Source organism: Ailuropoda melanoleuca, chromosome 6 (genome assembly GCF_002007445.2).
Source record: "Ailuropoda melanoleuca isolate Jingjing chromosome 6, ASM200744v2, whole genome shotgun sequence".
Taxonomy (NCBI): Eukaryota; Metazoa; Chordata; class Mammalia; order Carnivora; family Ursidae; genus Ailuropoda; species Ailuropoda melanoleuca.
In genome coordinates, this window is record NC_048223.1 from 42,463,142 (window position 1) to 42,534,894 (window position 71,753).

Genomic DNA, 71,753 nt, shown 5'->3' on the forward strand with positions numbered 1-71,753 from the left:
AACATAATAAAAAATTATTAAAAAATATTTTATTTATTTATTTAAGATTGAGAGAGAGAGTGCTAGTGCACACAAGCGGGCAGGCTAGGTGGGAAGAGGGGCAGAGGGAAAGGGAGAGAGAGAATCTCAGCAGACTCCACACTGAGAACACAGCCCAACACCGGGCTTGGTCTCATGACCTTAAAATCATGCATGACCTGAGCCAAAATCAAGAGTTGAATGCTTAACCAACTGAGCCACCCAGGTGCTCCTATCCCATGTCCTTATTATCTCCCTACCATATTTACTTTCTCACTTTATTTAATTATAGCACTTTATAATCATTTATAGGTCAGTGAGGCCACTGATGTCCTAGAAATCCTCCATGTCTCAGCCTCATTCTGGTTTGCAAGTGCTTGCTTGGCAGACTTCTGATTAGGGCCCAGCCCTACGATGGCATTTTCCCTAAAAAAGTCTGTTGGGATTAAAGCCAACCTTGGAACCAATGGGGCCCCAGTCATCAATCTGTAAGGTACACTTAGTTTTGGCGATATATGGATGCATTTAGTTTTTTGGACCCTACAGCTCGGGAATAGCATGTAGAGCAGGCCATGTACTTGCCTTAAAATGTCCCAACCTGACTGTCCAATTGGAGACTCAAAGTAGGTGCTGGTGATCTGCCAGCATAAGCACTCTCACTCAAGGTAACTGGATAGTAGGTCACCAAAAGGAAGTAGATTTGGAAATAGCACCAGGTTGTCCTAGAACTTTGGGAGATCTGGTCTCAGGCCTTTTTAATACATTGATTTTCAGCTACTAAAACAGAGTGAACTCATAATAGGCACACAGTAGATAAGAATGGATGAATGGTAGTAAAGGAGAGGGAAAATTCTTCTCTACCTTCAAGGTCTTCCAACTGGACTTAAATTTACATGAGGCAGATTAACAGTAGAAAAAAAATCCAATGGTTTATTACGTGTACACAGAGGCCCAATAATGAAATTGAGACCTAAAAAAATGCCAAGGCAGGCAGGGTTTATACTTTCCAGACAAAGAGACAACATATCTGTGAAGAATTGACAGGATATAGAAAACTTAACTTTGAAAGCTTCACTTAGTAAGGAATTCTAAACAGAATTTGGGCTGGGATAGTAAATTAGTGAAAAGTAGCTAGGGTTGTTTATAAACCCCTCTTGGCTCTAAATTTCCCATGTCTGGCGATAAGGCTGTCTCTTTACCTCCTGGCGCAGAGATGGTATCTATCACATGGAGATTTATTTCCTGTTTTCAGGGGACAGAGGAGGGTCTGAGTGTCCTTCCTACATAGATTCTCTTAAATAACTTTTATTTAAATAATCATTATGCCAAAGTGGCATATTTGGAGGCAGCCTGCCCTTGGCCCCTACCATAGGGAGAGGTATAATTACAAAACCCGGCAGTATCTGATGGCTGAAAGACTTGAAAACAGGTCAACAATGTTGACATTTATGTTAGTGAATGCCCCTCAAGAACTTTAAGTACCTACATACTGACTTTACATCCTTCCAATATATATAGCTCAGGGCTAAAGGGAGTTGCTTGTTCTGGCCACTAATGTAACCCCAGCACGTCAGTGAATATTGACTGATTGAAGAGTCCTTAGTCACCCAAGGGGCTACCCACCTGCAGGGACGGGCAGGCGGAAGGCCAGAGTCCCCTCCATTGCTGCAGTTCCATTCGCCAAAGTAGCGTTTTTGGGATACTATCTTAGCTCTTCCAGCGAAAGTCCCAGGGTACTTCTAGAATGCCTGCCTCGTGCCCGGCACTGGCAGTTAATATTAGGGTTTGATGCATTAACACGGTCATGACTGAAACCAGTTACTACCTAACACTGCCAGGTAAGTCTTACCGGTTCCAGGGTTGACAACCCCGCCCAGCGCCCATACACTAGCGCGCCTGCCATTGGGCGCACGCGCAGCTGGTCAATGTGGGTGGAGATAGTCGGGCACGCGCTCGCGCGCGGCCTCGCCGCCGCGTCTTGCGAATGGGAGGGCGACGCATGCGCGGGCGGCGGTGGCCTTAAGGGCGGAGGCGGCTCCCGGTGTCCCAGTCGGCCTGTCAGCCGGCTTGAAGGCGCCTTCCGGCTCTCGTGCAGTGACGGCGGCCATGGCAGCGGAGGAGGAGGAGGTGGACTCGGCGGACACCTGCGAGAGGTGAGTTGCGCTCGGGACTTCGTGGCGCTCGGGATCGCGCCTTCCACACTGGCCCAGGCCGGGGCGGGCGGCATCGCCGACGACTCGTACCCCGCCTGGCCTCTTTATGGTCCGGCCCGGCGTGAGACTGCGCTGCGACCCGAGAGACGCCCCGGCCTGGCTCTGTCCCTGCCGGGCGCCTCTCGGCGCCGACGCGGGGGAAGTGTGTGAATCCGACCCGGCCACGCCGAAGGCCGCTGGACCTCCGCGCGGAGGGGCTCGGGTTAAGGGTGGTCCGGCACCCACACTGGGCTTGTCATCCGGGGACTCCTCGGACTTCGCCTGCCCCAGGGCGGCCGGTGACCGGGCGTCCCCACACCTGCCTTGAGACAGGGAAAGCGGCTCAGTCACTCGTGCACTTCCGAGCGCGGCTACTGCCTGCAGGTGCGTACTGTTCTCTGTCCAGCCCGGGACAAGAACGAATGCGCCGCCTGGGCAGAGCCTCCGGGGCCTGGGGGAAGGGGCGGCGCTTCCCTGGGGCCGTAGGAGATGGGAGAGCCCAAATTCACCCTGGAAAGTGCAGGAGATTGGGGGTGTCGGGGGAAGGAGGACCCCAGCGTGAGGGAAAGGGGGCTGGGGACGTGGGTATATGACTTTGGGTTTCAGAAAGCGTTTAATATATAGATACTTAATAGAAAGTTAACACGATATAGATAGCAAGTTCAGAAGTAATCATCTTTCAGAGATCTTCCTTTGCTTCTAAGTGTTCTGGCGTTACCAGAGAACTGTGTGTGTTTGCTCCTCAGAACATATGTATATGTAGAAAACTATGAAATTTGGAGGACAGATGTCCATCGTGAAACTTTTTGATACACAAATATACTAAGTTTAAATTATTCTCTTCCACCTGTAACTAACTTCATGCCCTTGTCAGTAGTCAAATAGCAATTAATTAGTGGAAAAATTAGATTATGAATATTATTGCCATATTTTCTCAAGGCTAGTCATTTCTTTTGGAAAGTAAATAAACTTCTTTGTTTCCGTATATGTGTTTAATATTTGAATAACTATTCTACTTCAGATGTCTGGAGAAACTTGCGTATGAAACATAACCTAAATGATAGAAGTCAATATGGATTACCGTGAACACAGTTGTATTTGGAAGGATATGGGGTGGGGGGTGACAGTTTTGAAATATTAGAAACTAAGTTCTTCCCTTGAAGTTTGTTTACATTATGAATGGATCCATTGTTTTGGTTTGTTGATGAACTAACTTCCTTGTCGAAGTAAGATGCTGAATGTCCTCATGTGGGCACAAGAAGGAACCTAACTGGTAGCATGTTTCCACCTAGTTTGTCATAACATTTTTTGCTCTTTCTGAAACTGCTTTTAGATGGACTCTTTGGTCTCCATATTGTTGTGGGACCTGGGAGTCCAGGGCATGACTGTGAAAGGAATTTGTGGATTGGGTGATGTCCACAGGTCATTGGGGACAGACTATAAAAAAATCTTTAGCAGCTGAGCAGCCATAGTCCCATGACAGAGGTGGGCCTCCTTGGTACTCTTGGCAGTATACTTGAGCAGTGTCCATCCATTGCCCATACTAGTGTTGTCTTCTGAACTGTACCAAGTAGACGCAAGTACCTGCTCCTGCTAGGTGCTGCCTAAAGGTGTTTATAGTAAACCTAAGGTCAGCCCTGTGTGCGTGGTATTGCTGTCCATTTTTCATTTGCAACTGCAACTGAAAGGGCTCCCACTAGCAAGTGGCAGAGCTGGTTTGGAGCTCCCCAGGTGTTTAGATTTAGTTTAGTGTCCTCTCCAATGTCTCTGCTGCTTCTCAGTTGGACTGGGACTCATGTGGGATGTTTGGTTCTTGTTTGTTGTGCTTACTCCATTGACAATTTGTTATTTAATCCTTGCATTGATACAGAGCTTATTTAAAAAAAATTTTTGCTTAATCAACAATAGAACTATCCCAAGAGCCAATGTAGGTTGTGGGAAAACAGGTCTTGAATCAAATTCCCTGTCTTTAAGACATTTCAGGTTTAAATGGGGAATTGAGATTAACAAAGGAAACAATTATAAAATGGTCTTAGGAAGGCTCTTTGGCACATATGATTCTTGGTTTTTTTCTTTGTGACTTTCTTAGTGAAGACAGGCATGCCTGGAAGCCATTAGGCTTTCAACATCTAACCCTTTTCCCTTGCAATACAGTTGAGAAAGCTAAATGTAACAAGAATAGGGAAAACTTATGTGAATTGCTGCAAGGTTGTCCCAGAGAAGGTATCTCTTGAGTTTAGAGGAAAGCTGTGACGGAATTGCTCAGTTGCAGAGCAGACAGTAAAATAGGTGGTTTGCTGTGATGTGTTGCAGTTGGCTTATACTGGCAACCATTGCTAAATTTTCAGGAGTTTTGCCAACTTTTGGCAACTTGAAATCAGCCATGCTGGTAGTATTTACTTCATAGAAATCATAAAATGTTACAAGTAAAGGATTCCCCCCTCCTCCAGTGGATTTACTAGCCACCTGTTGGATTTACATTAGTATTTGACTGTAGTTCTTTCCCTTGGTGGTAGGCTAGTGGGTTTTGCTATTTTTAAAAGACTGCTAAGATCAATGACTTACCTCTGTTGCCATCTCTCCTTTTCAAATCCTTGCTATCCGACTTCTTAATCACATTTCTCAATGACACATCCCAGTGGGCTTTTATTTTTCTGGGTTCTTAGCTTCCTTGGGTCTTTCTCAGTGTTGGCACTGTAAAGATAGCTTCTCCATATTGAAATTCTTATCAGACACTGTAGCTCTTAAGATATTTTGCTTCATGCCTTACCTCAGACCAGTAGTTACTTTTATTAGGTTCTCTTCCTTTTCTCATTCTTTAAATGTCATAATTCTCCAAGATTCTATCTTCATCTCTTATCTTTGCTTTCATATTTTGTCTTGTTTACTTATACTCCTTGAAGGATCTTTTCTGTGGCAAGAAGTGAAATCTCATCCTCATGATGGAGTACTCTAGTGTTGTTTCTAATTGTGTGCCAGATGTTTGCACTTTATTCCTCAAATGTAACATGTCCAGACTCAGATGTCATTTTCACCTTTCTTCCCCTGAACTAAACAACACAAAAAGTCCAGTTTTTCCCCTTGATTTCCTATTTTCATTAGGGTGCTTAATGTTCTTCTGGTCATCCAGGTTCAGAACTGTGGCCTGATCTTTTGACTGCCCCCTTCCCTCTTCATTGCCCTGAATACCAAATCTACCAAGTCCAGTCTAAGTACATCAGCTTTCCATTTCCAGTATCTCCTGGAAATCACCTGGTTCAGACCCTTCATATTCCCTTTTCTGGCTTATAGCACGCTTTATTTTTTTTTAAGATTTTATTTATTTATTAGAGAGAGAAAGAGCGAGAGCACAAGTAGGGGAAGAGGGAGCCGGAGTAGCCAGCTTCCCGCTGAGCAAGGAGCCCAATGTGGGGCTCTATCCCAGGACCCTGAGATCATGCCCTGAGCTGAAAACAAACCCTTAACCAACTGAGCCACCCAGGTGCCCCTATAGCAGGCTTTTAGTAACCCATTTTGTCCCTGTGCTTTCAACAAAGCTTATTTCATCAGTTACTTTCTCTCCCCAAGAGGCACAGTCTTACTGTAGCACAGCCGCACACAGTGGCTTTATTATAGGTGCTCAGCCTGACTTAAAGCCCTTTGTAGAGAGCTTGGCTCTTATCTATCTTTGGAGTCTGACTTCCTCCCTGTGCACTGGGATCTAGCCAAGCTTTCATTGTTTCCTAAACATGTTCCTTGCTCATCCTATTTCCCCTCGTGTCTTGGTTCACGTTGTTTTCTCTGACCCAGCACAGATTGTGATCTTCCTTCTCTAAAGGCCTATGGTATTCTCCTAAAATTTCTTTATGACACTTATACCATGTTTTATAGTATAGCTATTTGTTTGTTTTGTCAGTTCATTGAGGTCAAAACTTTTGTCTTACACAAACGTCTGGTAGAGCCTAAAGGGCCTTCATAAATAATAAGCTTCAATAAATGTTTATTGAATTAAACACTTCAATGTTGTAAATTTATGCTGACACAAACATTAAGATAAAAAACCTAGTTATTGATAATTTATTTTGCAGCTTTGTAACTTGATATTTTTTCATCCTAAGATATTTAAAGAACCTCAAAAGGTATATTCATAAGAATTCAAGTTTTGAATTTGACTAGGACAACAACTAAGATCATAAACTTGTATTGGGGAGGTTGAGAATATGATTCTATTTCTTGACCTTGCGCGAGCCAACTCGTACTTCATTGTTTTGACTGTTCTCCAAAATGCCAGTCACAGATCAGCAAATGGAGATTTCAGTCCTGTGATGAAGAACTTAACAAACAATTGTAAAGTCCCAGGATGGTCCACTTAATAAAAACAACACTGGATAATACATTTAAGAATTACAGATGACTCTGAATGGAGTCCTTAAGGATTTGATTTATATTACTTATAGTAGCCATTCAGAAATATTATATTGTTAGGTTTTTAGTCTGTAGAACCTCGTGGTTCTGTAATTTCTCACTCCTGATTGTGAATCATAAAGAATTGTGTGGAAAGATGATTTTTATTATTATTAAAAATTATTACTCAGTTTGAGACTTGGAATTTTTAGTTTTTATTTATCTAGTAGATAAACTTATTTTAGAAGTAACATGAAATGCCACTTGGATTTGTTCAGCAGTGTAAATCTAAAGTACACCTGTAGTTTTCTTTAAATACGGTTGATGCTGTGTCTGACTCCAGGATGGTTTGTTTACTGTGTGAGACAAGGTAGGAAACAATTGGATCTTTAAAAGTTACAGGTTAGAAACATAGCGGGTAAAAAGTTAAAGAATGTGAATTAATGCATTAAAATATATTAGAGGGCCTGGATTATCATTGATCCAATGGTTAGTGATAATTTGAATCATGTGAGTTATTATTTATTTAAAATGAAAGGTCATGATAGTCACCTAAATTATGGCTATTTGAGACATATTCTGTTCCTCCTTTCCAAGAATAGGATTTAAGAAACCATTACCCAGGAAAGAAGGCCTTTATTTGCAAAAGTGTTGTAATGTCCATTTTGGAAGTTTTTAATCATTCATTGGTTGAGGAATTATTTTAGAAGAATGTGTATATTCACACCTCTAATCATTTTGGATATTTACAAAAGAAGCAAAACCTCATAGTTTCTCTAAATGAGAGAGAATACTGTACTTAGACTAGGGTAGAGAGCAATAATAAACAAACTTTTCTCTCTTGACAATACCAGTATAGAGATGGAGGCCATTTTAAACAAAATTGTAATATAATGAAATCCTCTTTACTTATAACCTAATTAGAAACGTTATTTAAGTGGCCAACAGTGTGTGGAAATTGGCCAGACTTTTGTATATTTTCTTCAGAAAACTTTGAAACCTGTTTCACAATATTTGTAGATTGTGCAATTCAGGTTTGGTAATACTATAGATAGTCAAATGTCTAAGAGAACAAAACAGGGCTTACCAGGAAACTTAAATGTTGATGGCAATAGGGTATAAGTACAATGTTATTTAAAAAAAAAAGATTAGGTGGGGATGCCTGGGTAGCTCAGGTCATGATCCTGGGGTCCTGGGATCCAGTCCTACCTCAGGCTCCTTGCTCAGCAGGAAGCCTGCTTCTCCCTCCGCCTGCCACTCCCCCTGCTTGTGTGCTCCCTCTCTGATAAATAAATAAAATCTTTAAAAAAACCCAAAAGATTAGGTAGAAAGTTAAGGGGAAAAAAAATCAGTGTTTATCTCTCAAAGGCAGGATGCTTAAAATCAGATTCTTAAGTTGATAAACTCTATTAATATGTTAAGCACATCTTTTTTGTCTTTCTTTAGAACGTCACCTCTAGTGTAGTCTTTCAAAGTTGTTTTTTTTTTTTTTAACTTGGAAGTCTGCTCACTAAAAAGATTCTCTATATTTATTACAGAGTTATAAAGCAAGATTCCTTTTATTTGGTTTTTAGATTAGATGCATTAGTACTTAGATCCTCAGCCTTGCTGAGAGGTTAGTGCTCAGTTGATGGGGCTGTGTAGAAAACCCTTTGGTGCACTTTTTGGTAAGTCTTCCTGTTGTCTTAAATAGATACAGTCCCTAGGACGAATAGCTTTTTCTTTACATTGTGATTGACATTTGGGTTACTTCCAAAGTTAGGGCCTCGGCAGTGGGTGATGGTGTTTATTGATTATCTGCTTAAATAAAATGGGGAAGTTGAGTTTTGCTTTTCTTTTCATGTTCCAAAGCTCTGAGGAGGAAGCCCTGTATCTCATTTACTGTTTTGTTTTGTTTTCTTGTTTACTGTTTCATAGCTGGGCTACATGAATTTAATATTTACTTTGGATTTTGTGACCTTAGAAGAATGGCTGGATATCTGACAAGCTTCAGTCTTGGGTTCTTAGTTTCAGTCTTCCACACACTAAGCCTAGAATGTAGAACAACACTGGAGAACACAGGAAATTTTGTGGAAGGGGCAAAGGGTCTCTTTGAAGATGAGTTTAATTTACCCCAAAGACAGGAGGTGAGGCCGAATCAATGTTTTGGAGGGTTGAAGCAACAGACATTGTAAGTTCAACTGTGGGAACTCAAGAACAAAGGTTGAGCAAGTAAGGGAAAGAAAAGAAAGAAAAGATAGACCTCGGGGAGCCTGGGTAACGTAGTCATTAAGCCTCTTAGGCTCAGGTCCTGATCCCGGAACGCCAGGATCGAGTCCCACATCGGGCTCCTCCGCTGGGAGCCTGCTTCTTCTCTCCCACTCCCCTGCTGTGTTCCCTCTCTCCTGGCTGTCTCTCTGTCACATAAATAAAAAGAAAATCTTTGAAAAAAAAAAGAAAAGAAAAGATAGACCTCAGCTTTCCTTCCACTCTTTAGAAATGTTCCTTTGAGCCAATTTGTGTGTGGGACTCAATTGTGTAGAGTATCTCTAAGAAAGAAGTAGAAGACAGTTTCTATAAAACGTTTTATCATCTGGTTTAGGCAAAGCTGGACAGAAATATTATCAAGGCTTAGGGAAAGAGAGGTATCTTTACAATTCCATTGAGTGAAAATAAAATATTTTCCTATGCTTTGTTAAATATAGATTTTTTCAGCTTAAATATACTTCAGAAAAACTCCACTTAAAAACAATTATCTGCTTTGATTAAAAGATTGCTGTGAAAACCTGAAGAGGGTTAGTAGCTCTTGTGGTTGAAGAGCCCTGATTTTTAGTGTAATGCACTAGACTTGCAGACATAAAAACATTGTTTTGCCTTTTCTCTTTGAGCTCAGCCCATCACTAGGAGGCAAAATGAGTGGACAAGACATCCTGTCCTTTGCAAATTGGGTTTGTGGTGAGGGGTAGGCATAATTCCTATTGCAGGCTATTATATAACATTTTAAACTTGAGGACCTGTACATAGTACAGTATGTAAATTTTTTTAAAGACTGAAGCGAAGATTGCGTTTGTGTTTTCTTTGCCCCAACATGATGTCAGTTGGAGTAATAGTAGACTATAGTTCATTTCACTTTATTTATTTATTTATTTTTTGTACTGACCTCTGATTCCCTCTGGCAAAGAACTGTGCTATGATTTGAGGGCTGTTTAAGACAACTGATGAGACTGAGTTGTAAGTAACTTCCTCTTGGTACTAGCTCATATTTTTGTGGCCTAACATAGACTTTAATGACCATTCCTGGTCAAGGACAAAAGAGCTTCAGCTTAATAATGGTTTACTTTTTAAATTTTAAGCTCCAAAGATCATGAGATTCTTTTAACTGCTTGTTAACTGTTTTTTTTTTCCCAACAATTGATAAATTGTTGAATGATTGAAAAACTCATTGCTTAAAACCTTGAATTGTTTTTCCTTGATAATTTATAAATAGCTTTATATAATTACAAATAGACTAATAATGTTTTCTATTATGTTTTTACCTTGATGATAAGTTATATGTAACATTTGTGGGGGATGCCTAGGGGTCATATCCTCTTACCCTGTTCATTTGAAACCAGCACAGAGAACATTTGGAGTGGAGCCTGGTTATAATGCAGGCTATTATATATCTTCTTTTCCATGCAGGCCTAAGGAATGTGACTTTGTCCTGTAACTTTATCCTGTAGGTCATGATAGTTCTTCACACATTTTAAGGAAGGTAGTCACCTGAGGAAAAAAGGTCTTTGAAGTCACTCGGAATTAAATTTAAATCTCTACTTGTACCATTTCTTTACTACCTTAATACTTTTGAACCTGGTGTTTAACATTTCTGAACCTTACTTTCCGCATCTACAGAATGGGAATAACTTGGATTGAGAATACCCTGTATTGTGAGTGACTTAATCATTCTGCAAAACATTTATTGAGCGGCTGTTACATATAACGCTTAGAGAAATTCTATAGGGCAGGAAAATGTAGGATGAACCCACAAAGCTTAGAAAAAGCTGGATGCTAGATCCACCCCTCCAAACTTAGCACATTTCTCTACTCACACCTATTCTTCTTCATGTGTTCTCTGTGGTGTTAATGGTACCTGATTCAGAAACCTAGCAATCCTCTATTACACCTTCTTTCTATTCAACCAGTTATCAAATCTAACCTGTTTTATTTTTTCTTTTTAGCATAAAATTGTATTAATGATGAAATGCTTAAATTTTAAGTGTTCATTTGCTGAATTTTGACATATGCATACATCTGTGTAATCCAGTCATCTGTTACGATAGAGAATGTCACTATCATCCCAGAAAATTCTCTTGTTACTCAAGTGATCCACTTGTAATTCATTGCAGCCAGTACATTTCAGATGGAGCAATAACTGCATTTATAACACCATGTATAGTAATATGCATTGGTGAACACAGAGTCCTTCCCTTTAAGGATCATACAGTTGGGTGAGGGTATTGGTGAGTAAATAAGAATGTTGTAACACGGCTTGAGAAGGAAAAGAATAGAGCTTGAGAATGGGGTGCTATCCTGCCACCTTGATCTAATCCCATTTGGGTATGTGGGTGAGGGGGGGAATGAAATCTGATTTAAGGTTGGTGAGAGTTATAATGGATCATGAAAAGAAGGGGAGATGCATATTCCAAGGATATTTAGGGCCAGGAAGCAAGAGACTAGGGAATATTGTATGGCTAGAAAACAGAGAATAAGAAATGACAAAAATGATACTAGAATGTCTAGCAAAAAGTTGGAACAGGACTGAGTTTCCTATTGAAGGTCAACTAGAAGTAGCCTTACCTTTGAGGTAAGGAGTGATGTAAAATGACAATTCTTTGTCAATTTCTATTTCTGAAGTACTTCTGAACCATAGTTAAAACTCTCATTTTAGGAATCACTAATTAATGCCACATAATTTTAGTGAATTGTTGTTTTGTTATCAGTATAATGTCAACTACCATTTATTGAATGTTTAAATATTTTATCTTGCAAAAACACTCCATGCTTTGTATTTGTGGTAGTCATCCCCAAAGATAATGGTCTCCAAAGATGTGTGCATTTTCTAGACCTCAGAACCTGTGTTACTTTATATGGCAAAGATTTTGCAGAGTTCCAATTTAACTGATTAAGTTAGGAACTGTGAGATGATCCTGGGTTATCTGGGTGGGCCCTAAATGCCATCACTAGTGATTCTATAAGTGAGAGGCAGAGGGAGATTACAACAGGCAGAAGAGAAGTCACACACAAGGCAATGTGGTAATGGACACAGATAACTGGAGTCACCCTGCCACAGATAAAGAATACCAGCAGCCACCAGAACGAAGAAGAGGGCGAGGAATGGATTTTCCCCTAAAGCCTCTGTTGGGAGTGTGGCCATGAATAAATTTCTGTTGTTTTATTAAGCTACCAAGTTTGTGGTAATTTGTTACAGCAGCCATTGGAAACAATGCATTTGTTATCGCGGAACACACATTATGCATCCTTATGTGCATGTGCTCATGCCCTTTCCTTCACTGGGGATGCCTGAACTACCACTCCACCTTTTGAAATAATCCTAATCATTTTATAAAGATCTAGTTCAAAAGCAACTCCCCGATGCCTTCAAGAAGAACTAATCACTCTTACCTCCGTTTGACAATTGATATGCCCCAAGTGATTAAAACAGTTCCTCATAGTAAGTGCTCAATAAATACTTGTGGAATGAATTAATTCCATCATGTATTAAAGTTCCTGGGTCACCTGTTTCCTCCATTAGATTCCCCCCTCCTTTCATATAACATTGAGTTAATTTAAGGCATACAACTGTGTTGATTTTATACATTTATATGCCATTTTTATGCTGCAGTATGGTTATGATTTAGCTAGCACCTCTGTCACATCACATAATTACCATTTCTTTTTTGTGGTGAGAACATTTAAGATCTAGTCTCTTAGTTTTGAAGTATAACACAGTGTTATTGACCATAATCATTATGCTGTGCTTTAGATCTCCAGAACTTACTCCTCTTCTAGTTGTAAGTTTGTATATTTTAGCCTGTTTTATTTTTAAATATTCCTTGGCCTCATTTTCTTGTCTCCATCCCTGTTGCCAAAGCCCTGGTTCAGGGCCATACCTCCCATCTGAAACCTATAGTAGTCTATCTTTCTTCCTCCTCATTTTCTGTTTCACCAGAAATCTCTCACTTTAAATACTCCTGGTCAGGTGCTAAGCCCTAGCTAACTGTCAAATAGCTGCTGAAGCTCCACAGTAGCCCAGACTGTTAGGATAAGCCTGTGATCTGCTGCGGCCAGGCCAGGAGTTAAATGCTCAAAATCTCAGTTAGCTACTAGCAAAGCCTGCCTGTGCCACATCTTTCCTCACTTGTTGCCTCAGGCTTGGTTCCTTGTTCTCTTTCTTTAGCTATCTTCTGCCAGAGGCCTGGGTCATTGTTTTCATCTCCTATATGTTGGACCCCAGAGATTTTCACTAACAGTTAACCAGGTCACTCTAGGCAGGTTACATATACATAGGCCAACCTTCTGCATTTGTATAGGGGTGTATTCCCACTCTGAACCATGAAGTTTGAAGATTTTTTTAAAAAAAACAATCTCCTATTTTAATAAGATTTCTCTTCTCTCAACCATAAGATTTTATACCTACCTGTGGCCTGCCATTGAAGGGAACCTACTCATGGTCTTTATCTTTTTTGCATTTAACACCAGGGTAAGAGGCTGTCTTGTAGTGGGTTGGGGTGAATGCCTTTTTTGTCTTTTCTTGTTCTGCTTATTTTTAATTTCTGCTTGATTACTTGGAGTCTGCCTATCCATAAATATGGATTTTGATATCTACTTGTAGGGTCACAGGCTGAAGTTGAATGTCTCTTCCCCAGTACTTTACCACAATGCTTTGTATGTATTAGGTGGATTCTGCCACACGTAGGTAGTTTCACCATCACATAGACAGTAAGTCTCCTATTCTGCTCTTCTTCGAATGTAACAGCTGGGAGTTGAGAAGAGCGTTAACTTACCTCTTTGTATGTTCTTTTTGATGCTCTAGGTCAGGATGGCTGACTGGTTGGCTTCCCACGTGGTGCCCTACATCTACATCACACCTTAAAGAAGCTGAAGAGAAAATTTTAAAATGTAAGGTTTTCTTCTTGTAAGTTAACTGTTTGCTAAAATAGGTCACACTGCCCAGAAACTGGAGATAAGCGTCTGTTGTGTGTTAGTTTGTTGGCAAAAGTGCTTTTTCCCTTTTCCATTGTTATCAACAGGTACAGAAATGTTGGGAGGCAGGGGTTCTCAAACTTTTGTTCTTGGGTTCTTGTTATACTCTTAAATTAGTAAGGGCCTTAAGGAGCTTTATCAGTTATAGCCATCAGTATTTACCAATTAGAAATTAAAACTGAATTATTTAAAATATGTTAAATTATTCATTTAAAAATAAGAGGAACCCATTATGGGTTAAAATAAATAACAAGTTTTCTAAAAATAACTACTTTCCAAACAAAAACGTAGTGAGAAAAGTAGCATTGTTTGCAAATCTTTTTAATGTCCGGCTTAATATAAGATAGCTGGATTCTCATATCTGCTTCTGCATTCACGCTGTTGGTAATCACATCTATGTGGTCTCCGGAAAACTCTGCTGCATACCCATCAAAGAATGAGAGTGAAAAGGTGTCTTAGTTTTGTTATGAAAATAGTTTTGACCTCATAGATCTCCTGAAAGGGTCTCAGGGACTCCCCAAGGCCCCTGACTACAATCTGGTAATAGGCTCTAGGTGTTCCAGAACCGGTAGCCTTGTGTAGTGGAGCACATACTGGACTAGAACAAGGTAACCTGGCCCAGGCTCAGATCTGCAATCAGGTGATGTCAGGATCTTGGGTTAGTCACTTTCTCAGTTTCCCATTTATTATCTGTGAATTGAAGGGGTAGAATGATCCTTAGAGTTCCCTCTAATTCTAGTTTCTTAGGATTCTTTAATTATGCATTTTAGTGGTGTGGAAACCTTTTTTTTTTTAAATTTCTTATGAGCACTGAAATTTACCCAAACGTGTACTGTCAGGGCAGTCCTGGTATCTTTGGGTATACTTTTAAGCAATGGTGCTTATTGTGTAGTTTTGTTCTGCTGATACAATTTAGGAGTGGATTCAGAGGAGTAGTTCACATACATGATTATTGTGAATGTATGTGCAGATGTTTGCCCATGCCTGCTTTTCAGTCTCTCTACCACAAATGAATTTTCTTGTTTGTGCATTTGAATGATTCAGGAGTAAGTAAGTGTAACTGAATATATCCATAGGAAGGGACAGTTAGCCATCTTACATGAATTTTTAGCATGAAAATAAATTTCTACTCAGTCTGTATACTTGGGTAATCTTGTTCCTACAAAACTGGGAAAGTTGACATTGTGGTTTACTAAAATAAAAAAAAAAAAATCCTGTCAGGAGATACAAAAGGGTGCTAGATGCTCAATTTATGCATTTAACAAACATACTGATTCCCTACTGCTAGATTCCAGGGATGCAAATAGGAATGCAAATAGCCCTTGATTTAGTATCAGATGGGAAAGCAAGTGACTTGTAATGCAGTAGGGTGAGCTATCTAATAGAGGTTACAGATGGTTTCTATGGAAATATGCAGACATCTGTGTTCAAAATGCTGACATGGTTTGGTTTGGTTCTAATGCTGGATCATCTTTTCTAAACTGGTATCATTTCCCCCCATTTGGAGGTTTGGGCTCTGTTAATATTCTGAATGAATGCTGGGTTTCCTCTTTGCTGCTACTGTGTGGTACAAAACCCGAGATTATTTCTTTGGTTAAAGGGCAGAAACTCCCAGTTCTCCAGCATTTGTCTTCTGCAGATGAATATGCACAAATTAAGTAGCATATATAAAGTGTCTGTATTCAGTTGATAATTTAATGAAAGGAAGTTCAAATTGGTTTCATCTTTAGTCAACTTGGGGGAGATTTAAAGTATTGAGTCCCACAACATTGAAGGCAAGTAAAAGTTTTTATCTACAAAATTGTGATTATTTGTATTTTCTAGGGAGATTGTTGGACTTGAACCCACATTACCTGGCACATCATGCCAGGACTTCCTGCCATACCCTGTCACCTCTTTTCTACTAAACTTTGAAGTGACTTAAGATTTCAGTTATGTGTTCAGTGCAGGTACTGCTAGTCCTTCACTAAATTCGTGGTTTTTAGGGAAAAATGTTTCTTTTGAGCCTGACTTCATTCTTCAATGATTAATCTTCAAGTGTTAGACAAATTCAAGGTATTCTTTTGTTATTGTCTGCAGAGTTAGAGACCTTCAAATAATGGGTCCAGTGAGCACTAAGTTCCTCTCTAGTTCTAAGAGTGTAAGACTCTCATTTGGTAGATGTGAAAAGAAGTCCAAAGAGTTAACATGACTTGCCAAAGACCTTGGCCACAGGTACTTGAGATTTATCTGAGATAGAACTTCCCACTTAGATGGTAATTGAGAATAAACTGCTTCAATAAGATGTGTGCTTTTTTAAGGAATGCCCTAATGAAGGCAAAAATCATATGAATGGATACCGGATAGTTTCTAGATTATTAATTTCTGATTGCTCTGAGAATACTCCCCTTCTCATAAGTAGTGAAGCTAAGCAGAATTTCTTTTTTATGTTTTCATTAGGTGTCCCCTGCACATACAAAAAAGAACCTGTTCGTATATCTAATGGAAATAAAATATGGACACTGAAGTTCTCTCCTAATATTTCAAATAAGACTCCACTTGTCCTCCTCCATGGTTTTGGAGGAGGTCTTGGACTCTGGGCACTGAATTTTGGAGATCTTTGCACGGATAGACCTGTCTATGCTTTTGACCTGTTGGGCTTTGGACGAAGTAGTAGGCCCAGGTTTGACAGTGATGCAGAAGAAGTGGAGAATCAGTTTGTGGAATCTATTGAAGAGTGGAGATGTGCCCTAGGATTGGACAAAATGATCTTGCTTGGACACAACTTGGGTGGGTTCTTGGCTGCTGCTTATTCACTGAAGTACCCATCACGGTAAGTGATGCTGACAGAAGGGAGGCACCAAGTGCCAGTCTCTAGTTCCTGTCCTTGGTGGTTGTTGGTGTCTGAGCCTGAGCCTTACAAGACAGATTCTCTTAAAGGAGACCAAATAGCCACAACCAATGGCCGATTTAGTAGCTGAAATAAAGATGTCAGGGTTTTCCTGTTACACATGCTGCACATTGGTAGAAGGCTTGAGAAAGGACTTTCTCTTTGCCAAATTTAGGATGTCTATAATTTAAGCCACAAGTAAGAACTGTTTTGGTGGTATTGTTTATTATTATTGTTATCATTAGACCTGTGGATCGAACAGTCTTTTCCTAACCTTTTTCCAGGTTATGATAAGCCATAATACGAGCCGAAAGGTGAGTAATTAGAAGTCCTGGGTGCCAGTGCTATCTTTTGGCTTAAAGCAAATCCTTCAACCTTGAAGCTTTAGTTTTTTTCACTTGTAAGGTACAGAAAATATATCTGCGAAGTGTATCTGACAGGGTTTTTATTGTACTGTGCCCTACCTTTATGGTTACAAAATTTTTTTTCAGAGGAATTGAATTAATGATTTCAGAATTTTGCTTCAGAATCTTTTAGCATCTCCTCCTATCTTTACCTTATTTTCTCATACTATATCCTATTATTTGTTTCACCTCTGAGCAGAGGTCACATTTGAGTGCTAAGAAAATAGAAGAAAAGCTCTTTTTTTTTTTTTTTTTTTGCTTAGCCTTTGGAAAGAAACAAAAAACAACATTTTTATGTTGCTAATGTATTTTTCCATTGGACTAATTTTTAAATCCAAAATTGCAAGCACCTTTGACATTAAGGTCTGTGTATGAGACATGGGATGATGGTCATTCTCAGACGGCATGCGTGTACCTGTGAAGCTGCCCCATTGTGGAACTCCAGGCGTGCTGTCGGCACAGGATTTGAAGTGTAGAGCAGCAGCCCTGTGTACTCGAGGTTTTCTTCCCCTCGAACAGCTGACTTTTCCTCTGTAGGTTCTTCATGTCAACTTCAGCATTAACACTTGGTTTTTCTGGAGAGTTTGTAGTCCTGTGTGTGGTGGATGATGTAGTCCTGTCAATTGGCAGACCCTTGCTTTCAAAAGAAATCCAAATTTTCTTTTTGTAGTTGTCTTTTAGGGTTTACTGTCTTTTATTGTGTTCTACTCTCAATGGAAAGTAAGAGAAGGAAATGGATACTTTTCTGATATAAGACAACAGGGCTGTAGGGGTGGATGGGCTTCCTTTGTTTCTTATCAGAAGTTTATTATGTCTGTCTTGTGGTATTTATTCCTTGGCAACGTGATACGGGACCATATAGGGTAGACTCTGGCCATGAAACCCCTAAGTCTTAGAATCCTGACCCTTCATGGCTATCTATTATTTAGGTCATTTGGTGAGATTTTCATTTGCAGCTATGAAGTGCTCTGAGGAAATCAGTGATTCAGAAGAGAATGAACACTTTAAAACCATTTATGAAAGAGAATAGCAACATAGTTTGAATGACATGGTGGGCAAAACATGTATCTTAAACAAAGTCAGTGATCCCTGCATTGGACTGACTGCATTTTAGAAAATGGTTTTTGAATGCTTGTATCTAAGGCTAGAAATAAAACTGAACTACTGGGTCAGGACCAAGAATCACTAAGTATTTGTAATAAATGAATGTGAGAACACTTGAAATAATTAACACGTTTAAATTGGCTGATTTTTGAGTAGAACTATGTAGACCATGTTTGCATATTGAAGCCTGTATTCTTCACTGCATAACTTACAAGTTATTAAATACAAGTTAATTTCAAAATAGTGAGGTTCTTTGGATTTTCAGATATCCCAAATACTGAATGAAATTCCGTCAGACCACTGTGGTTGGCACATAGTAGGTGCCCAGTGTTAAATGAGTGAAACAAGGAAGCCATCAGACTGAGGTGGCTCTAATGCTCTGGGGGCCTACATAAGCAAACCAAAATCTAAGCTGGTAAGTACCTCAAGGTTATGAAATTAAAACCTAAGAATAATCAATCACAAATAGCCAACTGGGCTTTAAGCCAATCAGATAATTTCCTTTCTTTGCTTCCACACCTACTCTATACAGGGCTTTACTCAGCTTCTCTTGGTGGAGCACACTTAACCACTCAGGTTTGGGACTGCCACATTCAAATCGGTTTTTGCTCAAATAAACTTAAAAATTTTCAGTATGCCTAGTTTATCTTTTAACAGTATTAACTGAGGATGGAGCTACGTACTCTAAATGTCTCTTACCTAGCTCACTTGATCCAGCTTTTTTAAAAAGATTTTTATTTTTTTAAGAGCAGTTTTAGGTTTACAACAAAATTGAGAGAGAAGTACATATACTTCCTGCCTCTACACGTGCATAGTCTTCATTTAATTTAATTATTCATTTAATTAATTATTCATTAATTTATTCATTTAATTTCCGTCACTCACTGTGCCTTTTTTCTTGTCTTTTTTTTTTTCTCCTAATGGACTTTGAGAGAGTTACTTTTTCCTTTTCCTCTTCAGGTATAACAAATACAGTCTTTCCCTTTTTTTTCTTTCTGAAGTAAAACAGTTTCCCCTTAATTCTTTGATTCTCCTCACTTTCTGTTTCTATGCATGCAGGAAAAAAACACAAAGACAACACTTTTTTACTTGTCTTAGTCCAAAGCTATTTCCATGTTCATCTTTTATGGGCAGTCCCATTCATTTATTCCTTGTTTATTTTTTTTTAAGATTTATTAGAGAAAGTGCGAGAGTGCACGGGAGTTGAGGGGAGGGGCAAAGGGAGAGGGAGAGAGAATCCCAAGCACACTCCCTGCTAAGTGCGGAGCCTAACATGGGGCTTGATCTCACGACCCTGAGATCATGACCTGAGCCAAAGTCAAGAGTTGGAGGCTTAACCGACTAAGCCACCCAGGTGCCCCTTTTCTTTGTTTATTTTTATAGGACAGTTTGAGGAAAAGAATGAAAGTGCCTAGTCTACTAGTTTAATGTTCTTGTTTAGGAAGCATTTTTGCTAGAGAACGGATAAAACCCAATCCATTTTCTTTCTAATTTTTTGGTACATTATGTCAGCCTGAGTGCTTCATCTCTGTGAGCAGCACAGTGCCTCTGTCCATAGAAGTTGTTTTATGGTCTAACTTGTGGCAGTAATCACATATCTTTCCAATTCTTGATACTGATTGTAAACTAAGCATTCAGCAGTTGTGATGCTTTATGTAAAAGCACCTAGATGATTCCTCCATTGAAATATTGGTGATGACTGAAATACTCTAACATTATGTTCCAGCAGGTTGGTTGTGTTTAAAGAATGTCGAGTGACTGTATGTGTTTAGAAGGCTTAAGGTGAGCTGGGGAAGAGACACAGCTAACCACCTGAGGGACAGGAGCTGCTGAGGGTTGCGAAGGGGAGTGGGCAGGTCTGTGAGAACTCTCGATGAGAACCTGGCCCAGTGTGCTATCCTAAATAAGTGCAATGTAAGCTGAGGTTGAGTCTCAGAGGAGAGTAGCAGGAGACCATTCTACGCAGTGGGGACAGAAATTGCCATTCCTGGGCCATTCAGGAAAGGCCGTGTGGCTGGTGAGCAGAGAAATTATGAACCGGTTTGTAGTTGGGCCCTAGCCCAACTCCCATGTTCCATCCCCCCAAATGACCTTCATTCATCTCAGTTCTCTTACCATGATGTGTAATAATTAGAGATGCCTCGTAGTTTCACTTATAAATTAATGTGCTTTGTCATAAACAGTAGGGCCACTTGTGGTGTGAGGTGTTGTGGCTGCCATTCTGCTAAACCTTCTTCATTAGGCCATGGCTGATCCTCTTAAGGTAGGCATGGGAAGAGAGTAGAGTAAGCCAGCAGGAATAGCCAAACATGCCATCTCCTTTCTCACTCCTTTCTGCACTCACTTTTGCTGTTAATTTTCCTTTCCTTCTGGCCCTTACTGTTCAGGACACCTAAGCACTGTGTTATAAACTAAGGAAAAGGAGACTATAGAAACTTCTATTAACTTAGAAAGTGTTTAGCAAAGAGAATAGATAGAAGAGGTTGCAACTGGTCTTTACTTCTGCACTAAATGACTTTCAGATCATCCAACCTTGCAACCTTGCCTTTCTCTTTCTCCTGACTGTACAGAGGTGGGCTGAGCATTTCCTGTCCACCTCTCTTGAGGAGAAAGTCTGCTCTGCTTGAAGTTGGAGATCTTTAGTTTGTTGTTCTCTGGGACTGCTGCATTCTTCCCTCAGAGGCTTGGAGCCAACGGGAAATAACTGGGGCTAACTTCATTTTGAGAATGCTTTGCTTGTACACTGACTAGAATTCTTCCTGTTCCTTTTCCTTGTTCCTTTCCTTGTTCTGGAAGTGTGTCCATTAGATTCCCCTGTGAATATTGGTTCTGGGTTTGCATGTTCTTGTATTGTTTCTGCCTGGTGGCTGACTTTAAAGCTCATGAAAGTCAGGTTTATATAATATACCCTTGTTAGCATTTAGACTCAGCTATCCCAACTTGTTGGAGCAGATGTTATCCACTGCTTTGTCCTTTAGGCTATAATCTGCTCACCATCTTCAAATTCAAGACCTACTCCGATGACCAACCTGGAGAAGAATGCCTCTTTAAATGTTTTCAAACTGATGGGCTGTTCTCTTGTTCCTGCTCTGCCAGTTCTTTGTTTTACCTGTAGTTTGAATCAGTCTCTTGATTCATGACAAAGATGTCTGATAGGATGACTGCAGTGTGCTGTCTGGCCAGACCCATTCCTTACTCCTGGATATGAACTAAAAATCCTATCAGGCTCTCCTCTGTGGAATATTAGAAGATTGGGTCTAGATTACTATAATAGTTTAGATACACATTAAAACCAAATAACTTCTATCAGATGAGGAGATAATCTTTTCACTAGAAGAGTTGGTGGGAAGATAGCCTGGGAACTTGGTCTGGTGCAACATTATAATAATCTGTGAGCCAGAACCTGTGCTCAGGCTTTCCTGAAGAATAAAAGTTAAATTACTCACTGCTCACATGATTCCAGCCCCCCCGCCCCCACCATGTGAGTCTTCCCGTGCTCCCTGAAAAAAGTCTTCTCTAATAGTCTTCCTAGTTTTGCTACTATAACTAGCTAACATTTACTGGATATTTATTATTCGATAGCCATAACCTAAGTGCTTTGCATGGTCTATCTTTTTAAATGAGTCTTACAACCAAAAATAAGCAACAGTTATTTTCTGAGGCCTTTTACTAAAATGTAGTGATGCAGAGGACATATAACTCCAGTTTAGACAATTTTGCAGAGCTTTTAAAAAATTGTTTTCAAACTTTTTCTATAACCTCTCAGTAAGAATTATATATGTGTGTATCTGAAATAAAAGTTTCATGCAATGATACTCAGGCTTGTTACGTATTTTTCTATTCCAAATTATACAATTAAAAACACAGCAGACTGACTCTGACTCTGTAAGTAGATTTTACTACCTGCTAATGTGTAGTGACCTGCAAGATTCATATAAGAAATAACGGTGTTCTAATGTCATCTGGGGGGGCAGAAAAATCCAGACTGGACTAACTCCTAGCTTATTCTATGAGTATTTTTGTTTTGTTTTGTTTTTTTGAGAGAGAGAGAAAATGAGCAGGGGGAGGGGCAGAGGGACAAGCAGACTCCCCGCTGAATGAGGAGCCCGATATGGGGCTGGATCCCAGGACCCTGAGGTCATAACCTGAGCCAGTCGGACACTTAACCGGAGGCGCCCCTATGAATATAGTTTATAAAATTTGTGTATTCTTATAGACAAGGACCAAAAGGAAACATGGAAAAACATAATACTCCAAACGTATACTTAACATTTACTATGTGCTAAGCACCATGCTAGGCTGAAGACGTAAGATCGAACAATTGTTGGGTCAGTTCACTCCCTTAAAAAAAAGGTCATCTTCTCTAGTATATATACTTTTCATAATTTTGTTAAACTGGCATTTTTATCTAGGGACGCTGTTTTGGAGATTGGCATTAAACAAGGCAAGCCAAAAACTAAGGCGAAAACAAAACAATCACTTAGCTATAGATAGACAAGACTTAACCTCCCTCGTGTATCCTTTGTCCTCCCCCTTCTTGGGTTAGCACATAAGGCTGAGAGCAGACGGCAGGATACCAAAATAAATTCATAACAAAATTTAATCATCTTTTAGGGTAAAGTATGTTTTGGTAAAGAGTTCATTTTTCTCTTTAGGAGCTAAGTGAATAGTGAATAATACTAGCTGTTTCCTAATGGGAATCTCTGCTGCTTTCAACTGGGTGACTGTTTCATTAATTCCACCCATACCTCTGGCATGCCTTCTCCCCCCTTCCCCTCCCCCTCCTTCAAATCTCACTGTGGACTGTAATAAGAGGAATTTAGGGGGAAGTCCATATCAATTAGTCTCTGCCATTAAAAAATAAAACAAACTCCCTTCCATTCCCCCTTCCCATACACTATTAGAAAATAGTCTCCTAAAACTTTTAAGAGTGAAGGCACTCTTAGGTATATGGAAATCTCATTTATCACATATCTCCACACAGATTGGTAGTTACATTCTGCAGATGCTCTGAAAGAGTATAGAGTTAGGACTGGCCTAGAGTTGATAAAAGTTAAGCTTTACCTTTACTGATGTGTCATCTTACGTTGCTTGGTCTGTTCTTAGAGCCTTCTACCCAGTGGCTTGTTGGCATCGGTTAGTATACTGGAGTCAGGAAACGGGTTTTAGCCCTACTTCTCCATGTCTTGGGGCAGGTCACGTAGTGCATCGCAGCTTCCTTCTCATCTGTGAGATGAAAGATTGGGCTGAGTATTCTCCAAGGACCCTTGGAGACCTGTGCACTGGGTCTGTGCTCTAAAGCTTCCTGTTTGAGAAAATGCAGTCAAAGCAAAAATAATAAAACTATTTATATTGAGAATAATAGCCATGTGTGTCCATGTTCTAGTTTCAGTTATGACTTAGGAGAGAGATGTTAGAATCATTGTCCATTCATCCTTGGGAAGTTTCTGCTGGCATTTGTTTGCTGTTTTGGTTATAGTTGAATATCATTTGTGTCATGAGGACCTTTATGCTTTATTTAGGATTTTTATGACATATAATACCATGGATGCAGGCACATGGAAGTATTGCTGTTAGTTTTGGTTTTCCCTTAGCAGGAAGAGGTTTTCATAAGATGGAAAAATTTATTTATTTATTTATTTTTTAAAGATTTTTATTTATTTATTTGACAGAGATAGAGACAGCCAGTGAGAGAGGGAACACAAGCAGGGGGAGTGGGAGAGGAAAAAGCAGGCTCATAGTGGAGGAGCCTGATGTGGGGCTCGATCCCATAACGCCGGGATCACGCCCTGAGCCGAAGGCAGACGCTTAACCGCTGTGCCACCCAGGCGCCCCAAGATGGAAAAATTTAAACTATTAATGATACAAAACAATTTTACATGAGATTTGGCTGAAAATGTTCTTTGGTCAATAAAGAAGAAAATTAGGAAAGGGTTAGGAACAGAATCAGTATGATCAGTATATCGTGATATTGTGGGTAGGGTAGATGTGCTCATGTTCACCAAATAGAATCCCAAACTAGGGGAAATTTCTACCCACATTATTACATTATCTCTGTGTTTGTGGAAAGTTCATTTAAAAGTCCTTTTGAACTCACCTAATGTGCTAATAATGCCTCTTACATTTTTAGAATGATTGGTTCATAGGAGATAACTGTTGTTGGTGTCTGAAGCTATTTTATGAGTGTAATATTAATCTTCAGTCATTTCTGCAGTGTCAGCCTTGCACTGCATGGAACCATTGGGCTTTTCTGAGTGGTCAGTGACCTGTATCATCCACCAGAAGGTAGCTTCAACAACAAATACCATTCCTCAAGAGTGTGCCCTTCCACACGCCCTTTATTATCCATATTTACGTATATGAAAAAGGCAGCTCTCTTCCTACAATACACCTCTCAAATCCTACCATATCTGAAAGTTTACATGTAATAAGAACAAGATGTAACTGGTCAGCCATTCATCTTCTCTTTAATGTGAAGGTTTTGGAAGGTGTTTTTTTTCTACCTTTGCTTTATAAATCGTGTTAATTCTTTAGAGTCCTAGGTGGTTTGCCAAATTGAAATTATATTTGTTCTTCCTCCAACAGGGTTAATCATCTCATTTTAGTGGAGCCTTGGGGTTTCCCTGAGCGACCGGACCTTGCTGATCAAGACAGACCAATCCCAGTGTGGATCAGAGCCTTGGGGGCAGCACTGACTCCCTTTAACCCTTTAGCTGGCCTCAGGATTGCAGGGCCCTTTGGTGAGTGTTTATATCTGTGTCCTAGGAAAGCAAAATGTTTATAGATTGGCTGTGGAGGAGTATTTACTGATCACCATGGTTAGAATCTTAAAAAACAAACAGAATCTTTTTCTCCTCCTCTGAATTACTAAATTACTTTTTTTCCTCCTCTAAAAAGTACCAGTCCATGCATAAAAATAATGAAACCAGGATCATCTCAAAGAGGAGTCTATATTGTAAATATTACGGTAATTAGCAAAACTGAGAAGGTGGGAAATGCTCCCCTACGCTTAGTCAGCCCAGGGTGTGGGGAGAAGTGCAGCATGTTGGTGACCACAGAGAGCCTTTGGCTAGTTGACGATACCCAGCTGGGTATCCATCACGGATGATCACAGAGCCTGCCTTGATTGCCTGTGGGGATAACAGTTATGATCACATTCTCAGATTCCCTTCTTGCCCCGTAATGTCAGAGTGTTAAGAAGATAAAATCATCCTTTTCCACAGAGATTTTGGAGACTCCTGATTTGTGTTTCTGGTCATATTTTGAAGTACCAGTGTTTAGTCTGATTTAATTTCATTTGACTCTCAGCTCCTGTCTCCACCCGAAAGCCAAGGGAATCTCTCCTTCTCTCATTGTCACCAGTGATGGTGGTCTGGCCTCCACTTTCCTTCTTATAACTTGTATCAGTGAGGAGTGCTTTTAGCTATAAGTAGCTGAACACCTAAGTGGTTTAAACCAGAGGGCCTTTCATTATTTCCTTAACAAACAGGTTGGAGGCAGGTGGTTTTAGCATTTGTTGTAGTAACTGACTCATTGATGTTGGGGTTTAGGCCTGCAACTGTGATTCTCTTGACCTTTTTCCTCGTGGTGTTTGATGGCTGCTATGGCAGGAAGCCCCATCCCACAAAGCAGCACTCTGAGCAAGAAGAAAGGAAAGAATAGAAAATGGTCTTCTCTCCATAATGCTCTGTCAGGGAAGAAAGTCTTCCTTGGAAGGCCCCAAAAGGCCTCCCCTTATGTCTCTGCCCACTCCTGGTTCTTCCACTAGCAGAGAAGAATACGTTTGTGTGGCTGAGCAATAATGATTTGTTGCCAGGGACTGGAGTGAGGGGCCCACTTTCCTGGGCATGTTGCTGCCTAACTGATAGACAAGAGTCAGGTTCTGTTAGCAAGATGAGAAGAGAGGGGTGGGGAGGGTGTGGGAATAACTACTGCAGAGGTAACAGTAGATTCTGCCCCCCTCTGCCCAGGCCTGGCCCCTCTTTGTCCTACTGCCTCCATTTGGGACAGGGAGAGTCATGGGACTGCAAAGGGACCACACCACAAAGGGACCACAAAGAGAGCAAGCGACCACACCACACTCCCTCGGTGCTCTGACAGATAGCCTTTCTTCCCCACCCCAGCCCCTCACCCCTCCTGAGGGGAGCCACTCCTCTTAGGTGCCTGGTCCTCCTTTGATGGACTATTTAAGAACTTCATTTAGTCTGTATAGTCTTGCAATATAAATGGATTGTGCTTGATTACAATTACACAGGGAGCAATTATGGGAAGAGTAAAGTAAGAAAAGAAACTAGGAGACAGTGGTTGGGGAGGGAGGATGCCTAGGAGGGGCCCTCTCCCGCCATGCTCTCTGTCTCCCATTATTGCTTGCATGTAGTTGGGATGAGACATGATTTAGAATATCAACCACATCATAAGAATTCTCCGTGGAGCTGTACAGTTCCTTCAGAGGTAGGAAGGAGGGCCAGGAAAGAAGTAAGTCCTTGCTAGAATAATGGGCAGTGATAGCAGGAAAGGAAACTGGTTAGCCCCCAAGGCCCCAGAAGGGAAAACAGTGACCAGATGGAGGCTTCTACTCTTCATCCTTTTTCCTCTGGGGAAAGGATGTCCTACCTCTCACCTCAGGAGTGGATGGCCTTCGCCAGGAGGATTGGCAGTGTCCCAAGCAGAAACCCTGGATTTATTTTTCTACAGAAAGACTTGTATATTTCAGTTTACTTCACTTAGATACTAACGTGTTATAATTTTGGGAGAAATACAAATTAATAAGTTAACTTGAGCTACACTACTCACCTGCCGTGTTTAATAGAATTTATTTTCCTACAAAAACAAGTCTTAGAAAATTAACTTGTATGTTTTGGGCTCCTGAAGCACATGTGTAAGGCAATGTAGAATACTCTTTATTTCTTATTTTAATTCTTAGGGAACTTGGGAAGAGCAGCTTCTAGGATCTGTGTTCTTTTCCACATAAAATATACATTTGAATATATGTATTTGTATGCATGTAACACTCATTCTATAAGCAAACACAAAACTTTTCTGTATTCTGTCAGTTAACTACAATTTAAAACATTCATTTCCTGTTCCATAGGCTTAAGTCTAGTGCAGCGTTTAAGGCCTGATTTCAAACGGAAGTATTCGTCAATGTTTGAGGATGACACCGTGACAGAGTACATCTACCACTGTAATGTGCAGACTCCAAGGTAAGGGTTAGGGTTCTAAATTTATTGTGTTGGCGTTTAAGACTTTTGTTCTTTGAAAACATGTGAATAGTCTAGGAGATTTTAGTCAGTAGTTAACTGACTAATACATCTTAATTTATTCATGTATTCATGGAGCACCTAGTATGTAAAACATTGTACTGGATGCTGATGAGAGACTAGAAGAAGCAGGATGTACTGTCTTACCCGAAAGTGCTTATGGATAAGTTGAGGAAACTTTGGTCTTAGATATCTCTAGGAGGTGGTTGGAGTTGAGAGATAAAGAGGAATTTCATATAAAACAGCATTTCCAAACTGAGTATGCATGCTCTACAAAAAAAGGACAACTGGATTAAACAAAAGTAAATGGTTTCCTGTATCGTGGATCTTCTTAGAAACTTTTGCTATTCCAAAGGGTCTCCCAAAGTGCGTGGGAGATGTCAGTCAGCATGGTTCCAGTTTACATGATGACTGCACCCCTCTTTTGCTGAGCAGTTTTTAATGACCCTGGATCAGCATGAGAAGCACTGTGAAGAGTAAGTGAGGGCTGGAAGATGGGGAGGGAGTTTTGCAGGTATTTTGACAGTGATCAGAAGAGGGGAGAAAGAGGGAGGAAGAGCCTGTGAGCATGGTAGTCACAGAGAGCAAGAGAGCCAAACAAAGGTGTTTCCTGTTTTTTTAGAATACATGATTTATGGACATTCAGTGCAAGGCACCAGTGGAGAAAATAACCTGAAGATAGTGGGGAACTAGAAGGAGCCTGGAAGACAAGACCCTGGAGCTGTTGGGAGAGGGTCAGGCGCAGAGTAGGCAGAGGAGAGCTCCAGTTCTCATGCTTCGTGGTGGACCAGAATTATTGGGGGAGCTTGTCAAAGATGTGATTCCTGAGCTCTGTTTCTAAGACTGATTCAGTGATCCTGGGCTGAATGTTTCACAAATGCTTCAGAGGACTCCATTGTAGGTGGATCAAGGGGCCATACTTCAGAACCTGGAAGTGGTACCTCAGCCTTTCCAAGGTTGAGACTTGGGTGCAAGGCCGAGAGGCTAGGTGCAGAGCCAGCCTCCCTCACTTTTGGCAGAGAACATGCACACCTGCTTTATTAAAGGGTCGAGGCCGTGGCAGCTATTGGCATGGAGCCATTGCCTTAGTCTTTTTAAGGTTAGAGGTTCTGGGGCAAGAGTGTTGGGAGGCTGGAGAGGTTTGGGGTCCTGAGGAAATTGACATTTTATGACTCACTAGGCTGTCCAGTCTGGTGGATTAGAACTTCAGACTCCACTGACTTGTTCCAACAGTTTTTAGTGGTCAGTCCCAGGTACATCATCTGTTCTTAAGCTTGGTGTCCATGCTTCACTTACATGTCAGGATTATGTGTGCCTGTGTAGTGCTAGTTTGTTGTCTTTCTTGTCATAGAACTTGAATTCTTCATAACAGGCAATTCAGAGTTATGCCTAGTACTGCAAGGAAACAGAGGGTAATAGCAAAGTGGATCTATCCTGCGAGTTTGCAAAGTGTTCTGTGTTTTTTTGTGTGATGATCAGTCAGGTGTGAGCACAAGAGAAGACACAGAGGCTCAAGAAAGCAAAGTTTATTATACTCACAGGGCCTAGAGAGAGGGGGTCACTGAATGCCATGAAGGGTTACAGGGAAGCACCAGATTTTGGTCAGATGGCAGAAAACAGAGTGCTGGGAAAGTTGAAGCCAGAACTTTTACTGGGTTCTTCAGAAAGGCAAGGCAGGGGCATGGCAGACAGTTCTGGATTGGGTAGTTGAATAATTTCAGTGGGCTCTAAGACATAGGGGTGGTCTCTCATTGCCTGGTACCTGGCCCTGGGATGATTAAGGCTGAGGAGTATTGCCTCCTAGATACGTGGGCAGTAGAGAAGAGGCATGGCTCTGGATTGCTTAGTTGGCATATGACAGGCATGTTCCCAGTTGAATCCTTTGCTGTCTCTAAGAATGGGTTAGCTCCAGGAGGCACAGTCTCTCCCTAGCCAGAAAGGTTTATTAAACATTAAGCGTCTTCATATGCAGAGAATAAAAATGTAAATACGCAACGAATACTTAATCTGCATTTCTTCTTATCTTGGTATTGGGTTTTTACTATTACAGGTAAAAAGCTGGTGCCATGCACATGTTGAAAAGATACCTTCTACGTTTGAAACAAGTTACAGTGATAAAAACATTTTAACTCTCCCCACAGGGAATTTAATAATGATAGGGTTGCATGTTTGATTTAGAAGAGGGTTGACTTCCATTCAACTAGAGTTTAGAGCATCCTCGTTTATCAAACAAAAGCACGTATCTTCTGTGGGGATTGTTTCCTATACTTTCTAGTATGTTATATTCTGTTTAAACTGGGGTTTTTCTTAAATGGGGGAGAAGCTAAATATGAGTGTTTTCTTGGAGGTGGGGGTTCAGTACATACTCATCCCCAGAAGTCATATGTGTGTTGTTTTCCTTTTCCCTAAGTGGTGAGACAGCATTCAAAAACATGACTATTCCTTATGGATGGGCAAAAAGGCCAATGCTCCTGCGGATTGGGAAAATGCACCCTGACATTCCAGTTTCAGTGATCTATGGCGCCCGATCCTGCATAGATGGCAATTCTGGCAACAGCATCCAGTCTTTACGACCACACTCGTACGTGAGGACAATAGTAAGTGTGCGGCTGAGTTTGGGTTCTCGGTTGTAGGTGAAGCCTGCTGTATTATGTTTGCCTTCAGTGAAGTTTCACTTAGTTCCTGTGCTTTCAGATCTGAGCTAGACCTGCAGCCTCCATCAGGACCTGATGTCACTTGTGATGAGGGGCAGGATTTGACCCACACACATTTTCATGTCCAGATTGGCCGTGCCTGTCCCTAGAGCCATGGCATCCCTGAGGTGGGAGCCATTTTCAGTGGCACCTGACCAACTCCTACCTCACAAGGCTGCATGTTCTCACTTGGTTCATTTGATCTGCTGGCCCTGTCATTAGTGGTCAGTTTAGGATGGTTTTTTACATATAAAATTTTAATAAGGTCCAATAGATGTTTCTCTTTATTTTCAGATTGTTTATTTGATGGAAATACATAAAAGTTACTAAGATCAGTGTTGTTCATTCTTTTACATTTTATTTCTCTATAGCTGTTCTCATTTTCATTGCTAAATGTCTTTGCTTATGTGTTTTATTCAGTGCTTTTGCTCACTGACCTTCTGACTCCTTTTCCTTTCCCAGGCCATTCTTGGGGCAGGGCATTATGTGTATGCAGATCAACCAGAAGACTTCAACCAGAAGGTAAAGGAGATCTGTGACACCGTGGACTGAGTAAATGAAGGGGATGTGGGAGAGGCTGCTGACCGATAGAGTTCCTCACATCACTGTGCAGTCTCCCGTGCTGAGTAAGGGAATACAGCAAAAGAACCAGCAGTCTTGCCTGTACTTTCCACATGTTTTCCTTATGAAGTCGCTTGCACATTTAAACCAGTTAGTGCCTTCTAGAGGAATGGCTTTCCTTTCTCCTATACAAAATTGAATTATTCAAGAGTCTCCGAATCTAATAGCTTTAATAAAAGGTTATTTGTTCCTCTGCTCTCCTGAAAAATTGTTGTTTTTCAACTGAAATTTTATTCATTTCTATTTAACTTTGCTATGTCAGGTACTTTTTATATTTCAGCCTATTTTGCCAATTTTAAAAAGTGATTACTAGGTCTATAATTTTATATACTATAAAGGTGCACTTTATTTTCTTTGCTTGTATTTACCATGTCTAGTAACTGATGCAGTTAATCATAGTTTTGTGTGTTTTTATGTAACAAGTTTATCACTTGTTTAGAATCTTTCCCTTCATTTTTGAATGGAGTGATGAGATAGCATTTTGGCTAAAAAGATGGGAGTTGATCACTAGCATTAATTTTTCTGATTTTTCCTCTGTTCTCTATTTAAGCTATGTACAACATTTTAAATGTGGTCTATCCTGATGTGTCTGCAACCACATAATTCCTTGAGATCTTTTATATGTGGTATAATGCTATACTTCCAGGGAAACATGAAATTAGTATTTAAGTGATTTAAGTACTGAAACTCCTTAACTAAAAGTCTGCCCTTTCTTTCCCCCCCCCCCAATACTATTCTTTTCCACGAGCCAGGATGCAGCATAAGGAATGGATGTCCTTCTGAGGGGATATTAAGATTGCTACCTTCCAATAAGCCAATCATATATTGTCATTAACCTCTAACTCCTATAGATGGGTGCTAAAACTGGATGCTGTTTTTAACCACTAAAACAGAAAAATAGGCGGTGCTGTTGTGTCTCATGGCACCGAAATGGGGTAGCACTTGGTTGTTGGGTTTTTGTTTTTGAGGTTTGTGTTGATTAAATAATACACATACTTGAAGTTGTACTATAAAAGCCATAGAAGGTTGATTGAACTATTTAACAATAACTACTATCAAGTGTAACACTTTCTTGCTGTTTTAAAATGAAGAAAACTTGTTTGAAACTGTGAAACTTGCCACGTGATAACTGGCTGCTGAGAAGACCCTCCAAACAAGAAAAGAACAGGGTTGTCATCAACAGGGCATCTTTGCCTTCTGTTTTGCTAACATTGCTTGTCTAGGAGAAAGGTGGTTGTGTAAATAAAAACAGTGAACTGTTTATATGCAAATAAAGGTTGAATGGTTTTGACTGTTGCGTTTTTTAAATGATTAATTAGGAAATCTGTAGTTAAGAGATGTAAGGTTGTATCACTGTGGATTAACTGCCAGAAAAATCTAACTTTCTACTTTCAACATTGCCTTCCCTACAAAGGAATAGGCAAACTGCACTGAAGCACAACAGATAGCTTCGGAGCGAACAGTTCATCTCACTTGGCACCTTCACTAGGTCCCTGCAGAAGGTAACGTGAGAGCCAAGACACGTTCAGCTCTCTCTACCTGACGAACAAAAGTAGCCTGTGCTTTTTATTTAGTATCTTAGAGGGCTAGCTCCAAACCTGTAAGTGGTACAAATAATTTGGGTAATATTTTGTATTTTTTTTTAAAGACTTTATTTATTTATTTGACAGAGATAGAGGCAGCCAGTGAGAGAAGGAACACAAGCAGGGGGAGTGGGAGAGGAAGAAGCAGGCTCATAGCAGAGGAGCCTGATGTGGGGCTCGATCCCACAACGCCGGGATCACGCCCTGAGCAGAAGGCAGACGCTTAACCGCTGTGCCACTCAGGCGCCCCAATATTTTGTATTTTTGACACACTCTCCAATCTTTCTTAATTGCGTAAATGACAGTTTTCACTTATAAAGGAAGGTTTCTGTGAAGGAAACTTGGTCTCAGCCCTTGGAGGGAGGGTACTAGTTCACTTAGTAAATGGAGTTTCTGAGCACAGATGTGCCAAGTGATTCAGGAAAAAGTTGTACCCAGATGTCAAGTGGAACTTACTTTCCTACCAACTGATTTTGCTTTATTTGAAAAATATTGTTGTCATTCTTTTTAAAAGTTAAATTTTCCAGTGGGTTATAGACTATGTCATTTTGTGAATATTGAGCTAGCAGAGAAGGTCACAATCCTCAAATTCCTAAAAATACAGTGGGTGCTAAATTTTTTTAAAATTCTGTTACAGTGGTTGATCTTTGCTAAATTATACACAATGTACTTCAACTTTATTTTATGGAATAAATTTTACTGTGATAGTTGCAGCAAGTCAGCTGCTGTATATTTTCTTGAGTGTTTAGTATGGCCCAGCCTGTTTATGCCACATATGGTAGGATCATGGGTCACGTGGGTGTGCAGTAACACTTCTTGGCATTGGGAGGCAAGGCTGCTCTGCAGTGTGCTGACCTCCGTACAGAGGCTGTTTTGTGTTCATGCAGTGCTTAGTGTGATATCTGTTTCCTTCTAAAATTAATTTGCAAGAAAAAGGTTGCCTAGAGTTGGTTTCAGAGTATTATTAGAAAACACTTTTGAAGCATCTCTGTTTATATAGATGTATATTATGTATGTATGTATGTATAATATTATATATGTACATAACTATATATATTACATTTATATTATATATTTTACGTGTGTGTGTGCGTATATATATGGGGGGCACATACTAGATCCCAATAAAACAAGTTTTTTCCTGTATAAAGGTATTGGAAAGAATAATAACTAGCCAGAAGAGCCCTAGAAAAGAACTGTGGGGAAGGAGCAATAACCCTACTGGATATTATAACATGACTAAAAACAATATAAAGGCCAGGAATTTAGTATATGATAACGGAAGCATTCTTATTGAGGACAAGACTTAATGATGTTGAGACAAATGTGGTTAACTACATGGAAGAAAACAAAGTTGAATCCATTTCTCACACAGCACAAGGATAAAATCTGAATGGATCAGAAACCCAGCTGTGAAAATGAAGCCTAAATAACTACAAGAAGATATGTATAAACTCCCTTATAATCTGAAAGGAGGGAAAACTTTCCTATAATTGAAAATCCAGAAGCAATAAATGAAAAAGTTCGCATCTGTAACTGAAAGCAAGAGTTTTGGATGGCTAAATAAAAGCAAAGTTAAAAAGTAAATAAACTGGAAAAAATACTTGCACTATTTGTTACGGAAGGCACACATAGCTCTAATATATGAGGAAATTTTAAACTTTGAGAAGAAACTGTTTAGAAGAATAGGCAAAAAGATAGGAACAGATAGTTCACGGAAAACAGAACGCAAATGGCCCTTAAACATAGGAGGGTATGCCTACTGAGGGAAGGGCAAATTTAAACTACTGAGACACCATTTCTTACCTCGTCAGATGGGGGAAAATCCAAGTTACACAATACATGTGGCTGAGACAGCGGGGAAGAGGCACTCAAAGTATAAATTCCTGTGGATGGCATTCGTTAATAACTCGCAAAATTAAGTATGAATTTGTTCCTTCTCTGGGCAGTCTCACTTCTAACAGTCTATCTGAGGCAAACACTGGCAAAAATCTGAAATGGTGTATGCACAAGGTCTTCATTACAACACTATAACCACTAAAGATTGGAGGCCACCTGAAATCTCCACTACTACGCAGCTGTGAAAGGAAATGACTGTTTCTGTAGACTCTTCTGGCATTATCTCCAGAGTAGAGGAAGTGAAGAATGGGATATGTGGTATGCTCCCTATTGTGTAGGAAAGGTGGGGACAAATGAAAAAACAAATATGCATCTGCTTCTCTTGTTTTTAACACAATGGAAAGTGTGTTATACCAATAACTAATAACTCAGTTCCCTTCGTAGTGGTGGTAGGGAGCTGAACAGGCATGGCACATAGATCTGTATCTTGTTTTATACTTTTTTACTTTGGGATTATTTCAGTGTTTTCTATAGTTTAAAAAAAAAGCAACTCTTAAAACTGAGACAGAGTTAACTGTATCAAGCTAGAGGTAAAACCACATATAGAATTACCTCAAGTGACTTTAAAACCCAGCATTTTGTCTGCACTTTCCTAATGAAATATATTCTACAGACCAAGGAATCACAAAGAAATCTTAAACTGCATTGGGTATTTTTATTTTTAGTAACGATATTGGTGTTATTATTTTGAAACTGTATAGTTGATAGAGCACACACTTATGTCAGTGGAATTACAAACCAAGATTTTCAGCACAAGACATACAGGACTCAAGTAAAAGCCCTGCGATTGTATATTTCAATTGGAAATACTAGTAGACTACTGTGATTTATTTTTCTTTTTCTGAAAAACACATATCCCATAGTTTTGTCCACTGAAAGGTCTTGAAGCAATCACAGCCCAGCGGTGAGGCCAGCCTAGCACCAAGACTGTCCCACTAAAGGGGCAGGGAAAGGATAAGATGAGGCTGGACCATCTTGTGTCTGAAAGCAAGGAAGCAATCAGAATAAGGTCATGTCACAAGGACCCAGGAGCCAACTTAGAGGCTCCTGTTGGCCAAAGGTGGTGCAATTTGAGCATCAGAAAGGATAGTGGATTGAAATACGAAGTATATAAAAATCTATGAGGTCCTAATGTTAGTCAGAAACTATGGGTCACCTTTGGAGATTACTAGAGCACCAACCCATTGTTTGGAAAATGGCTAACCAGAAAAAATGAAGCATTTATCCTGATCTCTTTGTGTATCAGGTTAGCTTGATAAGGGAAAGCTCTCGTCACTTGAGAATCATAGCTAAATGCCAGAGAAATGATAGGATTAAGAAAGCACCATTTGTCACTTCTAGTGAAATAGTGGATCTAGGCTGCTAAAAGTGTTGGGTGAAAAGTTGGTGGGAAACATTTTGTTGAATGGCTCAGGTTGATAACCTGTGAACCTAGTGATCAATCTTAGTGTTACTAAAAAAGGAACAGCCGAGGTTAATGCCTCCAATGTGTTGCAATCGCAAGGACCCAACACCAGCCATGAAGAATTATTGGCCAAAACAAACGAAACTGAGCCTGAATGTAAATCAAGTCTCCACATCTCTGATCAGTTTGTAAACACATGGGGTGTTGAACATGTTACACAGCGCACCAAATCCAAAATGTGGGAAATTCCATAGGACAAATAACCCCGTTTCTTCAACAAATTGAAGGTATAAAATAAAGACAATGGATGGTGAGACGTAAAGACTGGGAGCTTAAAGAACTTGTTTGGATCCTGATTTGAACAAAACCATTTTAGACTTTTTTTGAGACAGAGGAAAATTTAAAATGCATTGAATATCAGATGATATTAAAGAATTAGTAATTTTGTTGGGTGAAATAATGGTATAGTGACTACATTTCTTGTTTTTTTAAAAGCCCTTATCTATTAGAGATACACACTAAAGTATTTGTGGTTGAAATTATGACTGGGATTTACCTGAAGATATTCTAGGAAAAAGAGGGGCAGGAAAGAATAAATTCAGCAGAATGTTATGTTGAAGCTGAGGGACAGATACATGGAGGCATATGTAGGGATTGGAGACTGCCAGTATAGACAACTTTTTTTTTTTTTTTTTTTTTTTAGGAGACAAGAAAGGCCAGACAAGTGACTAATAGCTGGAGGGGGAACCTGAGAGATGGGGGGAAGATGGTGCCTCAGGATGGATGGTTGGGGTGAGATATTAGCAAAGCTAAGGGCAAATAGGAACTCTCGTATACAATTGGTAAGACTGTAAATAGCTATTACCCTTTGACCAGTAATTTATATGGAAAAATTACAAATGCCACCTGACACAGCAATTTCGTTTCCAGTTTTCAATCTCACAAATACACTAACACCAATGTGCAAAAACATCTATAAGATTTTCATTACAACATTGTAATTTTAAAAGTCTGGAGCCCAATGTAGGATTAAATTCCAGTGCATCCATACACTGGAATATTATGCAGCCTTAAAAATGAGGTGGATCTCAATATATAGGTGTATCAAATCATCACATTGTATACCTTAAACATTTATATGCCAATAATAATGAAGCTGAGAAAATACGATGTAGATCTGAACAAATATGAGATCTGTAAATGACTGGAAAATTTTCAAAATAATAAAAAAAATTCAGAATAGCGTGTGTGTATAAATACGTATATATTACACACATAAATATTTGCACATATATAAATATATCCATACATACGGAATAGTGTGTGTCTCTGAAGTCACATAAAGATACACTTTCACGCTCATATCAATAGACATTTTGGAGAGGATAAATACGTACATGAGTGTTAGCAGTGATTAGCTTTGAAGAAGAACAAGTCTGTTTTCTATGTTCTTGTAAATTTTGGATCCTTGTGCATTCATTACGTTTTGGTAAAAATATGTAAGTAGGAAAAAAAACCTTAGTTAATACCAAATAGGTAAGAAAATAACTAAAGGGGCTTAGCCAGTTGTGGTGTTATCTGAGAGGATGTGCAGACCCAGATTGGGGGAAGAGGGACAGGTGTTCAGAGTTTGGAAGGCTATAAGCCTCAGTAATTTAATTATCAAAAATTGAGCTATAAAGTCTTAATTGCTCTGTTTCTGTTCTGAAATAGAAACAGTCCCAACATGAAACTGCCCCCTTCATTTGTTTAATTTTGCTTAAACTTGTTGCTAGGGGCACCTGAATCAGAATATCTCTGTAACTCTATATCTCTATGTCTGTTAAGCTCTACCTTTCTTTCTCTCTCTCCCCATCTCATAAGCACCACCATATCTCTCCTGCTATTTTTTTAAATGATTTTTTATTACGTTAGTCTCCTGCTATTTTAACGTTAAATTAGAAGTGAAGAAAATGTACTTGGCTGTTTTCTGGCTATAGTCTGGCTTTAGGATCACTTAATTAGATCAGCTCCCAGATTTAAAATAGAAAAATATTCTTAGCGAGTAGTTTTCTAAATGAATGGATAAGGAATTTTATTCCACTATATATTTTAATCCTTAAAAAAAATTCTGGGGGCACCTGGGTGGCTCAGTCAGTGAAGCGTCTGCCTTTGGCTCAGGTAATGATCCCGGGGTCCTGGGATGGAGCCCCTTGTCAGGTCTCAGCTCAGCGGGGAGCCTGCTTCTCCCTCTCCCTTTGCCCCTCCCCCCCATGCTCTTTCTCTGGCTCACTCTCTCTCTCAAATAAATGATTAAAATCTTAAAAAAAAATTCAGTATGCTCACTTAAGACTTAAAAGGTCTCCATGAAGTGCCCATTAGTTGAAAATTTAGAATAACCCACGCCTACTTTTTCTTTATTAAAGAGAAAGTGTTCATCTTGACAGAAGGGGTGATTGGCTGACCGATGTGAAGGCTGGGAGTTCCAGTCACGTTTACCCCATCATGTGACACTGGACACTTGTGGAGACAGGTATGGAGAGCTAAATGACCGGGCCCATTTTCTCCATGGTAAGGTCAGACATGTTAGTCATAATGACCAGGTGGGGGGATAAGTGCCTTGTAAACATGACTGCTGTGTTTGTCATGTCGATTATGAGATGCGTCTTAGTTTTTATCTGTGAATGGTTTAAATTGGAATGTAGGGCAATGGAAACAATGAAATGTGGAGACCAGGGTGCCTGACACAAATGACTGGTATTTCACCTTCCCGTGCCAAGCAGCTTGCTCTCTGCCTGCTGATTTGTGAAAACCCCAGCAGACCTTTAACATGTATCTATCCAAGACTTGAAAAAGCTGCTCTCTGTGAAGTGGGGGGGCCCCAGAGTTAGGGGGTCTGGGGAGTCAAAGATGGCGGAGGGAGGAGTCCTTGCGCTGACCTACAGGACACTGCGGACAGACTCTGTGTAGCCCTCTTCGATAGCAAAAAGTTGTCAGTGATGATCGCAAGGGCGAAGCATCTCCTCTCTGCTTCCGAGGGACCGCTCAGCTTCCTGTGGCCAGCACCGAAGACGGAGGCAGCCGACACATCTTCCTTGGCAGCCAAGAGACACCTCACCCTTGGCGCAGCCTGTTTCGGCAAGACGGCGCCAGCTCTCAGAGAGTGCGGCTCACACTCGTGTGTCTGAGGCAAGGAGGCTGCTGGTTACCATGCGGAGTTGAGGCCCTACAGCCGAGAGAGTCAGATTCTACAGTCTGTGGGTAGGGCCTGGGAATCTGCATTTTCAACAGCCCCCCGCCCCCCCCACCCCATCTCTTCAATACATCTGACAGAGAAATGCCAATTTTTCGTTTGATTCATCAGGCAGTTAATTTGTTGGACTCAAATTGCAAATGCTATGTCTTGGTGCAGCTGAGGTCTCAGCTGAATTATTTTATCCTTAGCTGTAGTCTGCCAGAAATTGGGGCAGAGGTTATATTCAGACTTCGAGGCACCCCTGTCTGGCTCTCTCCTTCCCAGGACTCTCCCCTCATTTTGCAGTGGCTCTGCCTGCTCTGAACTCTGTCCTTGGGCGCTTGAAGCCAGAAGGACTCCTCGTTTTCCCCCAGAGTTCTGGGCCCCTCCCTACCTTGTTGCCCTGAGTTATGGCCTTCTCGAAGGCTAAGAACTATGAAAACGCTGTTCTCCACTCCCAGTATCAAGTCCCTTCCTACATCTGCTTGCTTTTGTTCATTCTCCAGGGCTTTCATGTGGCATCTGCTTTATACTCTCCTGTGGATAGTTGCTGTCAGCAGGTGGGCTGGGCCCGGTGAGGACCTTCCCCAGCTGTCCGGGAAGCAGGACTCCTGTTTTCCAGTGTTCTTCTCATATAAGCTGGAGACTGGCCTAGGTGCAGGCTTGTTTTGCTGTAAGACGCACTCACATGTTATTTCTGTACTTCCTTTATTTACCATCAGCCTGTTGTGGCCACATCTAGCAATCTGTGGATGTTTCACTGTACTAGGAAAATGTAAATAAGAATTAGCCAAGGCAGGAAAAGGGGTGTGGTATTTGCACTGCTTTTAGAGAATGAGGCCCTACACTTAGCTGAGATGAAAACCAAATATAGTTTGCAGTCAATATCCCTTCTGGAAACCACCATTTCTGTCTCATCTCTCTAAAGGTTCCCCCACCCCCCGCCCCATCTATCTTTAGGTTTGACTGGCCTCACAGGCCTTGCTTACCCTGCCTGCCAGTGGCTCCAGAAACTTGCAACACTTCCCTGGTGCGCTGTTACTGAGGCCTCTGCCCTCTCTGGAATTTATTTCTCATATTTATGGTTGGAGCCGTGCTGGTTCATTGTAACCTAATAGCCCTAGTGCTGTAAATTTTTACTAAGCCAACAAAAGCAAAATGGTTAAATTCTTGAGAAATGCCAAACCCTCATAAATCAGGAAAGTTCCAACAACTTCAGTTGGTAAAGTACTGCAATATTCTGCATTACTCAGAATCCTTATCTAACTATAGGATAAGATTAGTGAAGTCTTAGTAGTCTGGAAATCAGCAAAAATCTTTGAGGGGTGAGTGCTTTTCAACTTACACATTGCTGATGGAAACTTCATGATTCCCTAAAACTAACCCATAAAAACCCTAAAAGGTGATGCTTCTGACACATCCCCCCCATCCATCCACAGTCCAATGCTGATAACAAAGGAATTAGAGAATAGCCATCCGAACTAATAAGAGGTTTATTTACTACCCTGACACTGCGGAAGCGGGGCCTGGAATCCTGACACAGTCCTGTGATCTGTGAATTGGTGCTCTGACAGCTACCTCATCATTCATTAATCTTTGGTCTGTGGGAACAGGAGCCAGCCATGAAGTCAGGGGTCACACACGTACCTCTCCTCCACTACTGGAGACATGCTGAGAACCCAGGAAGAGGAATAAAGCCTGAGGACTCCAAAGGGCCACTGCTGAGCCTTGCACATAAAGCCCTGGAGGCAGGAAGATGCAGAGACCCTCTCCCAACATTCAAGCTGCTGGCATTCTCACCACAGTTCCAAATTGCTCTTTTTGATCTGTCGGGGGGGGGGGCCAAACTCCATATAAAGGCAAAGGTTTCCTGGTTCCTGGGAGACAGCCTGAGCAGCAGGGAGCAGCAAGGAAGAAGCTGGTACCTATGTCATGCTTACTACCTGTTGTGTGGCTCCAGAGCCCTTGAGTTTCATCCCAAGGACAACATGCAGATGTGGAAGCGTATGTAAGGAGGGTGGGGGATGGGGCAAGGCACATGTAAAAGGTATCTCCAAAAACCATTCCCATTTTACAAAGGAGGAAAATGTAGCTCAGAGAGGTTAAGTGACTTGCCCAAGATCACATAGCTAACGAGTGGCCGGTCAGCCAGGACACTGGAATCCAAATAGTCTCATCCCCTTTAGAGTTCTTTTCATTCAAAGTCTTCCCTCTGCCAAGTTAGCCAAACATGATAAATGATAGTGTAGAGTTGGTCTGCCATGGTGTAGAGTGGGCAGGATCTTTATAGAAAATTATGGACATGATGGAGGTAGTAACTTGGTTGTCTAGATAGGTTTTGGTCCAGATCTCGCAAAGCTGCCAGCACCTTAGCAAGGCAGAAACGTCCCTTTCCAGAGTGATTACAAGTTGCTATATGATGTAAGGTGCTCAAATAAATGTCTTACCAGTACATGCTGACTCTGTATTTAATGGCTCGGAGACTTCAGTCAAGAAAACGAGTGAAGGGTGAACTCTTCCCCACGGATTAGAGCTGTTTGGGGGTCTGTTGTTTCTTTGTGTACTTCTGTCAATGATACTGTAAGGTAAACACATTGTTGCAAAGAGAGGAACTGCAGCTGGCCTGGGGGGTGGGCGTCAGGAAAGCTGAAGCCAGCAAGACATTTGAACCGAAATGTGAAGAAGCTGGTGTTTAAATACTATTCATCTTTCATAAGAACAAACATTTATGGAACACTAATTGTGTGCAATGAGCTTTGCAACATAATTTAATTCTTGTAGCAATTCTGTGTCAAAGTATCCTTATTTTATGGAGAGTTCACTTGTTGGAGCAGAAGCTGTTGGTGACAGGTCCCTGGGGCCTTGGCTGGACTAGATGCTGCTGGTGTTGCTGCCAGTGGTTCACACTGCCCTTTCTCCTGAGGTCTACTCTTGGCTGGCAGAAGAAGCCTTACCTGGAGATATAACTTGGAAGGCAGAGTCAAGGAAACCTCCTGACAAAGAGAGAAAATAGGAGAAACAACTGATGAGAGACATGAATGTTGGATTTTCCAGATCTATCTTCCATCTAATTGACATTCCAGAAAGGAGACTTTTTAAAATTTGTATTTTAGTAGAGAATAGAAAATAGTCCATTTTTGACGTGAATTTCCTTGAGGTGCCCTCAGGTGGCGAGAAGAAAAAGTGGGGGAAAAAAATCACATGTAGACATCACCTAGTGAAGTTTCAAACTCTTAAAATGCCAAGCATCCTTGGCTGCTAAGGATAAGGAGAGAATTCTACAAGTTTCCAAAGGGAGATATAATACCCATACAGTTTCAACAGTCAGACTGGCACCCAATCGTTCATCTTCAAAGTGTGAGCTATCTACAAAGTTCTGAAGGAAAAGGATTTGAACCTAGAATTCTACATGAGTTTGCTATCATTAAGAATAAAAGGAAAAGTCGCGCCTGGGTCGCTCAGTCGGTTAAGCTTCTGCCTTTGGCTCAGGTCATGATCCCAGAGTCCTGGGATCGAGCCCCGCATCAAGCCCCCGCATCGGGCTCCCTGCTCTATGGGGAGCCTGCTTCTCCCTCTCCTGTTCCCCCTGCTTGTGCTCTCTCTCTCTCTCTGTGTCAAATAAATAAAATCTTTTTTTTTTTTAAGTGAAAGCAAAGTAACAGTGCTCTTGAACATGCAAAAACCCAGATAAGACTAGATGTATAATTTGTGGAGCTCAGTGCAAAATAAAAATGTGGAGTCCCTAGTTAAAAAAATATATTAAGAATTTTAGGATGGCAACAATGGCAGAAGAGTCAGAGTCATCATTATGCAATGAGAGCAAGACTTGACCAGCCACTGCTGGCTTTGAAGATGAAAAGGAACCCAAGTCAAGGAAGGCAGGCAGCTTCTAGAAGCTGGGAATGGCAAAGAAATGGATTCTCACCTAGAGCAGCTGGAAGGAACACACCTTGATTTTTGCCCAGTGAGACCCATTTTGGACTTCGGACTTCCAGAACTGTGAGATGATAAATCTGCCCTATTTTAAACCACTGGCATTGTGGTAATTTGTTACAGTAGCAATAGGAAATTATTTTAACTGCCGTTAAAAAGACAGACTCTCAAATAATATAAAATCAAAGCTAAGATAAAGCAAATACCCTGAACAATAGGGGTTTACAATCGGTTATCTGCAACTTACAAGAGAAAAACAAAATTAAACAAACTGTGTATCTTCATTTATTCAAAAGTATGTGTCGTGTGTTTGTGTGTGCCAGGCAGCGAGCTAAATAAAGGTGAACAGAATGGATGAACTCCTTGCCCTCGTGGCACTTAAAGCTGGGGAGGGGAGCACCTTAAAAGGCATTGATTTGGATATAGGTAAATAATTACAATTCTTAGGAGCGCTGTGATGGCGTACACGCATGCTGAGATTGAGACTCTGTGGCTGGTGTCTGGGCACACGCTGAAGAGTGGAGTTTAAGCTGAGAGGAGTGGCTGCAGGAAGTGGCCTCACTTCTCAGAAAAGGGTGAGGTGACCATGCAAGGTGCTGCTCAGAGCTTCTGCTTTGGGCAAATATGGACTCGTAGCCCTGGAAGCTGCCCCTCCAGACCCATGTCTGCATTCTCCTCAAGGCCACACCTATCCCAGGCAGCCCCAGCCAGTGACTGAGCGTGATGGTGCTCAGGACCCAGGTGTCGGCCTGATGCAGGGCTCTCTCAGTGGTCACTCCCTGGCCACTGCCAGAAACTTTCCTGGAGCTGCACTGCTGTCTGTGACCTTCTTGCCCAACTTCTTTCTTCTTCCTCTCCTTTCACACGGGTCAGCCCCACCCTCCTCCTTCAGGTCTCTCCCTTCTGTAGGCATTTCCTCAGCAAATGCCTTGCACACCTACTGCTGTGTGACAAATTGCCACAAAATTGGTGGCTTAAAGCAACACACATTTATTATCTCACAGCTTGTGGATCAGGAATCCAGGCATGGCGTCATTAGTCCTCTGCCTCAGGATCTTTCCCAAGGCTGCTATCATGGCGGCCAGGGTGGGGCTCTCATCTGAAGGCTTGAGTGGGGAAGGACCAGATCTCCAGCTCACATGATTACTGGGAGGAGGATTTCAGTTCCGCAGAGCCTGATGGATGGAGGACGTCTGTTCCTGACTGGTTGGCGGCTAAGGCCACCCTCAGTTCTTTGCCATGTGAACCTCCCCAATGTGGTCACTCCCTCCATCAAAGCTTATAAGCTAAGAAGGCAATCAAATCTGCTGGCAAGACAGAAGTGACAATCGGTGCTATAATCACAGCAGCAACATCTCATCAGCTTTGCCAGGTTCTATTGGTTAGAAGAACTCACATATCTCATCCACTCTCAGGGGAGGAGGTCACACGAAGGCAGGTCACTGGGACAACTTCGAGCTTGCTTGCCACTGCATGCATTCACCATAGGGTCTGTCAGACACTGGAGACTTGGTGATACACTTGGTTGACAAAAAGCCTTGCCTATTCTCCCCCAAGTTGACAGAGTAAACGTCTTGCCCCAAAATATCAGCACATGGTTTCAAATGCAATCATATAGTCACTGTTTGTTGAATGAACCTATCAATTTGTTGGAAATGAAGGCAGTTTTGAGAAAACAGAGTCTGGCACCACTAATAGGTTGTTTTAAATTTGCATTATAAAACAGATTTGGCAGTTTTGTGTACTAAAAGGTCAAAATTTTAAGCCATGCTATATAAAAAAAGAGCTTAAAGATTCAAGAACAAAATTTTCCACAGGATACCCTTGTGTTTGCCTTTCACATCTGGACCATTGTCACAGTCCTGCCCTTCACAGCCATTTACATTTGAATCACGTTTTTCTCCAAGAAACTTGAACAAATATAGCACTTCCTTTTAAACGTCCTTTACTCAGGGAGAAAAACATATTTTTGGATATGTACATACTTTTCCACAACAATACTGCCATAAATTTTAAAATACTGTTTGCAAAGGGTGGTGACTGCATTATGTTAATCCCCTCAGTTGATGCCTTTTAGATGACATTATTGAGAATTGATTCATTAACACTGTTACCGTTTTGCTCTTGGCACAAGAATCAGGCCATGCTTGCCCTGAGAAGCCATGTCGGAGGGTCAGGAAGTCTGGATTCTTGTCTCAACTCTACCACAGATGAGCTGAGTAGCCCCGGCAAGTGCCCCTGGCTGTCTGTACCACAGTTTTCTTGTTTGGGGAACGAGAGGTTTGGATGAAGAGTCTCTCTTACCCATTCAGGGGTCTGCCACTGCACCGCGAACTCTCTGGGGTGACCATGATTAGGTGCTCTGGGGCTCCACCCAGATCCTCTTTACTGGGTGACGCAACCACTCCCAGTCATTGGGAGGTGGCCACTAATAGCTCGTAGCTGGAGAATTGCCCTGGCCAAACAGGACTGTCCTTGCTTGGGAGGCTACACCCCTGCACCCAGTGACTGACTGACACAGGGGTGCAAAAAGCCTGTCACTCTGCCTCCATGTGGTGCAATTCATGGTTCTGAGTTCCCCGTGGGAACCACATCCTACTCACCTCCTTCCCCCATTCCATCTGCTTTCCTCTCTCCTGAGCACCTCCCTAAACCTAAAACACAGAGTTCCTGTCTCAAGCTCTGTTACTAGAGATCTACTTCTGATTCAAGAAAGTTACCTTCGTGGGATTTCCTGAATCTGCCTGAGGGTGTGTGTCGTCAGGAAAATGCGGGATGGTGAGATATAAAAATGGACAGTAAGCTTTTAACTAAAGCACTAGGTATATAAATAAGTAGTCTTTAGTTTATAGACAATTTATATTTGTGTTGATGATGGGACCTCTAATTAGATCTGCTCATGCCTTGCTCAGGGTGGGTACTCAATAATTATTAAACTAAGTTGAATTTCTAAAAGGGGCCTATAATGTTTATAAGAGGCTTGATTGTAGGAGAGAAGAGTTGGGGACATAAAGAAGAGAGGGGAGAGAGAGTACAGGGAAAAGTCTGGTGGCCCTGGGCTCCAGACTGGCCCAGCTCCTGTGTCAGCATGATGGAGATCAGGGCCAGGGGAAGGCAATGATCTAAGAGTTCATCTTAGCAGGTATGTCTAGATTGCAGGGACCAGCCCTTGGGGGCATCCTCAGTGGACTCTGACCTTCCTCTTTGTCACCAGCAGTCACTGCCTGCCATGTTGGTAAACTTGATGGAGGAGGCAACTCCCTTTCAGTAGGTTTCCTGGGTTCAGCTACCTTTCCTTTCTCGGTGTCTGGGGGGACAAGAGCTGGTGACAGTCCCTTGGTCCCATAGGGGCAGAGCAGAGCTTCACTTACTTGGGACCCTGAGTACTGAGATTTGTGGTTCATTAATGAAATACTCTGGCCCTCTCCCTGCTGCTTTGCCCACACCCAACCTTCTCTGTGGTTCTCAGCCCACCTGACTTAGAGTTATTTTGTGTTTCCTTATCCCCGCACCACTGAGTGGTCAGGGAAAGCTTGGAGGGACTCCTCCTGGATTTTTTAGAATGAGCGATGGGAGCCCTACAGGGAGTAAAGAGGTCGAGCCAGAGAACAAAAGTCCTCTCTCCTCACCCAGCCCTGAACTGTCTCTGGGTTGGAGTTGCAGTGTAGGCCCTCAGCCACGGCTAGCACAGAGAGCAGGGCCACCCTGAGCTGGAGGCCTTTCCTGGCTAATGTTCTCTGACAGCCCCCATGGACAGGGGGTCATCTTCTAAATAGTGGTGACATGGGCTGAAGGAGGCAGGACCCAGAGTTGGGGAACAGGGTCATCCTGGTGTGGTCACTCCTTCAGAGGTAAATTGATGTTCATGACTATGGCCTCCAGACCCTAACCCAGTACACCAAGCATCTGTCAGAAATGCCCCGCCCACCTCCCAAGCCCCTCGGAGCGCCCTGGTGGCATCCTCACGCTGGGTATGAAGGTTTTGGGGAGGTTTTGGGGTGGTAGAGGAGAAGAAGACAAAAATAGGAAACTAAGAAAACTGGCATTGAGTGGGTAAGAGCTGCGTGCCACATGCATTTTCGTGACCCATCTCATCTGACCCTCTCAACCTCGGTGAGAAATCGCCACTCAGACTCCGGTTCTCACATGTAGAATGTTCTTAGGAACTGGCTGAAGGTCTCATAGGCCCCACTCCCACCAAACCCATGGATAAGACAGAGCCCTGAGAGGCTAAATGATTTGCAAAATGAGAGAACAGAGGCTGTGGACAAATCCAGGTGTGTCTGACCTTTCTGGTGACTTCAGAGCACTGGGGAGGCCCTCCTTGGGGTGCTACAGCTGGAGGCTTTGGTCAACTGGGTGAAAGAATCAAGATCCTGAGCACCTCCCATTCAGAGCAGAGATTGGCACACATGTTCTATAAAGGGCCAGATAGTATTTTTTTTTCTGTTTTGTGGGCATATGGCCTCTGCCAGAACTACTCAATTCTGCCCTTTCAGTGCAAAAGTAGTCATAGAAACATGTAAATGAATGGGTGTGGCTGTGTGCCAACGCAATATTACAAAACCAGGCAGCCAGTCTGTGGGCCAAAGTTTGCCAACCCCTGACTTAGAGGCACATGACAGAGATGGATGAGGAAGCATCTGGGTGAGACAAGAAGTGTGAACGATTAGGGTTAGCAGGGCATTGCCTCATTCACCTTAGTCTGTGTAAATGGCATCCTATGGAGTTGTGCAGTGCACAGACTGCACAATCATACATGATCGTCTTGAGGGTAAGATAAAAAGAAAACAAGCCTTACAATCTAGACTGTCCTACCCTGGGAATGGTTAAGTGCTAGGCCCTGAACAGCATCACCCTGCTCCTTCGTGGGGTGGGAAGGATGGAACGTGGAAGGACCTTGGAGAAGAAAGTGGGAGGGCCATTTAATCTGCCCAAAGGTAACGCCCTCCAAGAAAATCAGGTTCTCAGCAGTTGTCAGGAGAATGCAGGACCATGTGAAGTCCTATTTCCCAGAGTGCAAGGAAAGCAGACATACCTGGTGACCTGATTTCACCGAATGTGGCCGTCCTGCTTTGCAGCACTCGCACAGCTCCGCTCCACCATGGAAGCAGGGAGCGGCCAGGCCAGCATTATAGAAGGAAAACCCTTATGAGGCAGAACCACACATCTGAGGATGGACTAGCAAGGTCCTAGTCCTCACTTCCTTGGAATTCCGTTCCTGGGCTCCCGGGGCAGTTAGGCACACAGTGATGCAGTGTCAAGCTGATTGAACCTTTGGCCGTTCTCAGCAGTAGCTCCTCCAGCAGATCAAAAGAGGACAAAGTGCAAGAAAGGGATTGAAGCAGGTATTGCTTTGAGCGAATTTGGTCAGGATTGGATAAGCCAGATGGAAAACACACTTGTCTGACAAGTTCTGGGCTGCTGGCAAAGACCATTATGAGGAGCTCTGCTCTGGATGGGGGCATTTGCCCAGCAGATGCTGGGACATGGCTGCTGTGCTCAGGACTTGGGGGTGAATGAGACAAGGCCGGAGAAATGGCCTTGGAGCCAGATAGGGAGAGGTCAGTAGAGCAAGGAGGTCCTGGTGGAAGATGTGTAGGGCCACTGCTTTGTGAGGGGCCAGCCTGCTCAGCAGGGCCATGAGCATTACCTACCAAAGGAGGTTCACAGGCCTGGTTCTGGTGAGAACAGCAGCATCTCCACCTGCTGCTTTTAAAATCCTGATCTTGGCTGTGGAGGTGGGGACCCATTATGCGGCAATAGCATTCATACCGCTTGCTGGGAAATTAAACTCAAGCAGACTTCTCATCTCTTGCTTTGACTCAAGGTCCTATGGTTGTCCTGCTCAGGGGCCAACTTGCGTACACTGGAGCTGCAGGGGAATTAGTCAGGAAAGTTTATGAACTGATCACCACCAGGAAGAGAAAACCAAAAATAGTTTTCTAAAAAAGATCCCCAAGAAAGAAGCCCTCTTCTGGGTTCTGAGGCCTGTATAGGGGGATGGTTTCATGGAGGTAGAGGAATGCACTCCATTGAAGCTTTCCAAAACTGGTCACCCAGCACAGTAAACTTGGGGTTCTTGTTAAAACTTCTGAGGCCCAGCCTACTGACTCAGATTCCCTCAGCACGGAGGCTGGGAGTCTGTATTTGACAAGCTTCCTGGGTGCGTTGGACGTACAGCCTGGTTTTTGGAATTCTGGCTCAGGGGACCTCTCGAGACTTCTGCTGGCCCTGGAACAAAACTGAAGTGACTGTCCCAAACTGTACTCTTGCTGCCCTGCTTCTCCTGGCCTTTCTGTTGGACTGTGCTACAGTCTGGAAGAGGGAGACAAGGAGCTTGGGGTTAGGACATGGTTCTTGCCTCCAAGGGCCCCTGGTGCAATGTTTAATCATGGTGCCGATGGCATTGCCCTCCACGGCCACAGAAAGCAAGGAAGGGAAAGCAGTCTTTGAATTGAGTGAAGATGACAAAGCAGGAAAGCGATTGAGTTTTTCCACTGTTTTCTTGTTGTTTTTGCTTTTATGCCAATGAAAATCCAAAGGGGCTCTGTCACAGTACCTCAGAGGCAGTTGGTACAAGGGATCCTTTGTTTCTCTCGGCGCATGTTTAAAATTCTATCAGCAGGGGCACCTGGGTGGCACAGCGGTTAAGCGTCTGCCTTTGGCTCAGGGCGTGATCCCGGCGTTATGAGATCGAGCCCCACATCAGGCTCCTCCGCTCGGAGCCTGCTTTTTCCTCTCCCACTCCCCCTGCTTGTGTTCCCTCTCTCGCTGGCTGTCTCTCTCTCTGTGTCAAATAAATAAATAAAATCTTAAAAAAAAATTCTATCAGCAAAGTCAGAAAGTAATAGAGAAAGGAAAGAGAGCTGAAGCTTTCCGTTGGAAGAATAGAAAATATGCTAAAATATAAAGTGAACATGGTGGTTAAGAAGCATGCAAGGCAGAGTAACTGCAACCCATATTCTAGTGGTCAATACTGAAGACAAATACATAACTAGACATACAAACTACGAATACATTTTAGGTTAAAAATGAAAATCTGTAGTAATAGAAAAAGGATTAGATCTAGAAAATCACTCAGGCAGAGCATTTTAAGAAGGTCTAGAACTATTCAGTGTTTGGTAGACTTCTCCAGTACAACCATCTGGGCCTAGAGATGTCTTTTTGGGAGCTTTTTAATTACAAATCCAACTTCTTTAATGGTTAAATAGTCCTATAACCATTAGAGAAATTGAATTCAGAAGTTAAAAGCTCCCAAAGAAGTCTCTTCTGGCTTCAGCTCTGACACGTAAAGCACAGAGCAGTCATTTGTCCAGTTCTCTAGAGAAAGCTGGGAAAATTGTAGGGTCCAGGACCTCTGGACCCATCACAGAAACAAGGTCAAAGGGCGAGCTGCCACTCTAGAATCAAAGACTCACCACCGAGGGAGGCCTACCTGGAGCAGGAGCTAATGTAAACTGGGGCAAAATGGTTTGCAAGGACAAAGTAGACAAAGGGATGCTGTCCTTCGTAGATAAAGGGCTTTCACTTGCCGGCAGGGGCGGGGCCCAGATCCCAGAGAGAGCGTGAGCCAATCAGACCTGAAAACGCTCCAGCCAGGTAAGCAAAAAAATGTTCAAGTTAACTCATGAAAGAAAAGCAAATCACACCAATGCAATAGGTTTCGGAAATTCTTGCTAAGCTGACTGGCACACAGATATTCTCTAATGGCCACATGGCATGGTAACATCCTTCCCAGCAGCGATTTGGCGGCTGATATCAAGAACTTTACGCACACACTGTGCGCCACACTTTCACCTGGTAACTCCAATTCTAGAATCTGCCCTGAGGAAACAAACACACTGCGGATCAAAGATTCACACACAGAGATGTTTGCCTCAGCACGGCAGCGAGACAACAGAATATTCTAAATGCTAGCAAGGAGGGGCGCGGAAACAGTTTATGGTATATATACTATAATGAATGTTGAGGACCCATTAACATTATGCTTCGAAAAAGTTCTTAATGATATGATAAAATGCTTATGGTGCAACGCGAAGGGATAAAAGAACACAAATCTGTGTCAATCACATATTTTCACCTGTATTTAAATGGAAGCAAAAGGAAATATATAAAATCTTAAAAGGGTTTATGTCTGGGTAGTGGCTGGTAGGGTGATTGGAAAATGCAGATAAATGTTTTTAAAACTACAATTTTAGTAATAAACATGCATTTTTATGTTGACTTCTAAAAATCTTTTTTGTTAAGCTTAAAAACCTTTTTTGACTATAAAAGTAAATCAACTCGGTAAAAGTTAATTAACTCGAACAATGTGTTAAAATAATTAAATCGATAAGAAAACTCATTGAATTTGTAAAAAGCACTAAGACTACTTACTGTAATTATATAAGTTCTACATACACAGAAAACGATTTAGTGATGGGAAGAAAAGGAGAAAGGGTGGGCAGCTAGCCTGTGTAAAAACCAGTGTGTGTGTGTGATAGAGAATTCGTGCGACTCCTTTATGAATACGTATCAGAGAGCAGTACTTTGTCCATTTTTCTATTCTTCTTCAAGAATTTTAAATGCAGAAAAAGTGACAGAATATAACCCACTTTTAGATTCAACAAACGTTAGTATTTTGTCATATTCAGATTCTTTTATTTTTAAGGACTTAAACATTGTGGACACGTTTGAATTCCCTCCTTAAGCGCCCCCCACCCTTCCCCCTGATTCATTGTCTCCACCCTCGGCCTCCTGCTACACTTGCACCTCCTTTGTTGGCTCCCTGCTCTCCTAACATGAGAAGCTGTCAAAGTTCTGGCTATGAGCTCCATTCATTTGGGCACCCAGCGCAGTGGGGGGTGCAGGATGGGATGGGGGGATGCAGGGGAGCAGGGTTGCGGGGTGCCCAGTCTATGCAGCCTGGCCTGGCGCCTCCCTGGGACCATGTACGTCAAAAGGCACCCCCACCCAATCAGAGGCCCTGGAAGCTCTTCCTGCTCCTATGAGTAAGTGGCCTGTAAAGGCTTCTCCCGCAGGACAGCCTCTTCCTTGGTATCCAAGGCACCTGGGCTGCAGGCTGTGGCCCTGAAGGCCGGACAGCAGTAGGAGACGTAGCCCGTCCCGATCTTTCCCAAAGCTGCAGCATGTCCTCCTAGCCTTCCTTTTGTGGTTGTTCGCACGTGAAGTCTGCGGAATGCCGGCAAGGAAGCATACACATGAAGGGCAGTGAGAAGCTGGGGGCCACTACCGCTGAATGGTGGGCGTTTTATTCGGTAGCAGCTGCCAGGTTCGTTTTTCATCCACCTTGACTATATAGGAAGCCTATGCTATGTAGGAAGCTCTGTCTTGGGCTCGCATGATACCATGTCGAGTAGACAGAGACTCAGCTCCTGTTTCGATCAGTTGCCTACAAACGGCTGTAATAAATTAACACAGGCTTGTGCCTTAAAACAACACAAACTTACTGTCTTATAGTTCTGGAGGTCAGAAGTCTAAAATCCAGGTGTCAGCAGGGCTGGCTTCTTCCGAAGGCCTCAGAGGAGAGCCTGTTTCTGGCCTTCCCCAGCATCAGAGGCTGTCTGTACTTCTTGGTTCTCGCCCCTTCCTCCGTCTTCAGAGTACATTACTCCCACCTCCAGTTCTATCCTCCTAAAGGCTCTTTCTCACTTCCGGCTCTCTTGCTGCCTTCTTATAAGGACCCTTGTGATGACCTTGGGCCCATTTGGGTAATCTTGGCTAATCTCCCATCTCAAGAGCCTTACCTTGATCACACCTGCGAAGCCCCTTTGCAAGCAAGGTACTGTAGTCCCAGGCTCTGGGGACTTGGGCGTGGACATCCTTGGAGAAGGGGCATCCTTCTGCCGACCACACTGTCCCCATGGTGATTTTCACCTGAGTAGCTGTTAAACAAATCATGGCAAATGCAAGGGTGGACATGTGGACAGCCTCCTCAGGGAGGTGAGGGCCTTCCCTGAGGAGTGACCCTTAGGCCAAGACCTAGAAGCTGAGGACACTCAGCACGTGGAGTGGAAAGAGAAGGGCAGTTTCCACAGAGGGAACAGTCTTGCAAAGGCCAGGTGTCAGAACAGAGTTGGGGGAGGATGAGGGACTATTTGAAGCTTGTAGGTCAGGAGGAGGGAAAGGAGAGAGGCCCAAGATGAGGCCAAAGAGGAAAGCAGGGGCCAGACAGTCCAGGCCTAGGGGATTTGGTTCAAGATCTTTTCCTTAATATCCGTGGACAGGTGCAGCCAGGAGATGGCTGACTGACTTGTGTTTTGAAAGCTCCTCCGGCTGCACTGTATGGAGAAGACCCCGTAGGCCATTCTGACCTGGGCCTGTGTGATAGACAGAATAATGGCGCCCCCAGCAAATTCAGTGCCTTAATTCCTGAAACCTGTGAATACATAGTGTCCATGAGGAGGGAGGATTTCGATTACCAATCAGCTGACCTTAAAGTAGGGAGAGCATCCTGAAGTATCCAGGCAGGCCCAATGTAATCACAAGGATCTTTAAATGTGGAAGAGGGAGGCAGGAAAGTCAAAGTCACGGGGATGTGAAGGCGCAAAGCACTCAATTCGACGTTGCTGGCTTTGAAGATAGGAGGAGGCCATGGGCTAGGGGAGGCTGGGACATGCCAGGAGACAGCCTCTCCCCTTGAGCCTCAGGAAAAGAGCATAGCCTTGTGGGCACCTTGACCTTGGTTCAGAGAGGCCCTTCTTGGACTTCTGAGATCCAGAACTGGAAGACAGTGGATTTCTGTTGGTTTAAGCTATTATTAACCTTGTGGTATTTATACAGCAGCAAAGGGAAGCTACTGCAGCCTGGGAGCTCCAGGACACCACTGAGACTTTAAGTGAGGAAGCAGGGAGTAGCGGGGGCCGGGGTGGGGGGCGGTGATCATTGTTCTTCTAGAGACCTTGATCCTGGAATTCTGGAAGCTGGACAGATGTTTTGAAAAGAGTCCCCTCAGCCAACAGTGCTGACAGGAACCTGGCCCCCAAGGAAGTGAGAGAAATGAGGGTGAACAATGTGTGATGGAGAGAATGAAGGAGAGGAGGGTCTTGCCACCTCATGGAAGATGGGGATGAGGGCCAGGAAGAGAGGGGACAAAGATACATCTGCCCCGGGCTCCCATGCTCTGAGCTCATGGAGTCTTCACACCCCATTTTATAAAAAAGGCATCAGAGGCTTAGAGTCAGAAATAAGGGAGTGTGTTCAGGCCACACAGCTGGAAATTGTGAGGTGAACATTTCACCCCTTCTTGGTCTAGAGGAGCAAATAAAGCCCTGCTGAGACTTCAGCCCCACACACGGCGTGCAAGCACTCCTGTGTGTGGCAGGCATGAAGAAGGACTGCATGGCTGGCTGCCTCACATCTGCCTGGCCAAGGTCACAGCCTGCACTTGGCGCTGAGCCAGCCAGGGGTGTAAAGGCCTAGCTGCTGGGGCCGAACGGGGACACTACCAGCCCATCCTTGCCCTTTGCAGAACCAGAACACATTTCTGGACCGTGAAGACAGTCCTTGCAGAGAAGGAGGCCGTGCTTGGGGCTGAGGAAATTCAGCTTTGCATTCTAGGTCAAGTTTCCTACATTCTGCTTTTGTTTTTAGCACAGAGAAATGAGGCAGGAGACTCCCATCTTTTATTGCTGGTTTTGATTGTGGTTTTCTTTCTTCTGAAGGTGAGGCGTGGGTGCTTGCATGTGGTCTTGGTAAGAGAGACGCTGAGCTCTTGGGCGGTGACCCGGGATTCCCGGGGAAGCAGCATCCTCCTGCCCCCGCTGAATTATGCTCAGGATCACCTTCAGCCTCTCCCTGGCTGTGCATCTTCTCTCCCTGACCCTCCAGCCCCCAACGCCTGCACATCACATAATGAACCCAGTGCTGGGCAGGGGGCGCCACATTATGGCCTGACTGACCGTCTGAGAGGGAAACAGGCCGTTTGTCCCTGCCCATCACTCCTCCCTCCTGGCTCCTGCCTCCAGCTTCTGGGAAGGAAGAGGGCCCTTGACTCACACAGCGACTTGTGAGAATGAAAGTGGGCACGGGGCTCAGGCAGCCATGAGTGGAGCCTCCGAAAGCGACAATAGGCATGTGGACACCAGCCCCGATCATTTTTCTCCACTGACCCCTGAACACTTTACCAGAAATTCCACCTCAAAGCATGCAGGGATTTAGGGTTCGGCTCCTCGTGTAAGGAGCTTGGAAGTTACCACTTCATCCCGACAAGTGAAAGCAGCAGGCACGGAGGTCCACAACTCTACTTGGACCATAAAAGAGAGGAAGACACAGGCCAACCTCTGCCCCCAAGACTGGGGAGATGGGTGAATATGGGGCATCCTGGCTTCCCTGAGCAGACTGGGAGGGTGGACGCTGTGGTGGGAGCCAGCATGTGGGTGGGAGCGCCTCCCCTGTAACGGCCCGTGGCTGGAGCTCAGCGTGCACGGCTGGGAGTTCACTCCAGGGGGCCCGATGACAGGGGCGCTACGGTATTGTGACACTTACCTGCAGAAGCTCCACCTGATTCCCACCATAAATATCTGGAACAAATCTCAGGCTTCTGGCAGGGGAGGGAAACAGAACCATTTTGCAATGCACCAAGCACTCTGTTTTCCTGGAGGCCTGCTCTCAGGAAACCAGTTCGCTGATCTGGGTTCCAAAGGCAAATTCTCAACTCCAGCCAACTCTGGTCATCTGTTCCACCTAAGTGGGGGGGTGTGCGCAAACTAAGAAACTCTGTGAAGTTCACAGTCCAGAACACTGGTTCACTAGGAGACGGAGCCCTACTCACAGGACTGCGGGAGGCTTCCTCTCCCCCACACACCACCGGCACAGCACTGAAGGCCAATTTACAGATCCTCGTATCCAGCACCTCAGCTCTGTCTTGAAGGAAAAAGCACAGGGCACATTGAAAGACAAAACCACAATTTGCAGAGACGGAGCAAGCGTCAGAACCAGACAAGACAGGGCCGCTGGAATGACCAGGCCAGGAATTTAAAACAACTAGGACACGTACACAGAGGGCCCCAGGGGATAAAGTAGACAGCGCATAGGAGCAGATGGACAACGTCAGCAGGAGTGGGAATCCTGAGAAGGAACCAAAAAACCCACGAACTGCTGGAGATCAAACAGTAACAGAAACAGACTGCTTTGGTGGGTTTCTGAGCAGATTGGGCATGGCTGAGGAACGACTCTGTGAGCTGCAGGGTCTATCAATAGATTCCTTGAAAACTGAAAAGGGGAACAAGGACTAGAAAAAAAAAAAGATCAGAATATCCAAGGATTGTAGGACTATGTAACATATGTGTAATGGGAATAAAATAAAAAGTTTCTTTTTCCTTTTTTTTTTTTAAAGTAGGCTCCACACCCAACGTGGGGTTTGAACTCACAACCCTGAGATCAAGACCTGAGCTGAAATAAAACGTTGAATGCTTAACTGACTGAGCCACCCAAATACCCCCAAGACTTTCATTTTTCTTACTTTTAATTGATCTAACAGACACATTTGCTCAAAACAATACCAACGGTGTATTTGACAGGGTAAGCTAAGGTACGTATCTGCGTATGGGTAAGAGAAACGAGTGACAGCAAGGAGAGAAGGGGTGGAGGAGGAAATCAGATGATGATTGTCATAAGGTCCTCACACTACCTGTGAAGTGGTAGAGTATTACTTGAAAATGAACTTGGATTAGCTGCAAATGTCCATTGCACGCTCTAGGGCAACAAAAGGTAAGAAAGGAAGTATAGCTGATATGCTGACAAAGAAGGGAAAATGAAATAATAAAATACTCAGTTAAAACCACAGAAGGCTGAAAAAGAGTGGAAGGCAAAAATAAGAATATAGAACAAAGGCAACAAATAGAAAACAGTAATGAATATGTTGGATATTAATCCAACTATATAAAAAATCACTTTAAACATCAGTACACTAGTTAAAAGTCAGAGATTGTCAGGGTGGATCCCAAAACCAGACCCAACTATATGTTGCTCACAAGAAACCGCTTTAGATATAAAGACACATATAGATTAAGAGTAAATGGATGGAGAAACACATACCATGCTAACACCTGTGGAGGGAGCTGGAGTAGTTGTGCGTTAATTTCAGACGGAGCGGAATTCCAAGCAAGGAAAGTTACCGGGAATAAAGAAGAGAATTACATAATGATAAAGAGGTCAATTTTCCAAGAAGACATGCTAATCCCTAATGTGCGCGTGCGTAATAACAGAGCATTCAACTCTGCAAGGAGAAAAGTAATTGAACTTCAAGGCAGCGTGAAACTGCTGTAAAAAAAAATGCAGTCAGGAAACTTCTGCAGGTGTTTTTACTGAGAGGTCAGAATGCAGGAGGGAAGGGAGAGAGGCACGGAGGCGCGTGCCTTCTCTAACCCAGCCCTGCAGGCTGCTTCCCCATTACCCCAGGGTCATCACTTTTGCACATATATACAGCGCGTGCCAGTGAGCAGCCAAACGCTCTGATTGTAACTTTGGCTGATTTCTGTGTTGCAAATATCCTCCCCCCACCAAGGCTGATATCAGGTTACCACGGTGATGTTACTGAACAGAGTGGGCAGGAAACGGGCAGCAGCTCACCGTTACATGGTACTTCCACTGTGCAGAGAACCATCCAAGTAAATAACCCCAACAGCATAGAGAAGAGTAAACCGTAGTGAAACATTTAGGAAGTGACACATCTGAGTATTATCTTTGTTTTTCTAATTTAATTGTAAATTTATATGATTTAATTTTATAATGCTTCTGTTTACCAACCAGCTCAGAAAATTCCTGAGCACTTAATAAGCAGTTCCTGCGGGCCAGTGAAGAGCTGAGTCCAGGAGGTGCCACACGGATGGCCATTTAACAACTCGAAGTCACTTCACAGCCACCATCCCAACTGCCACTAGGGTTGAGTCTGTGTGGGTCCCCACGCCCCGCTCCCAGTCCAGGCTTTCTTTGCAATCTCTCTGGAGGTGCCATCAGATGAACGTCACTCCTTGGAGGGAATGAGCATGGTGTGTTGGAAAAGCTCAGGCTTCAGAGCCAGACAGAGCAGGGTTTTCAGATTTTTCAGGATTTTGGGTTTCTGGCAAGTTAATCACTGCATCTCAGGCTCTTCTCTAAAATGGGGGTAATAGTGGTTACTCTACAAGGTTATTATGGCTTTTGAGTGGAATTACTAACTATATCCCGATATCCATTCTCCCCCTTTTATAGAGTAGTAGAATTTTTAGCTGGACCCATACCTGTCTGCATGAAAGACTATATGTCCCAGCCTCTGCTGGGATAAATACCTCTGATTAATGGGATAAAAGGGGAGGTCACGTGAGCAATATCCAAGCTGTACTCGCAAAGGGAAGGGGCGTGGCCCCCGCTGCCATGTTCCCTCCTCTCTCTGGCTGCAGTGCTGCTGGGATGCGGGCAGTGGGAGTAGCCATGCGGACCATGACGGGGAAGCCCACACGGCCGTGGCTTCATATCCAGGGAACACCAGCTCACCTTGCCAGCCCCGGAACACCTGTTCGGCCTTTCGTGAGCAACAGAAATGGTGTGAAAGCCTCTATTATTTTGAGACTTCTTTAAAACTGTTTTACTGTGGTAAAATATATCTGACACAACATTGACCATTGCAAGCATTTTTAAGTGTACAGTTAAGTGGCATTAAGTACCTCCCCGTGGCTGTGCCACTATCACCACTATCCATTTCCAGAACTTTTCATCATCCCAGACAGAAACTTCGTACCCGTGAAGCACTAACTCCTTATTCCCCCCAACCTCCCAGCCCCTGGGAACCACTGTTTTACTTTCTGTCGATGAATTTGACTATCCTAGGTCTTCATGTAAGTGGAATCATACAATGTCCTTTTCTGTCCAGTTTATTTCACTTAGCATAGTTTCCAAGGCTCATCCTTGCTGTAGCCTGTGTCAGAACTTCATTCCTTTTTAAGGCCGAGTGGTCTTCCATTGTAGATACATACCATGTTTTCTTTGTCCATTCATCTGTTGGCGGACACTTGGGTGGTTTCCACCTGTTTTCTATTGTGAGTAACGCTGCTGAGAACATTGGTGTACACATTATTTGGGATCTTTTTTTGTTAAAGCGTCAGAATCAACTAATGACTAACTAATACCAGTCTTAATGCACACCAGCTGTTGTGACAGTGACTGGGTGTATGTCCCCTCCCTGTTCATTCTTCTTCAGGAGAGTAGGTCAAACGGTGTGATGAAGGAGTTTAGGGCAAAACCAGGACAGTGCCAGATCTGGGCCATACCAGCTCACTGGAGCTAAAGTTTGGTGAGCCGCTTGTGAGAATCTTGGTGGAGGTCAGCCACGGAGCGGGTGTTTGTACCACGGTAATTGGCAAACAGTCCAAATCAGGGCTTTGGGGTTTCAGAGACAGCTGGTTGTTTAACATTTACCAGCACCCAACTGGGAAACCCTCCCTCGCTGGGCACAATCCTTAGTGCCCACAGACTTTGTTCTCACTCTTTTGCAGGCAGGGAAGGTTGTGAAAACATGAACTCTGTTGCTCGTGGAAGTGGATCGTTGCTTGTGAAGTTTACGAAGTTAGACATTTATTGACGTGTGCGTGTAGGTACCCGTTCTAAAAACTGCTTATGGTAATAGCAGGGAGGACACTAGCTAGATGTGCCACAAGATGGGGGTGCTCCATGCTCCAGTGCCTGCCATGGCGTCCCCTGAGGTTCTGTGTCCACAGGCTGCTCATAGGAGTAGGGAACCCCCGCCAGCCAGGGGTCCTGAACAGTAAGTAGAAGCCCTGGCTGACCGGTGGTGGACAGGCAGCACAAGCAAGGAATGCGCCCTTGTCGCGGCTAGCCACTGAGATGTTTGGGTGCTTGTTCCACACTGTCATCTAGCGTTCCCTGGCACATCTGGTGTGTAGCTGCATGTAGAAGGAAAGCATCCTGGGCTATGTACAGATGGCATTTAACAATAGGGGATTCGATGAGGGTGCCAAGGGAATGAGTGTGTGTGTGTGTGTGTATACACATATGTGTGTGTGTGTAATTATTTTTTTATCTGAAGACTGAGTGCTGGGGTTCTTTAATGTGTTGATTTCGGGGAGATGAGGAACCAGCCAGGCAGGGGGAAACCAAGAGAATGCGGACTATGTGTACCAGGCAGGAGGGAGGCCCACATTTGTCAGCACGAGTGAGAATGGCAGCAGCCAGATGGGGGTGAGGGGTTGGGGGCCCTACTGAACTGTGGGGGTGGGGCTCACAACTGAGCTGGAGACAGGCAATCCGCACAACCTTTGAAGGGCTCTGCTGCAGGGAGAATGAGAGAATGGGCAACACCTCAAGAGAAGAAAGGCTGAGAGGAGGATCTTTTCCTCTCGGAAGAACCAAGAAGCTTGTGTGATGGTGACCACAGAGAGGGGAGAATGGCCAGAGCTGCTGAACAGTGCTGTAGGGAATGGGGTGTCAGGTGGAAGGGTTACCCTGAGGAGGCAAGGCCCACCTAGTAACAGCAGAGAAGGGAAACTGAGCATAGAGCTCAGAGAGCAGGGTGGGGAAGCCTGTGGAATTCTCCTGACGGCTTGGGCTTTCTCGGCGTGTTCGGAAGCAGATGCCACTGGAAGGCAGAGGAGGGAGAGGAGCCGGAGCTCTGAGGGATGAAAGAACCAGCAAAGGCAGAGAGCCCTGGGATGAGGTCAGGACTGAAGGGGGGATCTGAGGTGGGGGAGCGCTGCCATCCGAGCCGGGAGGGAAGCTGCGCTCAGGCGCCCCACACCTGCCACCTGTCCTCGGCTCTCCCTGTGTGCAACAGGTTCAGAGACAGGAACATGCAGGCGTCCTGGCTGCTTTCTGCCCAACCCGGCCTCAGGAGAAGATGGTCTCAGAAGCAGAAGTGCCAGAGCAGAGGCTGAGGCTAACCCAGAAAGTGTTCCCTCTGGCCGCTTGCAGTCAGTGTGTGGAGGTGGCCCATCATGCCCAGCCAGCCAGCCAGCCAGCAGCATTCATTCCATTTACTGAACACCTCCTGCACTCAGCCCAGGCACTGGGTGCTTGCTGCGAATATTAAAACACTGTCCTTCTGAAACTAATGATGTACTCTATGTTGGCTAATTGAATTTAAACAAAAAATTTAAAAAAATAAAATACTGTCTTTCCTACTAGACTAACTCCTATTTCATGTGACTGAAGCTCAGTTAAGGATGACACTCTGAGGAGGGACAAGTCTTTCTGCCCCGGAGGAGAAGGCAGATCATCGTCGGACTGAGCCTTAACGCAGGAGCGCTCCTTTTCTATTTTCTAAGAAGAGAGTGGGAAGGGCGTTCCTCTAGGGGAACAGCATCTGCCCAGACACCGGGGTGTGAGGTATTTGGCCTGTCGGCCATACCTGCCATCAAGCAGCTGTCCCTCTGCTCCGTGACCACACCCAGCCTTCCCTTGCTGCTCGCCCTGCCCAGCGCTCTCTCCTCTGGCTCTGCGTGGCTGATTCCTTATCATCACGTAGGTCTTATCTCAGTACGCTTTGGACTAATCTAGAGCTCCTCCGCAGTTTTGTTCCCTCTCCCTGGAAGGATCCTCCCCCACTCACCCTCCCCTCGGCCTGTTCAACTGTCACCTGGAGGTATGTACCCACCATGGTTATCCCACCTGACATATTTTCTATTTTAGTCCCTTTCTTCTGTTTCTACCCACTGGAATGCAAGCTCCATGAGGACAGGCAGTCTGGCCTCTTTCAGTCACTGCTGCACCGAGGCCAAATGCCCAGCATATAATAGGTGCTCAATGAATGTTTTGCATCAAGGAGGGAAGGAAGGAAAAGTCACCTTGTAGAGATGGGCTTCAAGGTCAGAGAGACCCCCCTTCCCCCTCCCCCCCAAGTCCCTCCTGCCCCTGTGTACTGCCTTGCTAGCCCTCTTTGAAGTTTTCATTTTTCTCTCTACCTGTGCAGTAGAGAACCCATGGGCTGATTTTGCTATTGGTCTTGTTCACAATGGTTTCCTCCAAAATCTGGGAAGTTCCTCCGACATGCTGGAGACTACGGCACAGAGTAAGAGCTTAATAACCGTGCAGTGAGTGAGCGAGTGCATGCAGACATGCACGTGGCTGCCTAGCATATGTGGAGGCGCCGGGACCGCACTGGGCATTAGTGTTGGTGTGTGATGGGCGGGGCTGGCCCTTCTTGTGTTGAGAAGTTATGAGAAGTGTCAAGAAGTTTTGAGTTATGTCTGAGAAAATGCAGGTAAATATTTAACACACATGGGAAAAGTCAATCGGGGGTGGGCAGCATGCTTATTATCGATATTACTGATTTCATGTATTTATTTTTATTTTGGGGGTTTTATAAAGAAAATCTGTAATTCCTGTCTACAGCAGAAGATGTTACAGAGGGTCTCCATGAGAACCTTGGATATTTATTATTCAAATCATGGGATTTGTTAGGGTTTCTGGCTGGTTCGTTAACTTAGCAGAACTTTCAGTGAGGACCCTCACAGGGCTGCCGCTGGGGGGAGCAAGGCTGTGCCCGCAGTTCTTGTTTATGGAAAATCCCCTCTGTCCTGTGGTTTGAAGAAGTGGGCCAGCCTTCTGCCAGCCAGAAGGAATTGTCCCTCCCCACTTTTCACCTCTACCTCCACTGCCCAGTTTGGGACTGGTAGAAGGGCCTGAGATCCTGAGTGTCGGGTCCTGCTCGTTCCAGAGTCAGAGAGCCTCTGGGACACACATTCACCCTTCCAGGCAGTTAGGGCTCAGCAATTGTGGGGGCCCTCAGGTGGAGGTAGGCAGGTTCCCAAGTGCAACCATAAACTGAATTCTCTGCAGCGAGTGTGAAAGCTTCCCATATGGCCCCATTAAAAAGTGCAAATATGTCTTTGTAGTTGTGGGAAGAAGGTTTCTGTGGAGAAAAAATGTTATTCAGGAGGTGTGGGTGTGGGCCTGGGAGCTGACAGCCTCCAAGAGAGGACAGGAGGTGACCCCCACCCCCACAGCAAGGGAGAAATAGAAATGCAGCCAGGAGAGTGCATGGCCAGCTCCAGAAGGGACCTGATTTGGGGGTGGTGCCCATGGCCTGGTGATTCAGAAGCGGGGGGCAGGAGGGTGGCGGAGGCCAGGTGGCAGCTTTATGCCAGGGACTGGGCTGGATGCTGTGAAGACATAGATGTGTCACAGATGTGGTGGGGGGAGTCAGAGAGGTCGGGGGAGAGACAGGGCCCCTCAGAACATCCCTCCTGATGCAGTGACTGTGCCCCTCTGTCAGTCACTGTTCATTTGTACCCTTCCTCTGCTTCCTTCTTCTCTCCCACCTCAACCTGACTCCTACCCTAAGACTCCCCCAGCTTAGTGGGGGAGGGCAGAGAAAGGGGTGCATCCCTTTTGTGGCTCAGAATCCCTGAGGGGTGGGGAGGAGCTGTCCGGACCCCAGACCAGCAGATACCATTAAATCCTAGCAGACCACGATGGACAAGGGCCATAGACGAACATGCCAGGGTGGAAGGGGGACCAGAAAAAGGACCTGTTGGTCACTTATGGCTCATGGTCACTGAAGGGAAGTTTTCAGAATGCAACTCTGCTGTTTGTGAAGGAGGCTCTATGGGGCACCCTCCTGAAAGTCAGAAGTCAGAGGCTGCACTGAGTCACCAAATTGGGAATGGTGCCCCTGGAAGGGACATTGGTGTGTCTTAGTCTGGGCAATCACATCCCCGAGTTATTTAGTCACAGGAGGAGTGATGGCTCAAAGTACAGAGGAGAGAAAGGGAGCTAAGATTTATTGAGGGGCTCTATGTGATTTATTTGAAATAGCAGACAATGTGTGAAGTGCTTTTACACCTTCCCCTCTAACCCTGCAGTCCCTTCTGCTAGCTGTTAATATATCTATCAGAGATGTCCAGTAACTGACTCAGAGCAGGTGGCCACTCACAAGCCGGTGTTCTTTCCTCCACGACGGCTCGACGGCTCGCAGACTCACGGCTGCAGGGCGCAAGCAAGCAAAACAGTGGAGCAGCTCAGGGATGGACGCAGGACCTGCAGGAGCAAACAAGCCCAGTGGCGCCCCTCGCCTTAGTTAGAGGGAGCCCTAGGAATATGCAGGGCTGCACAGCCATATCGGAAGGCAGGCCCCATTTTCCCATGCCCTTTAGCTCCTCAAAAGAAGCTAGATTCTGGAATTTGACTGAAATGCCCCACTGACAATTTTACTACTTAAAATGCTCTGCTGGTCAAACAAGACACTTCCGTGGGTCAGCCCCAGGCCATGAGTTGCAGTTTCCCGGTTGTACTGGTTAGGACTAGGTTCAGCTGTGTGTAATAGGAACCTGCCTAGAGTAGCCTAAGCAAGCAGGAATTTGCTTTCTCACTTAACAGGAGGTCTCAGGAGGTAGTGTAGGGCTGATGTGGCAGTTCACAACGCTGGGTCAGAGACCCAGGCTTGGTTCATCTTTCTGCTCCATTCTCTAGAGTCCACATCATTCACCCTTATGCTCACAGGATGGCGGCAGCATTTCCAGCCATCACTTCCTTGTTCCAGCCAAGAGGAAGGGCAAAATGGGAAAGACACAAGCTACTGGGTCTGTCCCTTTAAGGGAGCAATGGCTTTCCTGGAAGCTCCACCCCATACATTTTAGTTTATGTCTCATTGGCTAGAATTGGTCTCCTGACCATCCCTAGCTGAAAGGGAGTATTTTTTTTTTCTTAAAGGTTTATTTATTTACTTGAGAGAGAGAGAGGGGGAGAGATGGGAGAGAGAGATTGCCAGTTGGGGGAGGGGCCGAGGTAGAGGGAGAACGAATCCTCAAACAGACTCCCAGCTGAGCACGGAGCCTGACTCAATCCCAGGAACCTGAGATCATGACCTGAGCTGAAACCAGAAGTCAGCTGCTTAACCAACTGAGCCAGCCAGGCACTCCAAAAGAGGAGTATTTTTAACTGAACACATTGCTAAAGAAGACAAAATTTGCATTTTATTAGTAACTAACAAAGGGAAAATGAATATTGTGTAGCAGTGTCTTTCTCACTGTGCTGATTTTCTGAGTAAGGCTGACTGACGGCCCCTTTTGGTAGCAGCAAGGGAGGAGCCGTAGCCCTGCTGAAAAAACCATTTTACACGTTCTTTCCTCACTGGGTTTCTGGCAGTAGGGCTATATAACTTGGGTTGCTGTTTTGGTTGCCCAAATCCTCCTGCTTCATAATCCCAATAAAGGCGCCTGTAGAGCCAGCCAGATCCTTCGGTAGAGCCCATCCACATGGCACATTCTATCCCCTGAAGGTGACTGCTTGTATCTCTTAATATAATCTGACATCAGTTTTTACCCTTCTTTTGTTCTTTTGTACCATTCATTGATAGACCTTGTTTTTCCTAAGGATATCTTCCTATTATTATATATTTAGTTATTATTTATTTACATTCTTTAGAAAATAATTAGTTGCCATTGAGGTTAGTTATCCAAGCTACAGATAATAATGTGCATCAGTCAGGATAGGCTTGGTTATGCTATGGGAACAACAACCCCAACCTCAGTGTCTTAAAACAACAGAGATTAATTTCTTACTTGTTCACATGTTCATTGTGGGTCATTATGGATATGGGACGGGTCTGCTCATAGTCATTCAGGGGTCAAAGGCTGATGGAAGTATTGCTGTCGTGAACCTTGCTAGTCATCACACCACAGGGAAAAGAGGTTTCTGCAGGACCTTGCTTTGGCAGTTAAATGCCACTTCATTACAACCTATTGCTAGAATTAGTCATGTCCTCAAGCAACTACAGGGGCCCAGGAATGCAATCCCATCATATTCATGGAGGGAGATGAACTAGAAATATTTGGGAAACAGCAAACAGAGTACTCAGTGTATGTAGGCAAGGCCAGATAAGGCATCTGTCTGGTTGAACCTTGCTTGTGTTGCTCCTATGAGGCAAATCTGCAGTGGTAACCGCTCTTGAAGGAAGCCGTTGTTTCTTTGAAAGTTGCTCGCATCTGAGTTGGCATGAGCAAAGAGGAACCTAGAACCTGGCTCTAGCTCTACAAAATAGAATTCCCCCCAGTTAAAAGAAGGAATGTTCTAGACTCTTCCTTCAGTCAATCTTATCTCACATAATCTCTTGATCATCTCCTTCAAGAGCCACCTCAAAACCTTTCCACAGAGGTTCTCTGGCTGGGTGTGGGAGGTGCATTGGGGAGGCAGTGAGGCACATGTTGGGAGAGAGTTGGAGGGCCAGGGAGGGGTTAAGTGAGGGCATTGAGATTCATGGATTTCAGCATTTCCAGGAGACACTGGATAGATGGGGTTTCAGTGACAGTCACAGGACACATTCCTTTCTTTCTATGTGAGGTTATATTAACAATGATGGTATTTTATTTTCCCTATTCTAGGATGATTTCCCAAGTATGGTGACACAGGGAAAATCTCTCTTCCTATCTCTGCCCTCCACCCCCAGCTTGAGGTATTTTTGCGTCCCTGCCACTTTAGTGAAGGAATGTGTGAACTGCAAGTGCATAGCGAGTGTCTTTCCCTTCTCTCAGTGAGTGGGAGGGGCTGCAGGAGATGTTAATTCACACACATCAAAGATGCACACTTGCACTTGGCTGTGGAAAAGAGAACAATGGAATGCACGGAGCTGTAGGCTGATCAATTAACTTAGAGTCTTTGCAGAGAGGTTTGAAAGAAAAAAAATCAGCCGGCTAAGGAAAGCCTTCTTAGCTCCAAAACTCTACTGACTTTCTCCACCATCATTATGCTGGGCATGTTGTCAGGGGAGGATGCACCAGACTCTGCAAGACTTCCAGGGTGGCGGTGTTAGAGCTCCAGGTGGTCCACAGGCGGAGGCTTTCCAAGCCTGGCACTGGTGAGGGTTCTAGTTTCGGTCTTCTATCTTTCTATTTGGAAGTTTGCTGTTACGTTGTTGTCATTGTTTCTGGTGGGGTGGTGCTCTTTTTTTTTTTTTTAAAGATTATATTTATTTATTTGAGAGAGAGAGAGAGAGTGCACAAGCAGGGGGGAGAAATAAGCAGACTCCCTGGTGAGCATGGAGCCTGATGTCAGGCTCGATCCCAGGACCCAAGATTATGGCCTGAGCCAAAGTCTGACCCTTAACCAACTGAGCCACCCTGCGTGGTGCTCTTTTTGAGGCAGTTTACACAATAGATAGTTGAACCTGAATTTGAACTGAGGCTCTGGCACCATAGCCAAGTGATGTCCCAAGTCTGTTTCTCCAGAAGCAGACCCCCAGATGAGGCTTTACATGCAAGTGCTTCATGAGAAATGCTCCCAGAAGAGCCCGTAAAGACCAGGGAAATGGTATCTAGCCGGGGTGAAATGTACAGCATCAAACAACATCGCCTTGGAGGGGGGCTCCCACTTGGCTCAGTTGTGGGAGCTCTGGGGTCAGTGTAGGTCATACCTCAGTGCTCCCTGTCAGAGGTAAGGCAGCAGAACATTTATACTCCTGCACCCAATAGTCCCAGGTTAAGTGTTCCCCCAGAAGAACTGAACTCCCAGGCACCAAAGGCATTCCTACAGATAGGCAAAGTGGACTCTGGCAGTCCGAGGGCAAAGGTCCCACAAAGTGACCAGGGACTGGCTATTGCAGTGAAGGCACATGGAAATTGGTGTCACATAGTTGACAGGCATGGACTGTCTGCTGCAAGTGACCTCAAGTAATCCACTTAGGTCTGTGAGGCCCACCTGGAAAATGGGGATAGTAATGTGTCTTCTTCACAGGGTTGGCCTAAGATTAAATGATACATAAATGTAAAGCACCTAGACTATTGCTCGGATATGGTAAACACTCAGTGAATGATATTATGATTATGTGGAACAATGGCACAAACCTAAATTCTAGGTCTGTGGCCTATTAAGTTGACCTCAGAATGGGGAGGGCAGATGTGAGCTCCCTTCCTTCTCCTGCCCTGATGGAAGATGTGTTCATCGATGGTGGTATCTCTCCCTTGAGCCAGTATGTTGCCTACATATTCTTGCTAGCGCTGGAATCCTAGCAGTCTTTACCCACCTGAGCTCATTGGAAGATGAACCCATTCGCTGGCTCTCAAGTGGAAGGGTGCCTGTCCTGAAGAAGATGTGTATAAAGAGGAGAACAAAGCCTCATTGCTTCTGCCTCAGAGTGCAAAAAAAAAAAAAAAAAAAAAAAAAAAAAAAAAAAAAAAAAAGCAAAGCAAAAAGCCCGAGGCCCGCACCTGCTCTCCATCCCTCCCACACCAACCTCCTTCCTTGGCAATTAATCAGTCCAGGCATTCGTCTGCCACCCAACAGCAACCAGCTCACACATCGGCCATTCTCCTTTCTCTCTCTCTCCATCCTGAATACCAAGCACTGAGATTCTGCACTTTCTCAACCCTGAAAGATAATTTTTTACAAAGAACCAGAGCCCGTGTGGACAGGGACCATGTCTTAGTAAACACTGTAAGGAACATAAAGATGACAAGGATATGGTCCCTGCCCACCTGGAAGCCAGGTTTGCTGACCAAAGATGTCAGTCCTGTGCCATGGAGGACAGTGAACAAGTGATGCTCGTGGGAGTTCCCTGGGCTCATCACATTTCTGGTTATACACAAGAATCTTGCCTTTCAGTGGCAGCTGGGTGAGGAGGACCCATGCTGCTGCTGTGTGACCTTGTGTGGAATTGTGAAACTTGCTGTGGGCTAAGGGCCAATGTGAGGATGTTAGCTGCTGTCCCGGAGATGGACCCACCTCAACCCTTTCCAAATGGGAATTGTTTTTGAACTTACTCTGTTTTCATTATGTGTGTAGGGTAGATTAGTGCTGGTGAAATCTATTACTATAGTCCTTGGGTTACACAATTGTGGGGAGGTAACACTGGGCTTGACTGTTTTAGAACACAGAGAGTGATATTGTTGGAAATTGTGGACTCTGAGACCAGTGGGGAGCAGAACCCCCCAGAGGTACTCACTTGGCTGTGACTTTGGGTGTCCCTCACTGGCAAGTGGCAAGCATGTATGTGTTTGTGCCTTTAGATTTTGGTAAATTGAAGATCCCTTAAAAGTGTTGTATGGGAAAAGGGTGTGAGCCATGATGGGCAAAGGGGTGGACCGCAGTGGGCAGGTTTCCTGGCCTGGACTGCTTTGGCCAATTCTAAAGAAACCACCCTGCCCACAGAACAAAATGGATTAATTGGCTTTTACTTCTCAAGAATTTGAGCCAAGAGACACAGACTTTGTCACTGGCGGTTGGTGTGTAGTCAGGCTGGTTACAGGGCCTGGCAAGGTGAGCCAGCCTGGCAGGAGGGCGAGGGAAGGAGGAGGGGATGAGAGTACCAGCTGGCTCTTCAGCTCCTTTTCTTCCCTGGCCCTCCCACTGCTGTTGTTGCTTTCTCCTGGTGGCTCCTCCCCTCCCATAAACTTCCCCTCCCATAAACTTCCCCTTCCAGGCTCTGGAGAGGGCTTCTGTGGCTCGTGACCCCTGACTCTGGCTCTGGGGCAAACCCCTGGACAGCCTAACCTTCCCAGCTTTGTCCACCTGGTCCACCAAAGGCATTTCCAGAAATAATTCAAGCTCCTGGTCGCAGGGTACATTCATCCTGGCCTTCCCTGTCGTGACTGTCCAGGCTCTGGTTCATAGCAGGAGCTCTATGGCTGATGAACAAACCGTATGACTCTCTCAAGCCACATCATTCTTCCTGTAAATCAGCTGCCACCTGACCAAGGCCCAGAACGGTCACTGCCTGAGTCATCCTGAGCAATCTTGTATTAAAACAGTGAACCACAGAAGTGCAGAGGGATCTGATCCACAGTTTGGTGTGTGTGATGACATGCACCATCTTTTAAAGCTTGCAGAACCCCCTATTGTCCCTAAGCACAAACACAAAGCATTAGGATGAGCATACATAACAAGACAAGCCCACTTGGGTGTGTAAGAAATGGCTTAGTAACCATTAGAACCAGAACTCCCCAGTGAGGTGTGAGGACAAGTAGTCTCAGATCACCTGGGAGCTTGGTAGAAAAGCACGCTCTTGGGCATCCCCAGACCCTGAGGGATCAGAATACATATTTTCACATCTGCATCCCTCTCCCTACCCTGCATTATTCAGAAACACATTCAGCCTTATCAGCAGAAGATGTCTATGGTTCCAGATACTTTTTGGGGTTGAACGTTGGCCTTGGTAAGCTTACGTGTTAACGGTGGAAGGACGCCACATGGCAGTTCAGAGCGTGGGCCTGACTTCAGAAGTTGCTGCATTACCCAGATGGCCTCCTTAGTTCCCCAAGACTCAGTTTCCTCATCTACAAAATGGGAATAATAACAGCAATTTACTGGAGGAACTTGCTGTAGACATTAATTGAGAATATGCATGTAAAAAGCTTAGGGCCAGGTCCTCACCACATGTGAGTTATTATTATTTTACATCATCAAAATAACAACCATTTACTAGGTGTTTGCTGTGTGTTAAAAATGGGGCTAAGCACCTCAAACCACACTTAGAGATATTATCATCCTACCATAGCGGAGCCAGAAGGTCAGAATAGGTCAGGATCTTGGCTTGAGATCTTGGCTCCCCAAGGCTAGCAGAGCTTTTACTAAGCCGTGTCACCTCCTGAGAGTTGGGGCAGAGTTTTGAGATGTCAAGCAAGGAGGGAGCACAATTTCTGTGTGCTGTGATATTAGCATAATGTCACACAAAGTAACCCAAGAATTGCTTGTGCAGTTTGCCTTTGCCATGAGTTGCCTTTGGCAGTGTATATTTTTCTTATTGTTTTATATTTAATCCAACCATGTGAAGTGCCTGGAACAGTGCAGTGGCTGGCACTTGTAAGTATTCAATAGTATGCAATAAATATTGGCCATTATTTGGAGGAGTTTGTATAATCTTTATACCAATCCATTTTCAGTCTCATGCATTACAAATATCTTCTCTCAGTCTGTGGTTTATCTTTTCATTTCTTATATGGTATGTATTGCATGAAAGGCTTTAAATTCGAATATTGCCAGATTTAGCAGTCTTTTTCATTAAAGTTTGTACTTTGCATAAGAATTTTATTTTTTACTCCATAGTCATGAAGATCCTCTCCTGTGTTATCATCTTATGGTTTAAAATTTTGCTCTTCTCATTTAAGTCATTTTTTAACTTCTTAATGTAACTCTCCATCCCACCCCACCCTTAGCCATGCTTTTAAATGTGCTTGGTGTATGTCCTTGCATATGTATACAGCCTTGTAAAATATGCAGGACTGCCTTGCATTGGTTTTTAATTTACATAATGGAATTTTGCTGTAAATCTCATCCTGGTTCCACTTTTCTTACTCTGCGTGTTGCTCTGTAGATGTCTGTTTTGCTTCTGAATGCTGAATATCATTCTAAAGTATGCATTGTCACAGTTTACTTATTTCCCCTAGTGAAAGACACCAGCCTGCCTCCAGCTCCCCACCATAAAAACACCACAATAAACCACGGGGTATTTTGTGGGAATTTCCACGGTATTTATGTGCCCAGGGGTGGGATTGTGGGGTGATGGACCAGTGGGTTCTGAATTTTGCCAAATGCTGCCTGAAAGCTGTCCAGAGAGGTGGTTCCAGCTTATACCTCCCAGCACCATCAGGGTCCCACCTCCCCACCTTTCAAACTTTGGCCCGAATTTGGATTCCCACTGATCTGGAGCTTCTCTTCACATACTTGTTGGCCGTTTGACCTCCCCTCCTGTGCATTGCCTAACCGTGGTCACTGCTTTCTGTTTATTTCCTCTTGAAATGGTGGTTGTTGTTAATTTGTAGTAAACTTTATATATTCAAGAGCCTGGATAGTTAACTTGGATTTTTAATGTTGTGAATATTTTCTCACAGTTCGTCATTAGCCTATTAATTTTCTCCTGGGTCTTTTAATGAACCAGACATGCAATGTTTTATATGTAATCAAAACCTTTAGCTGAGCACAGACTGTGCCAACCCTGGGTGAGGTGGTTGCCTTAGTTTGGTTCCCTGGGAGCAGACCCTGAGCCAAGGGTATTGGTGTAAGTAGTTAATTTGAGCAGCGAAGAGCATGC

At 43.7% G+C, this 71,753-nt stretch overlaps 1 protein-coding gene across 18 annotated transcripts; it reads left to right on the top strand.

The window, feature by feature from the left end:
• The first annotated feature begins 1,990 nt into the window (after positions 1-1,990).
• Positions 1,991-56,048, top strand: ABHD5 (abhydrolase domain containing 5, lysophosphatidic acid acyltransferase). 18 transcript variants are annotated; one of them, XR_004626051.1, is made up of 10 exons: positions 1,991-2,171; positions 13,636-13,730; positions 16,254-16,626; positions 24,777-24,931; positions 27,283-27,394; positions 29,862-30,048; positions 30,607-30,666; positions 36,356-36,444; positions 38,058-39,539; positions 40,480-41,318. XR_004626051.1 is itself a non-coding variant. In XM_034662335.1 (10 exons), exons 1-9 carry the CDS (start codon positions 2,125-2,127, stop codon positions 38,140-38,142), a joined length of 1,203 nt encoding a protein of 400 aa, XP_034518226.1. In that variant the 5' UTR covers positions 1,991-2,124; the 3' UTR covers positions 38,143-38,164; positions 54,466-56,048. The 18 variants fall into 18 exon arrangements, 10 of the variants coding, with proteins under 10 accessions (XP_034518226.1, XP_034518223.1, XP_034518224.1 ...); XR_004626050.1 differs by having other exon boundaries at positions 38,058-38,892; positions 39,373-41,318; XR_004626052.1 differs by having other exon boundaries at positions 38,058-38,892.
• Positions 56,049-71,753: the final 15,705 nt, after the last annotated feature.

Bases quoted from the DNA above. Each gene is read 5' to 3' on its own strand.
- ABHD5 (XM_034662335.1), top strand. From the start codon at position 2,125: ATGGCAGCGGAGGAGGAGGAGGTGGACTCGGCGGACACCTGCGAGAG. The intron at 27,395-29,861 runs GTAAGGGTTAGG...CTTTTCCCTAAG, and splicing joins TGTAATGTGCAGACTCCAAG to TGGTGAGACAGCATTCAAAA. The intron at 30,049-30,606 runs GTAAGTGTGCGG...TTCCTTTCCCAG, and splicing joins ACTCGTACGTGAGGACAATA to GCCATTCTTGGGGCAGGGCA.